This window comes from Propithecus coquereli, unplaced genomic scaffold (assembly GCF_000956105.1).
Source record: "Propithecus coquereli isolate 6110/MARCELLA unplaced genomic scaffold, Pcoq_1.0 Scaffold710, whole genome shotgun sequence".
NCBI classification, from domain to species: domain Eukaryota; kingdom Metazoa; phylum Chordata; class Mammalia; order Primates; family Indriidae; genus Propithecus; species Propithecus coquereli.
Window position 1 is genome coordinate 807,155 of NW_012153175.1, and position 71,576 is coordinate 878,730.

A 71,576-nucleotide genomic window follows, 5' to 3' on the forward strand; every position below is an offset into this window, starting at 1 on the left:
CCGGAACTCACACACCACAGTGGTTAGTGCCGCTGGCAGCCTGGACTCTACTCGATTAAATTTAATAGTGGTGATAACATTAAACCTTGCACTGCTGTCTTCCTGGGCTGTCTAGAGAGCTCTGTGCAACTCTGCATTTAAAAAACGAATCACCTAGGGCTGTCTTTTGTCCAGGGTGCTCAGGTAGCCGGTGTGACTCACTGGGCACACTGCCACAGCCGGCCTGCTCGTTAGATAATACTTTTCCCACAGCCATGCACACACCTGAGAAAGCAGCAATCAACAGGTGTACCACGTAAGTGCATACAGACGTGCGGACGGCTCGGATGGTTTGCTCGTGCTCTCACGGGAGTGTAAGGAACAGAAGTGGTCACCATGGCTGTGACGGTTGCAGAGTGCTTTCTTGGGCGAACAGTTAGCTTTGCGAATGCCTCCAGCCGCTAGAGGTCCAATGCGCTATCCCCTGCGCCACACGGCCACTTAACAGTTAGCTTTTTAAGTGTGACTTCTGTTACATATGAAGGCCAAAACTGTTCCAGTGACATCACATCTCTGGAGTTGCTGTAGAAGTAAAGGGGAAAATGAGTTAACTTACAAAGTTTTGGATTACATGCAAATTTTAAAATGTGTTTGTGTGTGCGGGTACAGTCAGCAATGGGAGGCCAAGGAGTTTCTCAATCTCAACTGATTGAGTTTTGAAAGTTTCTCTTAGCATAATATTCAGTCTCTAGGAAAAGTATCGCTATTTAATAATCATCATATGAGCAATTCTGTGTTATGTCAATTTAACATTTTAGGGGATTTTGACTTCGGTGTCCTTTACTGTATTAGTTTAGTCTCCTGTATGGTTCTTCTGTGGTTTTTTCCTTTCCCTCCCTCATTTCCTCTCTCCGTCCTTCTTTTCCTGTTTTTTCTTGTTTTCTTTTAAAAATTCTGTGTACCAATCCATATGCTAAAGAATATGCGAGGTATATGCAAATTATGACGTGAAAGTAGCAATCAGGACACTTGCCAACTTCCCGCCGACTGAGCACCTATCTCGAGGCTGACCCTGTGCGGTTCCTCTGTGGCCTCCTCTCCTGCCCTGCCACCTGCCATCCTCCCTCTCCTCGCCCCAAGGTCATCGCGATTTTGAAGTTTGTGTTCATCACTCTCTTGCTTTTTAAATTTATATAGTTTTACTGTATATCTTTATTTTTTCTGCAAGGTTTCCCTTGGCGTTGCTTGTTTTTGACCTTTATAAAGAGGATATTGCATTATGTGAATATTCTGAGACTCGCTTTCTTCCATTCAGAATCATGTTTCTGAATTTCATCTGTGCCGCATGTAGCCGTAGTGGGTTCATTTCCGTGGGTTGTGGCATTTCATGGTGTGTCTGTGCCACAGTTTGATGAGATGCTTTTTTATTCTTCTGTCGGTGGCATTTGGATGGTTCCCAGTGTTTGGCCGGGATCCGCAGCTACGATCACTCCTGTACGTGGCCGCCAGTGCACATGTGTAACAGTTTCTCCTGGGTGTGTGCTCAAGGGTAGAATTGTTGCACTGTCCACGCTCAATGCTACAAGACAATAACTGTTTTGTAAAAATGGTGAAAGCAGATTAGACCCCTATCGGTTCATCCATATCCTTACTAAAACTTGGCGTTATCATACTACTAATAGTTGCTGACCTACTGGGTGAGGCTCATCGTGATCTTCATTTGCATTTCCCTGATTACCGTGACACTGAGCGTCTTTTCATGTTGCGGTTCATGACTCCTCTTCTGCGAAATGCCTGTGCATACCCTTCTGTCGTTATCGCTGTTGGGTTGTCTTGTTCTTATTTATCTGTAGGAGTAGTTCATATATGCTGAATTCTAATCCTTTGTCAGTTATAAGCTGCCATGATCTTCTCCCAATTTGTGGCTGACCTCTTTACTTTCTTTATAGTGTCTCTTGATGGACGGGAGTTCCTAATTTTAATATTGTTGAATGTAATTGAATTTGTGATTCTTTTCCTTTATAGTTTGCACATCTTACGTCTTGTTGCAAAAGCTCTTCTTATTCCCAGTCTTAAAAATTCTGCTCTGTTTTCCTTTTTGTACACAGGTCTAAAGACCATTTGGGATTCATTTTTGTGTGTGGCATGGAGTGGAAGTCCAGGTCTTCTGTAATACGAATGATCAGTTTCTCCTGCACCATTGGTTGGGTGACTCCTCTTTTATGGCTCTGCTGGGCCCCCACTGCGGAAAGATGACAAACAAATGACAAGAGAGACCCCACAGAACAGAGGAGAAAGGAGGAGTCACTCAAGAAATGATGCTGGAGAAACTGATTATTTCAAGTAGATGTGTCTGTTCCTGGGCTCTCCTGCTCCACGGATGTTTTTATTAGGGTATAATGCCACGGTGCATTAACTACGCAGCTTCAAGCTAACTCTAAAAATTGGTGGGGAAGTTCTCACATCTTGTTTTTCTTCTTTAAGGGTGTAATTCTTTGTGGGCCTTTGCTCATCTAGACAAATTTCAGAATCAGCTTGTCAAATTCTTAGAAAAAACCCTTTTGGTATTTGGAGGTCCTTGGATCCATTGATTAATGTGGGGAGACTAACTTTTTCATGATGTGAATCTTTCTGTTCAGGAATGTGCTCTTGCACTCTGTCTCTAGGCCTTCTTTGGTGCATCTAAAATTTTAATAATTTTTTTCGTAAAGGGCTTATACACCTTTTGTAACATTTTCCCTAGGTCCTTTTTTGTTGTTGTTGTTGCGATTGCTATTATAAATAGCACGTTTTTTGTAGGATTAGATTTTTCTTTATGACTGGTATATGGAAATGCTATTGATTTTTGTGTCTTCATTTTATATTTAATTTCCTTTCTAAATTCTTTTTAAAATTTTAATATGCCCCATGTGTATTCTTTGATTTTTCTATGTAGTCAATCATGTCACCTGTGAATGAGAGTTTTGCTTCTTTCTTTCTACTCTGTAAATCATTTCTTTCTTTTACTTACCATATAGCACTAGCTAAGATCTCCGGTTCCATTTTAAGTAGATGTGGTGATAATTGATATATTTACCTTGTTACTTATTTTAAAGGGAAAGCTGCTAATTTTTCACTACTAAAAATGATAACTTGCAATAGACTTTTTAGCAGAAAGGAAATTTCTCTCTCTGGGTTGTCTGAAATTTTTTTTTCTTTTTCTTTTTTCTTCCCTTCAGTAGGTAAACACAAAACTGTCATAAACTGTCTCAGAGCTAAAGAAAACCTCAGAAATCTCTTCCCTTTCTTCTCTGCTCCTTGAAAAAATTTTAAAAGTCATTACTGGGCTTCGAATTTTATTAAGTGACTTTTCTGCATCTATTGAAATGATTATGTGATTCCGACACCCATATCTGCTAGTGTGGATCATTACTTCTATAGATTTATTAATGTTAAATCATCCTTGTGTTCCTAAGAGGAACATTACTTGGCTACTAAGCATCATCTTTTAAACACCTGTTAGACTACGCTCACTAATGTTTTGCTTAGGATTTTTGCATCTATGTTTATGAGTGAGATCTGTGTTTTTCTTTCTTATAGTATCCTTGTCTGATTTGGATTTCAGAGATATTCTGGTCTTATAGAATGGGTTAAGTGCTCTCCATTTTCTGTTCTTTGGAAGAATTTAGACAAAAATGGTCTTTTCTTTGACAATTTGGTAGATTTTGCCCATATAACCTGGTATTTGTGGGAATATTTTTTAAATGTGTGGTTTTTAATTGCTCTCATAGTTTTAAGATTTTTTAATTCTTTTTTAAAAAAAAACTCTGGTTAGGTTAATTATATGAATCCATGTTTGTTTGTATGGTGTATCTTTTCCCATCCCTAAACTTTCAGCCTTTGTCCTTATTTTAAAGTGTGTATACAGTGCATAGTTTGTTAAATATCCCATTTGATAATCTTCATCTTTTAAATGAAGATGTTTAGTCCAGTCACAGTAAAATAATTGTAGTTGAGTTTCATTCTGTCATTTTGCTGTTTTTCTTCTAATTATCCCATCTCCTTTTGTGTTCATTTCTAATTTATTCTGTTTTCTTTTGGATTAATAAAATACTTTTTTATTTTTTTCCTTTCTTAACTTCCCAGTTATACATACCTGTATTTTTTTCTTAGAGTTCAGCCTAGAGATTACAGGGTAACCCTAGATTTGTTATAGTTCACTTAAATTGCGACTTTACACTTCCTCAGCAATGAAATACTTTACAACATGTAATACTCCATTTTCCTCCCTCCCTCAGCTGTTATACTGTTGTATTTTAATTGTTTACATACTTTCAAGACAGGAGTCCTTGCTGTTGTTTTAAGCCTCGGCATCCACATGGCGTGTCCTGCACCTGCCCTCCCAGCACTCTTGTTGCCTCTCGCGACATTCCCCGCTCTGGGCTGGCTGACTCTGCTAGACGAGCTTTCTTAGGGTTCTTTTGTTTATTTATTTATTTTTTTGAGGCAGAGTCTTGCTCTCTTGCCTGGGCCAGAGTGCCACGGCATCATCATAGCTCACAGCAACCTCAAAGTCCTGGGCTCAAGCGATCCTCCTGCCTCAGCCTCCCAAGTAGCTGGGACTACAGGTGCTTGCCAACATGCCCGGCTAATTTTTCTGTAGAGACAGGTGTCTTGCTTTTGCTCAGGCTGGTCTGGAACTCCTGGCCTTCAGCGATCCTCCTGCCTCAGCCTCTCAGAGTGATAGGATTGCAGGCGTGAGCCACCACGCCCAGCCTCTTTGTTTGTTTGTTTCAGTGCTAGTTGACTGGTAGCGAATGTGCTCCACTTAACAACAAGTTTGGCCTCCATTTTTAAACACTAGCTGAGCATTTACCGACTGCTGAGTTAGCTATTATTTTACGGCAGCATGCAAATGTGGCATTCCGTTGTCTTCTGGTTTCTGAAGTTTTCCGTGGAAAACTCAGCTGCGGTCTGGTTGTGGCCCCTTTGAAGGTAATGTGGATGTTTTTACTCCGGCTGCTTTTCCGATTTTCTCTTTGGCTTGAAGCTAATTGTGTCATGCTGAGTTGTGGTTTTCTTCATTTTATTTCTGCTTTGGGTTTGCCAAACTTCTTGAGTCTCTGGGCTGACATCTGTCATCTGTTTTGGAAAATTCTTGACCCTAATCCCTTCAAATATTGTTCTGCCTCTTCCTCTCTCTCCTTTCCTCTGGGCCTTGAATTATGCGTAGGTTAGTCCTTCTAACTCTGTTCCCAGATATCTAATGTTATTCTTTTCTTTTCCTTCCTTTCTCATTCTGCACTGCAGTTGGGTGTTCTCTGCTGACCTGTCTTACAGATCACAAACTCTGTTTTCTGCTGTGTTTAGTCTGTTAATAAACTCATCCAGTGAGTTCTGAATTTCAAATTTTTTCTTTTTTAGTTTTAGAGTGTCCATTTTGTGTTTTAATAAGTATTTCAATTCTGTATTTAAATTTTCTACTTTTCCACTCCTGTTATCTTATTTTTAAATGTATCCATTCATTTAAAAATAATCCAAAATTATTTTATAGTTCTTATCCACTAACACCAGTATTGTGGACATTCATTCTTCTGCTTATATACTGTTTTTTTCCTCTTGATTATTAGTTACAATTTTTGCTCTCTTTGCATGCTTTTAAAGTTGTAATTGTGTGCTAGCCTTGTGCATAAAGGACTGTAAAGCCTCCAGATGATCATATTTTCCATTAAAGAAGAGGCTCCCTCTGTCGTTGGTTAGGTGTGTGGAGTGAGGGGCTACTGACCTCAGTTTCCTGAGGGATGGATCTGGGTTGGGGCTGGGCTGTGATTTTGGTAAAACTCAGTCCCTGGTTGGACCCTTTCTCTGAGCGTGGCTGGTCTTTTGATCGAAAGCCCGCAGGTCTCTCCAGCCTGCAAATGCTTTGGGAGATGCGAAGGTTTCCAGCTTAGCTCCTTGGCTTCCCATTGTCCTGCGCTTTCAAAACCTGGCCCACGTCTTGGTGGGAGATGTGACCGTGCAGTCCAGGCAGGACACCTCCCCCTCGCCTCCCATCCCTGACCTTCCTCTCCCCTCCTCCAACCCACCCCTTCCCTCCCCTCCACACTTGTCTCTCAGGCACCCTTAGGATCAGGGAGACTGCGCTGCCCCTTCACCCGCCCTTGCTGGGCTCGGCTCCCTGGGCTCCCGAACCCAGCGCCACAGGATGGGAGACTGGTCGCCCTTTTGGAGTGCTTCATATTCCTGGTCTTTTTGCCTCCCTGCCAGACCACGGGAAGCATCCCTGGCCTCTCTCTCCCAGGTGGCGTGGGGTGTGTGGGCTGGTCCAGCTCTCCACCTGCACCTGCAGCGGGTGGATGCTCCCGGCAAGGGCAGGGCTGGTGAGCGGCTCACCTGGGAGGGCGGTCTCCACCCCCGACTCTCAGCCATCCATCCTGGCTGCCACAGTCTGACAACCTTTAAAAGATAAGGTTTTGGAATTGTTCTGACTTTTTACAGTACAGGTAGTTAGGGGGAATGTTGGGCTGCCTCAGAAATGGAAGTCCCTACTGACCAGTTTTGGTTTCCTCTTGCTCCTTGCCCATTCTTTCTCCCATGGCTTCTTTTTACTTGCGTTTCAAAAATAGTTATTCCGTGTTGTGTACCAGCTGCTTTAAATATCCTCTGCCCCAGGGTCGAGTGTGGGCTTGTGGTTTTCACCTGTCTTATTTCTTGTAACATTCCCTCTCATGGTAAGTTGAGACCTTGTTTGTTTGGTGGCTTTTGTTCGATTATGAATTCGTATGGCTTGAGCCCGATCCTTTTGACTTCTGGGGGCTAAATCGGGGATGCTTTTCTCTGCTTCTCTCTAGGGGGTACGTGGCTTTGCTGCTGCCTGGATCCGTGGGGTGTTGTCAAGGCAGCGTCACTCAGGTCTTGGCCTTTCGAAGGGCTTTCCTCCATCAGGGGTCTCGTGTTGTCTTCCCCGTGGTGTCTGGAAGCCCGTGGCGTGTGTCTGGAGGAGCGCGGCTGTGTTCACTTCCCACGATGCCGCCCACCGTGCCGAGGGGCAGCCGCGGCCTCTGGTCCTGACGTGCTGCCTTCTCTGAGTACCCCGTTCTCCCCACGTCCCCCCTGCTTGCTAGAGAGGGCAGCTGTGAATTTTTTTTAAATTATCATTTGTTCACTCTCTGGTGTATTATAGCTCCTTAATCCAGTTTTCTCAAAAGAACTGGGTTGATAATGTTTTTATATAAAGCTACCAAAAATTAAATATAGACGAAATATTGAAGATTTAGAAAAAGTAATATCAGCATCAGTTCTTGGGTGCTTACCAGTGTACACAAATATACATCCAAATAAGGATCACATCATTAGGGTGGTTTTACTAAGGGGTCGCTGCGCGCCAGGTTCGGCGTTGGATCTGGGGAGAGTTGTCAAGGTCGTCTTCCAATCCAGAACACCGTGCTCCCTGTCTAGTGTTTGTTTTTCTGCCCTGGATCTGGGAGGCAGCCCTTTTTGAGAGGTTTGCTGCAGGGTTCTCTAGGGGACAAAGCCGCACCCAACTCTAGAGGCCTGTTGTGTCTGCACGCGGACACCACACGCATGCTCACACACACGCCCGGGAATGTCGCTGTACGTGGACGATCGTAATTTCATGCTTGGCTTTCTCACCTGACCCCATAAGTGCTCATCCACGCTAGCGAACGGTATAGCTTCGTCAGTATTATTTTTAGAGATGGCAAAGTATCCTACTAAAGGTGTAGCGTTCTTCCATTGTTAGGTGTTACATTGACGGCAATTTCATACCCAAGACTCTGTCCTAAAGAATTAGTTAAAATTTTGTGCACACACATGTTTAATATAGTGTTTTGAGAGCTAAAGCAAAGAAGACTTCTTATGTCTTAGATTGAGAAATCCTTAACTAGCCTCTCAGCTTCTGAGTTCGGGACTGTGTTGTGTCATTTTGAAGCCCCAGTAGAGTTACATTTTTCTCATGTCTTCATTCAGGAAACCTCAGTCACCCGTGATGTGGCGGGTGTTCGTGGCGGGTGCGTGCTGGGCTCCGGCTGCGCGCTGTCCAGACGGGTCCTGACCACGTGCAGCTCAGGCTCTCACGGGGCTGGGTTGAGTGACGTGCTCAGTGACCAAGCTCGTGCTGTGCGGCAGCCGGTGAGCTCTGGGTTCCTGGTTTATCAGTGACGTCAACTCCTCATTACCTCCTGGGTCTCAGTTTCCCTAATGTGTGCAGTGACAGGGCTGGGCACGCCTGTCCAGCAGAACTTCTTGCGGTGGCAGAAATGTTCACTGTCTGTGCCGCCCAGTGTGGTAGCCAGTAGTCACATGTGGCTACTGGGCACTTGAAATGTGACTCGTGTGACTTAGAAGCTCAATTTTAAATTTTTATTACATTCCAGTTAATTGATTTAAATAAAGTAGCCACATGTGGCTAATAGTTACTGTATTGGATAATGCTGGTCTAGATGGATTCAGTGTTTGTTTAATGGTATTAAGTGGTCTTTAGAGTCTGTTCTGATGCTACATCTGGTTTTCTTTGCTTGTTTGTATTTATTTCTTCATTCATTTATTTATTTTTACCTTGAGTGCTCTGAGCCTCAGGAGCGCCTTTTTGTGTTATCTCAGATCACATGCTTTTCCCTCTTGTGCTGTGTCAATAAGAGACACCACCCCCCTGGGGAAGGGAATTTGCCTGAAGAAGACACTAAAAAAATAAAATAGACTGAAGTGGAGAAGAAGGAAGATTTTGTTGGCACACACAAGCTTGTTTCGCGAAACCAGGTACGTGAACTAAAGAGGTTACCCACCTGCAGTACTCTCCTCTGTTAACTCTGCCGTTTTCCTTTAACCAGGTTTTGAATTTTTGTCCAATTTAAATTTATGATTCAGTTTTCTGTTATAAGTACTTGCTGTTTGTAAATGAGACTAATTACCATTTGAGTTCATGGTACAAATAATGTAATTTAGAGTTACAGATCTCTTGATCCTCTGGGTCTGGGCGAAATAAATGTAGTATCTAATGCTGGAATGGAGCAAGATTTTTCTGTGAATCTTAAAATATCTGCTTTGAAAAACTGGGTTAAGTTATTTTAGAAACTATAAATAGCCACTTGGTAATTAGGTGTTTGGTTTTATTTGTTGCAATGGAGTGCTTATTAAAGTTCAGCGCGCTCTTACCCGCGGATCGGGAGCTTTTACAGGCCAAGCGATAAGAGGCGTCCTCCACACCTCGTCCGCTGGTCATAACTCATCACCGGTGATGGATGGCCTGCTGAACTTTTACATTCCTGTTTGCTGGTGGGGAAGGAAAATTCTCTCTTTTGATAGGGTCTACTCCAAAATTCTGCAACCATTTTATATAATCACAGCCTTATTCTGTATCACACAGTCAAGGGGGAGGCCCGATAACACGGACGAGCCTTCCCTGTCAAATGGTTATGGAATTTGGCCTCTCGTAGGCTTATCTCTTCCCACCAGGATTCTTCTCCCTTTTTTTCTTGGCAGAGCTTCTCCACTAGTGAAAATGACATCAGAACTTGATCAGGATGTAAGTTCCTGCAGAAACAGCCCTGCGTCTGGTCCGTACACAGAGAGCGTAGTGACTTTCCCAGAGCGTTCACAGGCCGGGGGCTGGTGTCATCCCCCGTGTCCGGCGGGCTGGGGGTGGACGGCACGCAGCTGACAAGATTGATGCTGCATTAGCCGTGCCTGCGGGTCCCCCGTGGCTGGGACGGGCGTCAGCAGACCTCCTCGCACACGGCCGTCTTCAGAGAGCACGGAGCAGCGGGCGGCGGTTTTGTTTAGTATTTGCCGTTTGCAGTCTCCCTTTAAATTTATCCTCACTCTTTAAAAATAATTGGTAATTTATTTCTTAGAAATAAAACGTTACAAACTGAAAACTGTTTTATAAATGTTTCAGGAAACCCGAATGCCTGGAATTTTCATTGTCACCTAAGTCTTCCTCCAGCCCACCGCCGTCCAAAAGCCAGTTTGGTTCTGGCCTTCGTGCTCCACACTTTCTATTTGCCTTTTTCATATGATCCAGTAACAATAAGTACGTTTTAAAATTTATGAAAGTTTAATGAATGGTCAGCGAGAGGAGAGACTACTTTTATAACAAGATTAATACCTGGGCTCAAGGGACATAACATTTTAGTAAAATCAAAATTTGTATAGTTATCCTAGCAGTGCTGGCAACCTCTGGCTTCCTTATTAAAATGTCTAAATAAAATACTGGCGGCCGTCTCTGGCTTTATTTCCATCTGCTCTCTGTGGCCTGACCCGGCACCCAGTCAGGGTGGCGAGGTCCGGGCCAGGGTGTCCCTGGTTTCTGTCACAGCTCGTGCAGCTGTAGACTCTCACATGAGGCACCAAGGCCCATGGTCAGTCTGGAATCTAGACTCTAGACGTTTCTGGGAAAAAATCCAGGGAGAAATATCCCACAAGGTAGATGGTGTTGTTTTAAATAAACTCATACGTGATCTATACCTTTTCTCCTTTTAATTGCTACACTTTAAAGAGACGTCTTGGTGTATTTTTTTCTTTTTCTTTTTTTGGCTACTAGAGGCCTATTGGGGTAGAAGTCATAGAGCAGATACTCTGAATGGTTTCTGATTTTAACAGGGAGCATCAGTTCTTGATCTAATTTATAATGTGATATAAAGCTGCTGGCCAGCTGACACTAATCTTAATTTATGATCTATTTAACCTCTTTATTTCCCAGCCACCGCACGCACCGCCCCCATCCTGGACCGGCAGGGAGCGGGGCGGAGCTGCAGCGTCACAGGTCTGCATCCTGCCGGCCAGGGCGGGCTGAGGAGAGCTGACGCACAAGGGCTCCGTCGGGGCCCTGCGGGTTCTTCACGCCGTCCTTGTCCCCTTTCCCATTTCTGAACCACCAGGTCTTTAGGGTCCGATTAGACCCTGCGTGTACACAGGTGACAATGCGTTTTTTTTTTCTTTTTACTTTTTATTTTTAGATAATTTTAGACGTGCAGAAAAGTTGGCCACACAGTACAGAAAGTTTCTGTATACAGCCTCCATCTGCTTTCGCTGGGCAGTAACACCTTACATAACCGTGGCACAGTTACACAACCAGGGCGTTGACGCGGCATATTATGACAAACCCTGCCGTCTCTCCTTTGTCCCCCTGGTGCAATGGTCTCAATGTGTGTGTTCCCCCCAAATTCCGATGTTGAAGTTCTCACCCCCAAGGCGATGGTATTAGGAGGTGGGGCCGTTGGGTGGTGATGAGGTCATGGGGGCAGACCCCCCCACCCCATGTAGGGGATTAGTGCCGTGAGAAGGCAGGAAGGAGGCGCCGCCCGTGAGCCAGGAAATGGGCCCGTCAGACAGGGGCCCTGCAGGTGCCTTGATCTTGGACTGCCCGGCCTCCGGGCCTGTGAGGAAGGAATTTCCATTGTGCATAAACCACCCAGTCTAAGGTGTTTTGTTATAGCATCCAGAAGGGAGTAAGACGTCTAGTTTGTGACAGCTCCCCTTTCCCTGTCTTTGTGGCCTGGACTCTTTTGAAGAACACCCATCAGTTATTTTGTGGGGCGTCTCTCATTTGGGTTTGCCGATGTCACCTCATGATTGGATTGAAGTTATGTGTTCTTGCTAAGAAGGCAGAGAAGTGAAGTGTCCTCTCGGGGCATCCTGTCCTGGGAGCGTATGTCCCCCTGTCAGTTTCTGTGATGTTAACCTTGGGGAAGGTGGATCTCTCCTGCTTCTCAACTATAAACTTACTATTTTTCCCTTAGTAATTAGTGAATATTGAGATATTTCGAGACCATCTTGGGTCTCCTCAGGCTTCACCCACTGATTTTAGCGACCACGGGTGCATCCTGCCTGCAACAGTGGTTACTGTGTTGTTTGCCTAATGTTTTGTATTTTCTTGCTTCTCTTTTCATTTGCTGATCGGAATTCTTCTGTAAGGAAGAGCCGTCTCCTTTTTCCCATCTATTTAGTTATTCAGTGGATTATGTCAGTATGGACTCGTGGGTATTTATTGTACTTTCTGGGGTATAGTCCGGTGCTGTGGCTCCTCATTTTGTTACTCAAATAGCTCCCACTATGGCTCCTGGGAGACTCTTGAGGTGCGTTGGCTCCTACGTCTTTTGGACATGCCCGTCCTTTTCTAGCACTTTCTTATTTTCTGGCACCATGGTATAATCCAGGCTTATCTTGTATTTTCCCTGCCCCAGCCTGGGACCCAGTCACTTCTCCAAAGGAGCCTCGTTTCCTTCTGGCTGGAGGGTGGTGTTTAGAAACCGAGATCTGGGTGCAGGCTGTGCTCATCGCTGTGGCGGTGCTGCTGCTTCCAGCTGTTCTCAGTGGACAGCGCCAGGGACCACATGTACGTACCGGCCCTTGTGTGCACACACATCTGTATCTATTTTTGTATCTGTCATCTGCGTGCATATGAAGAGCCACAAGTTCATCCTGATGCCTCTAATTTGGATCCAGCACAACAGGTTGGTTTCATTGTAGCCTCTGCCCTTTCCCTCGTTGTAGCCCCTTCTCTGACAGTGAGAAACCTAGTACTTATTATCTGCAGTTTATTTACTTATGTAATGGCTTCTTTTAATCAGACTCTGATAAAACCTGTGTCATTGTATTGTGGTCACTAGATGCAGATGAGGCCTGGGAGGCGAAGCCCTGCTTGTGAAGGAGAACGAATATTTCCCGTGCTTGCTTGATGGAAAGACTTCGACGTACAGGATTCTTCTGTAAACATGATCGGGTGCACGGGGTTGACATTTGGACTGAAATAGACAGAAAATGAAATCATTTTGTTTCAAAATAGAGGGCATGTTTCCAAATAGGTGTACCAGCTAATTAGCTTACTTCTCAAATATCCAGTTGTTGCATGTTGAAAACAAATAAAAATAAAGCAATGAAGATCCTCTAATGTTATTTTATGTGAAGAGTAATAATTACCTTTTATAGCATTCTCTATTAATTTAGGGTTTTTTCTTTTTCTTTAACCCATTTTATTTTCTTTTTACTCTCATTTTTGTGGATTCATACTTTTTACCTACATGTGATTCATTATGATTCTTAATCCTCTTTGTTGTGAACAGAAATGCTGAAAATTCATTAGATGAATATGAAATGCTTTAAAAGATCTGGTCACGCTGTATCAAGGGTCACGCAGGACCCGTGCTGTGTGGCAGGGACAGTCGCACGTCGTGAGGTCTGATGTAGTCTTAGCCCCAGACGCCATCCCGTTTCTGCTGGAGTTGGGTTTCCTGGTGGCAAAGGACTCTGAAACTCAGCTGATGGAAATACAAGCTTACCGTCACTTTTCAGGAGATGACTGAAAATTGTTGGATATATGTGTGGAATGACTAGATCTTGTTTTTGGAAGTAAAAGGATATAAATAATTGAAAAATAATTTGGAGTTATTGTTCTGAAATTTCACTTACTGTGTATTAAGAGGTTAGGTGTTCCCTAATTCTTTCTTTCCTAAGCATATCTTTACTTTTGTTAGAATCTCTTTGTCACAAACCTTTGAATATGGACCAATATTTCAAATCTTAGGATTGGAAAAAGGTATAAAGATTAGATTTTTAACACTTCTCAAATAGTGTAGGGGGATACCAATGGCACATTGTTCAGAAAGTCCTCGTTGTTGCTGGTTTTGGTGGTGCCTGGTTTCCTACTGCTGGGGCATGCACCTTGGCGGGGTGGGGGTGGGGGAGTCACTTCAGTGCCCCGGGAGCCACACCTCCAGCTGGCTGTCTCCAGGCATGTTTAGCTAACGGGGCGTTTGGTGGTAGGGAGACTGGCGTGTGCTGTTTGGAATCCCTGGGCTTGATTTTAGGCTTCCGCAACTTGCTGGAAACACGATCTCAGGCAAACAGGTGCTCAGTGTTGGTTTCCTTACCTGTGATGTACAGATTATGATGCAACCTCTCTCTATGGGTTATCGTAAGGACTGATTTTATTAATGCTCTAAGTGTCACCTATATGACATACCAGGATTCAGTGTTACCTTACCCAAACAGTTCAGTATCTCTGATTAGCTTGATTTCTATTTCATTGACAGCTTTCTTCTAAATTTAAGACTAGGTAGAATTATAGAGTGCCAGAGTTGTATAGACTTTTAGAGGGAAACTAAAGCCAAGATGGTTAGCTCTCAGTGACTATGGGGCAGTCACTTCCTGGTGTCGGGGTCCACTGATGGTTCATAAAGAGGTTCTGGTAACTCTCGCATCAAAATCCTTTGCAGATAGGTGTATTCTTGCTCTCAGCTCAGCTGGTGGCAGTGGCTCAGACGGTTTTCCACCAGTGCACTTATGAACAGCAGGGACTTGTGGGTGAGGTTTGCCCATGTGCTCATGGGCTCAGTGCTGGGGCCTCTTCCCCACTCTGGGTGCTGGGCCTTGACCCCCTCAGGTCTGCCCTGACCCCATTGTGGGGAGGACACCTTCCTTTTCTCTAGGCTGGAGGTTGGACCACATCTCCTGTGATGAGGGACAGTAGCAGTCAACACTTCAAGACTGAGAAAGTCTCTTCCTTTGGGAAATTGTAGGTCTGTTTTGCTGTGGTTTGCAAATGTGTACAGGGTGGTCCACAGGGTGAATTTAATAGAGTTTTTCAGTATCATACAGATTTATGTATTTTTTTAGAGACAGTGTCTTGTTCTGTCTTCCAGGCTGGAGTACAGTGGAATGATCATAGATCACTGCAGCTTCAAATTCCTGTGCTCCAGGGATCCTCCCACCTCAGCCTCCCGAATAGCTGGGCTACAAGCGTGTGCCATCATGCCTGGCTAATATTTTTAAAAACATTTTTTGTAGCGATGAGGTCTTGCTATGTTGTCCAGGCTGGTCTTGAACTCCTGGCTTCAAGCAATCCTCCCGCTTTGGCCTCCCAAAGTGCTAGGATTACAGGCATGAGCCACTGAGCCTAGCCCAGTATCATAGAGATTTTTAATTACTTTCACGGGCTTGTTCATTTTGTTTTGTTTTTATGGTGCTTATTCCTTTTTGTCTGCCTTGTGTATTTATTAATTTATCGATAAGTTAATCAGTCCTTTACCTTCCCTTCCTTCTTTGGTTTTCATGTTTCCATTCACCATCAAGATGAGCAGTCGTGGAATCTTCTTCCACTGAAGCACCTGCGGGCAGGTGAGGCTTCGTAATGGTATGACCACCACGTTCACTGCCGCCATTCTGAGGACTCTGCATATGTTTCTTGTCCGACAGTACTTTTAGTTTGAACATAAACCTGAACTTAGCAGCGTTAGTTTTATGGCAGACGCAGGAGGCGGTGCTCACCAAGATTTTCCAGTCTCCTTTGCCAGATGTGCACGAAGACTGCGCTGTTCCGCTCACGTGGCGGTCGGCTTGCTCACTCGCTCGCTTTGGCTAATGAGTGTGAGCTGAAGTGACACATGGTGCTGCTATAGAAGCATGTACACGCCAGCTCACAGTTCTCCACGCCCTCTCCCCCGTTGGCACTTGGGCTGCTGCTCTGGAGGTTAACCCAGACCCACAGTGACGTTTGGTGGTGTTTGTTGCAGCGAGTGCCTGAGCCTTTCCTGACTAATGCAACGTGGAATGTGTCTACAGCACGGCCAAAGTCTAGGCTTCGAAGTGTGTTGATTTGACCTTGGATACCCACCTTGCACTTGAGTGCCACGTCCTTGGGCTAGTTCCTTAACCTCCCTATCTGCTTCCTTATCTATAGATAATTTGATCTATCTTAGGTTTGCCAATGTTTGTAAAGCACCGGGCCCAATGCCAGGCATATGTAGCTAATAAATTTCGTTCCTACCTAGCCAGACTTTTTGATAGCCCATTGGCGTGGAGTTACCTACATAAACATACAGAAGCCTTCTTTTTCTGGGGTGTTTGCTTTTTGACAAAAAAGGAAATAAAGGATCACATAGTTATTTTATTTGGCCTTTAAAAAATGATTTAAAACAAGATGGATAATGTATGCCTGAGGTGTGATGCAGTAGTCGTCTTCCTTAAGGAAGGCTGCAGCTGGAACACCCCCAAACCATGTGAAGATAGGGGACTCGGGGATTGGGGACCAGGCTGCCTCCCGCTAAACTGCTGTGCTCCCTGTCGCATGTGATCAACTTAGGGGAACCACATGCCAGGACTCAAGGGTTTCTCCCTTTATTCTTTTCCTTACAATCAAGTTACATTCTTTTTTTTTAAGCAATAAAGTTTAGAACAAAATGAGGAATAGAGAACAAGATGTCGAGACGCACAGACCTGAGAGAGACAGCTGGTTTTAAAAGCAGCCATACCCAACAGAACATAAAGATGCATGTAGTCTACAAATGCACTTTTTCTTTTTATGGCTCTACTCCATATTTCATTTATATTTAAAATCGAGTTGACGAATATGAATACAGATATTTAGAGTTATTGTAAAGTCATATTTGTTTATGTGCGCAGTCCCGTTTCCAGACCATATCTCATGGTTTAAAAGGGAGAGCAGTTAATGGTTTTGCCCACACTACTTGGGTTTTTTTTTTTTTTTTTTTAGACAGAGCAGCTTCTATTCTTCAGGTGTGTGGCTATTTTAGTATTATGAAGAATGATGGATGATGCAGGAAAGTTTCTTCGGAAGCACTTCTGATATTGTGCAATGCACTTGGGGGTCAGCCACACTTGACTGATGCATGATTTATCTGACGTCCCTGCCACTTCCCGAGATAAAGCTGCTGTTTTATCGAAAATGCCAGCAACTGTGATTTAGAATTTATAAACCTCCATTTTCAAATAATTGTTCTGATTACTTTCTGCTTTGGCAATAAGATGATAAAGGTAATTGCACACAAATGTGAGATAGCACCAAAATACAATAAAATTAACCTGAATTAGCTTGACTTGTCGATGAGAAGTATTTATGAAATGTAGTGTTGCAATAAGGGAGGGAGAGTGATGTTATAGCTGGAAGGTGAGTTATTGCCTTAATGTAATACTCTTTGAAATTTAAAAAAGAGACTGTTACTGTTGAGGGTGATTGTGCTTTTGAAATTAAGTTGAAGTGATTCTTATAATTGGCAACAATAATGCATTTTGAAGGTAATATCTTTTATTGTGTTATGCCTAGTTGCATTACCTTTTATTTAGCAGTTTCTGGCTTCAGCTTTTCTAATACTCAGGTAGAAGCAGACTTGGAATTCTGTTGGATCCCGGGGGCTCGAATGTTTTATTCTCTTTGTAGCAGTACCCCTTGTCTGAATGTTGCAGACTTTTTTGTTTTTTCAGATTGTTTAGATACCAAAGGCTAAATATTATAGTTAGCTAATTTTTTAAAAAAAGTTTAAGGAAAGTTTTAGAAATGTATTTTGTTTCCCTGTCTTTGTGTGTGCACTGGGGATTCCTCATTGCAGTCTCATGGTTTTTAACATAGCAGATCCAGTGGTCCTTTGCAACAGACACAGTTTATAACCTTCCTTTTACATTCCTGAAATGAAATTCATGGATAATAGCAACCTATATATACTATTAAAAAACTTAAAGTAGGAAAAGAACAGTGATTTATGATAAAATAATATGCATTCAGAACAGGAATGCTTGGGCCAGGACCATGCTAGAAGACATAATGAAGTAACCAGGTGTATGTACCTGGAACACAGCAGCTACCAATGGAGACCAAGACAGTCTTGTTTATTGGACATTCATCATCTGATCAGCACTGACATTAGTGACGTAATTTTTCCAAAACGGTGCACAACTTTTTGTAAAGTTGCAGAGAAAATAAAGTCCATCTTTCTGTTGAGTTACAGAGTAGTTGCATTCCCAGAAAACCTTGTGTGTAGTAAAATGTGCAAAATATTTTGTCTTTACACGTTAAACGGAGTTATGCTTTAGGGTCTGAATAATTTTAGACTTGAATGTGCTGCAAGACATTTGAAAGTGACACGGGATACAGGACAGCACTCTTGTTCGGGATGGTCCCACGCATCCCAGAACACCTTTTCAGTATCCCTGTCGAAAAGGACCGGAGAAGACCGTCTATAGAGAACCCAGCACCAGCCCGGGTACGATTAGATCAGGAACCACCTGAGTGCGTCCTGCGTGGGCTGCCAGCGCCCACACACACGCAGCCGTAGGAGGCCTGCGGTTCGGTTCCTGGTGTTTCCTGGGCGTCCGTTTCCAAGTGGATGGGCAGAGAAACGTCCCGAAGCGGAGAGTCCCTGAGGATTGTAATTGGTTGTACCGTAGCGCCCTCCGCCACCAGGAGGACCTGACTGTGTCTAGTCCAGGTTTGTGTGAGTGTGGTGGGTATTCTTTTCCTTTAGTTTTCTGACTTGTTTGGTAAGAAATTTTCTAGTATCGGTCATTTGTATTGCATCTAACAAAGATGGACGTTTGGAAGCTACGGCCAACTTCGCAGAGTATCGTAGACTTAAAATTGCCGCATGTGTGTTTCCTCCTGTTGATTTTTGGGAGGAGAGCGGGGATCTGCTGTTTTTCTAAAGAGAATAAAGTGTTGGGAAGGAAAATGCCCAGGAAAAATAGAACTTCTGGGAGTTTTTTCAGAAAAAATCAGTGGAATTTAGAAAATTGAAGCTAAACAAGATTTTGTGGTAGGTAAGTATCTTTTGTAACCTCTCCCACCCCACTTTTATTTTCTAGTCTTTTGGTAAACTGTGTACTGTTATAATAGCCTATTAGGCTCTTGTGGTTTAGATAAAAGTGAAAACCTAATAAAGGCTTTGTGATTAGCGTAGCATGCATCCATATGCTGAAACACAGGACTGCTAACATATAGCAAATATCCGCTTGTTTTATTACTATGTAATAAATATAAAAGTAAAAATGGAGTATTCCTTTTTCTTAACATTTTGACGTAAGGCTGAAGTTTAGGGGTTGTAAATGAGCCTGGAGCTCAGTCACGTGGTCTCGCTGTGGGCACATTCAAGTTGGTCTTTTATTTCTTTAAAAATAGTGGAGTTTTTTGTCTGCATCTGATACATCCAGCATCTCAACTCGAGTCTTTGTGGGTCTGCTACTTTTTTTTCTTGTTCTTGCTCATGGTGTCTTACTTGCATGTGCGCCTGGTTCTTTGATTATTCTGGACATTATATTTGAGAAATTATTCTTTATGTGTAAGGAATGTGAAGCATGAGGTGATCGTGCTTGTCCCTGGAGTGGTTTTGTTCACCAGCGGGTCTCTGAATCACTCGCCCAGGTGGCCGGGAGCTGGGACCGGGCGGAGTGGCCTCTGTTGGTTTTCAGTCACTAGTTTTTTGTGGTATTTGCTCACTAGGCCAGTGGTTCTCAATGACGGGTGACTTTGTACTCCATGGGAAGTCTGTCACTGGAGACATTTGGGGCTGTCACAACAGAGGGGGTGCTACTGGCATGCAGCAGGCAGAGGCCAGGGATGCCGGTAAACATCCCACAGCGTGCAGGACCGTCCCCACAGCAGAGTCGTCTGAGCCCCGTGTCGGCACTGCCACGTTGAGACCATTCGTTGTTCTCTCTGTAGAACGTGTTCAGAGCCAGCTGGCCCCTGTGCCACCCACTGTTATCTGTGCCATCCCCCCTCCTCGTTCTTACGTACTCCCAGCCCCTTCCCCGTCCCCCACGGCTAAAGAGTTTTCTACTTCTGTGGGATTTTAGGGATCCAGTGTCTCCCGTTCCCTCTGCAGCGACCTGGGGCACGTTCATCCGGTCCGCTGGCTCCACGAGGATGCGTGAGCGCCCACGTGGCCCTCTGTTCTTGGGCTCAGCCTGACGCCTGCCTCCCTGCTGTCGTGGGCATCCAAGCTCTGAGCCTCCAGGCCCCACCCAGCCCTGTCGTTTCCTGCTCTTTCAGCTTCCTCAATCTGCTCCTCAATCTACATGCTGTTTGTGTAACTACACGCTCCATGTTCTTCTTTTCTCTGTGTCTTTGCACAGTTCAATTTTTTCCACTTACCAATAAATACCTTCCACCCCCTTTAAACTCCTACCCATCTTCCAAAACCCCTCCCATGAAACTTTTCTTGGCACTTGAGTTTAGATGTCTTGTTCTTTAGGAAATCTCTGAACTCATCTCTGGGTCTTTTTTAGATTAACACAATGTAGTTAAGGGTGTGGGCCCCGCGGCCGGACTCAGTAGGGTTCAGTCTTCACTGTGCCACTTAGCGGCTGTGTGTCTGTGGCCAGGTTGCTTAAGATCCCTAAAGGCTCAGTTTCCCTGTCTCTAAAATGGGGGTTCTAGTTTGCAGGATGACAGTGGAGAACTAGGCGAGAATATGCCCGTGTGGACCCGGTGGGGCAGGGGACTGTGATGGGGACTGGCCAGTGCTGAGTCGTCTCCGTGGGCCCTCGGGGGGATGACCTTGGAGCCAGCCCTGCCAGGGGCGGCCTTTGCTGTAGTCTCTGCGTTTATCTCGCGTCCTTGGGTTGAGCTCCCTGAAGGCAGGGAGCTCAGTGCTCATTTTTGTTTCAGGTAAAGGGGGCACAGATTTGAAGCCTCCCCGCCTGGCCACGTGCAGGTGGAGGATGGTGCCTTTGGGGAGGGTCTTGTCTGAGTGGCCCAGACATTTCCCCGGGTGGCACGAGGCCTCCTGGCACAGAGCATCCCACGGCACCCCGAGGAACGATGCCCTGGCTGCAGGAGATCGGGTTTCCAGTCCCCGTCTGAAGAGGGTCCAGGTGAGTGGGGGACGTGGGTGCCCCCAGAATGAGCCCCATTAGGCAGGAAGTCTGAGTTTGGCACCGGGGGAGGAAAGTCCTGTGAGGGGCCGGGATGGGGATTTACGGCCTGCGCTGCTGCAAGCAGGCTCGCCGAGCCTCTGGTGAGTGGGCCAAAATGACAAATGGTTTCTGGGCAACTTTTTATCGTCCAGCCTCGCGCTGTATTTCTTTCGAGCGTGGCTGTGCTTGCTAGCGTCTTGATTGTATTAGTTACTGGTGAGATGGAGAAACCTTTCAGTTGCCCAAAATAAATATGGATCTGCTTTCAATACATTTTATCTGTTAAACTTCAGCAGCTGGGAGACAAGCCTAAAGCTTTTCTTTTTATTCTACCATGGGCTTTTAGGGTTTGCATCTGAGATAAAACACTTACTAAACCGCCAGCCCCTGGGTGGGTGTTTAGTCCTTTGCAGGGAGGTGATGCCTTCTGTTCTGTGAGGTTTTTGCTGTGGAGGAGGCCCCATTTCCTTCTCTCACCAAGTTTGCTTTCTCTTCTGGGTGAGGCTGCTTCAATTTTTAGGAGCTGTTGGTCAGCCCGGTGGCACTGCTCAGCCTGTCCGCCCCGGCCTGTGGGTGGACAGACCATGGGGAGGGCCACAGACGTCGCAGTGTACAAAGCCCACTTACAGAGGGTCCAACGGCCACAGCCCCTCCAGCCCACCTCCGGAGCCCCGAGCAGAGACAGCAGTCCCCAACCTGTGACGCGTAGGGAGCATCACACATGGGCCGGTTCTGGAAGGTCCAGAGGGAGGTTGTGTGTGCAGGCGTGGCGGAGGACGGAGGGAGGGAGGTGTTGTAGGGCTGGAAAACGAGAAGGGCAGTGGGTGGTCCTCACATCAGACACTGTGAGGTGAGTGGGTGCTGACCTCTGGCATAGACCAGAGTTAGCTAATTTGGAAGCGCACATTGACTAGCCAGCTCAGGCCAAATTGCTTACTTGATTGAAAACAGCAAAGGTTATATTTTCTGTCATGAAGAAGGTTCGTGGATATTGCCGATTACTTATTTGAAAGACATAATCAATAAAGTGAAATTCAGTAAAATCACATCCTTTGGCCAGTTATTTCAAGGAAGTAGCTCTGAGGGGCTTTGATTTATCAAGGCCGTTGTGTGATTTCAGTGTGAAGCCAACAGTTCTTGCCTGTCATTTGGCTTCACGAGAGTTCTGTTTGTTTTTTCCTTTTGGGTTGAAATTTTACCTTTCCTATATGAGCTGTTTATTATTGCTACTCAAAAGGGTCTGGAATATATATTGCTTTAAGCTGTGATAAAGTTTCCCTCACGATGGTTTAATTTTTATTGCGTTACACAGTGTGCGCGCTGTCGTTCACACGACACGCACGACGGCGTCCGCCCCTCGAGACCACATTCGAAATTGCATCTTCCGCGCACATCACATGCCCAGGAACTGCGCACACGTGCGATCCCCCGGTTCATTCGTGTTGGCACCTTCTCTTTTTGTTTGCCTGGCGCGTTAATATTTCCTTGCACTCGTGTGCTATTTCTGTAGAAAAGGATGCGCTTTACCAAGTAGAAAATAATTTACAGTAATGGTAGTTAATTATTTTAGTTCCAAGTTGTTTAGAATTGATAGAATTACTAACACTTCAGCTAAAATTCTACGACAGGGTGATTGAGAGGTGCTGTATTTAAGTGTGTTTTCCAGTGTAACCAGAGGTGACTTTAGACAAGGAATTCTGCTCTGCCAGACAATTTATTTCTCTAAGTATTGTCAATTTAGCTTTTTCATGGTTATATGTGATTCTGGGACACAGTATTTGCTTGGCTCATTGAAATCTATATATGTAATAGGTTTTACAGAATCTAACTTCTGCGTATTAAAAAGCTTTTCCTGTCTCCCAGCTTTTGAGGAAAGTCCCATGAATCGGAATGACGCTAAATCGCTCCAGAGCCAAGTGAAGAGGCAGCCGCAGGCGGCTTGGGTGCTCCCGCTTGGCAGCCGTGTCCCTGGGGATGGGCAAATCCTCGAGTTTTGGTTGGAAAAGGAGCCTGAGGCCCTCGCCGCCCTCTCCAGGCACAGATTGCAGTGGGGGCGTGCATGCCGTGTCCAGAGGGGACTCTGAGCAACCCAGCTTCTCCCCTCAGCGCTGTCCTCTGCCCAGCGAGCCCCCATCTCTGCCCTCCGGGAGGACCACGGGTAACTGGAGGGACATTAGCAGTTGCAAAGTGGGGGGCATCTAAGAAAAGGCAGTTTTGATAAGAAGCACCACACACAAGGTTCCTTGGAGAATTTTACTGGGTATTTCATAGAGGCTAAAATATAATATAGTTGTCCAAAATATGTGGTTTTGTAGGAAACCATATTCCTTGGGGGAAATACTGGAATTGACGTGTGAGAATGGGTGACACGGTGGAAGATGTCAAGCAAGTTCTATGTCGTCCTGCCTGTGCCCACTCTCGGGAGTGAGGAAGCACGTGTTGGCCCCACGGTGGGCCCTCCCCCGTGCCTCTTGCATCCGGACCCTCTGCTAAGCGTGGGGTGGGTGCAGAGGAAGAGGGGGTATGTCACCTCCCCAAGTCACTGCCTGGTAGCAGGAACACAGCGAGGGCTACAGCTGTCTTTTAGGAAAAGGTTTTGGTAGATGAAAAATACGACGAGAACCACATGTCTCGGGGAAAACACTGGCATTCATGGGTAACAATGGACCAAATATTGGCTCTATTACAAGTGTAGTTGGCAGATCTAAAGTTCTGTCATGTATCAGAGGCTTACCCGTCATTTCGGTTAGTTTGTAATTTTGTTGATCTGTATCAGATATATGCCAAGGAAGAATTCTAGGAGGTTTATAAGAGTGTACATATTGATAAAAATGAAAAATTCATAAGAAATAGATGATGGAGTTAGGTACAGAATAAAGGCATGAAACTAAAGCCAATATTCCAAATGTATGGCACACATGTTCTATAAAGCTGAGGTCCCCAACCCCCAGGCCACAGACTAGTACCAGTCCGTAGCCTGTTAGGAACTGGGCCACACAGCAGGAAGTGAGTGGGGGGGCCGAGTGAGCAAAGCTTCATCTGCATTTACAGCCGCTCCCCACCACTCGCATCACCGCATAAGCTCCGCCTCCTGTCAGATCAGCGGCTGCGTTAGATTCTCATAGGAGCACAAACCCTGCTGTACACTGCGCATGTGAGGGGTCTAGGTTGCGGCTCCTTATGAGAATCTGATGCCTGATGATCTGAGATGGAGCTGAGTGGTGATGCCAGCACCGGGCAGGGGCTCAAATATAGATGATCATAGCAGAGAGGTCTGACCGCACAATAAATCTAATGCGCTTGAATCGTCCCAAAACCATCCCCCGCCCCGTTCATGGAAAAATTGTCTTCTATGAAACCAGTCCCTGGTGCCAAAAAGGTTGGGGACGGCTGTTTAAAGCTCCTCAGAATAGGCCAGGAATTAAGCAGAGAGCTACTTAGTGGCCAGAGCAGTGACCACTAAGGCATCCAAATTAATTGCTTTAAGCTATCACCGAGGTTTTGGTTTGTATATTTTGTTTAACAAAACCATAATTCACCTGGATGTCAGTTTTTTAGAGTGAGATGGAAACCTTCCCAGGGATATTTTGGGGATCAGAGAGGGGCTCAGCATGTACGAAGGGCAGAGCTGTCGGTGGATTAGTGGGAGCCAGGGAGCTCCCTAGAGATGGACTAGAACTCAGCCTTACCTGTGCAGTGCTGGAGCCCCACTCAGAGTTGTGCCTGGGCTCGCAGCATCACCTGGGCTGCCGCTCCTGCTCCGTCGGAATCTGTGTATTCACAGGCCCCCAGGATTGCCTCCCTGCAGGGAATGGTGCCTCTTGGGGGTGCCTTCGTCCCCGAGGCTGTCCGTCACTCTTCATTGGGTCTGGCTGTTGTGTTCCTAAGTCAAGGGTATTAAAGCCGTCTAGCTCAGGGCTCAGTCGTGGGTATTTGGCTGGCTGGGAGTCCCAGCCTCCCGAGTAGCTGGGACTGTAGGCACGCACCACCACACCTGGCTAATTTTCTATTCTTTGTATAGACAGAGTCTTGCTTTTGCTCAGGCTGGTCTCAAACTCCTGGCCTCAAGCAATGCTTCCACCTTAGCTTCCCAAAGTGCTGGGATTACAGGCATGAGCCACTGCTCTCAGACTTCATCAGCTTATTTTTCATTTTAACACATGCTTCAGCTTTGTCCTAAGGAATTCCAGTGGAAACAAGTGCTTGATATGCTCATTTTATTTTTTATGTCACATATTAATTTAAGTCCATAATTAACAATCTAGTATCTAAATTAATCTCACCGCTAGTGGCATGTTCAACACTCTAGAGTCAAACCACCCCCTCCCTGTGACTTACCCATCATGTGGCTCTGGAAAATTCCCTCTCATGTCTTTGAGCTTCAGGTTTTTCATCATCAGAGAAATGGACTGTGCCCAATTCACAGGACCCTTATAAGGAGTAGAGGAGAAGCGTGTCCATGCATGGCACATGAGAAATGCAGTCAGCGTCAGCAAACGACTCTTACTAGTAAACTGTTATCAAGTTGAGTTGTGGCTTAGTGATGCAGTTTGATAATTTTTATAATAAGTGTTGGGGAGGATGAGGAGAAATTGGAACCCCTACGCATTGGCAGGAATGTAAAATGGTGCAGCTGCTGTGGAAAACAGTTTGGAGGTTCCTTAAAACATTAAACACAGAATTACTATTTGGTCCAGCAATTCCAACCCTAGGTGTATATCTAAGAGAATTGAACACAGGGTCTCGAGTAGATATTTGTATAGCCACGTTCATGGCAGCATTACTCACAGTAGCCAAAAGGAAGAAGCAATCCAAGTGTCCATGGGTGGATGAACGAATAAACAAAATGTGGTATGTCCATGCAGTGGGATATTATTTAGCCTTAAAAGGAAGGGAATCACTCTGGGAGGCCATGGTGGGAGGATCGCTTGAGCTCATGAGTTCAAGACCAGCCTGAGCAAGAGCAAGACCCCATCTCTGGAAAAAAAAAAAAGGAAGGGAATTCTGACACACACCACAATGCGGATGAACCTTGAAGACATTATGCTAAGTGATATAAGCCAGTCACAAAAGGACAAATACTCTTTGAGTCCACTTGTGTGAAGTCCCCAGAATAGGCAGATTCAGAGACAGAAGGTAGAAGGGTGGGCGCCAGGGGCTGGGGGAGGGGGAACCTCTTGCTAACGGTGGCAGAGCTTTTGCTGGAGATGGTGAGAAAATTTTGGATATAGAGGTGACAGCTGGACAACATTGTGAATGTATTCAATGCCACTGAATCATATACTTACAAAATAATCAACACAAATATCGTATGTATTTCGCCACAATTAAAAAAATGTATTTAGTAACTTGTAAACGAAAGGAACGTCTGGGATGTGGTCTCCAGTACCCCTGGTCGTTTGGCAGCAGCGTGGCTCCAGGTCTGTCTCAGGGCAGGTGTCTGGACCGGCGCCTCTGTGCAGAAGGGCCCTGGAAAGGCAGTGCCCAGGGCCACACAGGCATTCCTGACACTTAATCCTGGCCTTCAGTGTTCAGCGTAGGAAAACAAGGAGAACTGAAATATCTTGACTTGCTAAAGCACACTATAAAACCAGGAAGGTGACCATGCAGTGAGTTTTATGAGCACTCTTGTTGTGACCTTCATGAACACGTCTGAGAATTTTCTGCCTTCCGGACGATGCCTCCACACTCGGACTGTTGCCTCCTGCCTTCGTGCCCTCTGTACAGCCAGCGTGTGGCAAGGCCTGTGGGCAATCTCGTAGAAATGGGAAAAATGGCAGAATCTTTTCTTTAAAAAGTTTAAGAACAGATATTTAATGTTAGTTTGCTTGCTAATAAGTTAGGTTCTTAGAGTTTAAAGAAGTATTTAATTATCGAAGCTTTTGACAACCAGGATTTTTCTTCTAATTCAAGCTACCTTTGAAATTAACATCTCAGATCTATGATATTTTCATCTCTGGATGTTGTTTGAAGAATTCATTCTTCTATAATTTAGATAAAATGTACCTGCTGAATTTTGTAATAACATTCTCAAAGTTTTACGTTTTTGTTAGTGTTTGAAAATATACTATAGAGGTTTTACTCATGGTAGTGAGAATATATCAATATGAGAGAGATATAATTATATCAATCAATTATTTGAACAGAGATTGGGTAATGCTAACATATAATTTTGTAATAATCCGTATTTCCAAGGAAAAATGTTTGCATAATACTTTGTCGTTATGTCATTTGTTTTTATTGCGGTCTTTGTTTTTATTGAAACATAGATTCTGTGCATGAATGTAACTTTTATGTATATCTTCCCTGTGTATATAACAAATATCTCAAATCAAATAACTTGAGGCAAAAATGATTTTTCTATATTAAACATTAAATTTTCATTTACTAAAATTCCTCCTAGTTTAATCTGACACCTTCATTCTTTTTTGTATACGGTCAGTGTATACGGTCTGACTGTCTGTGTTCCCCCAGAATTCTGACATTGAAACCTAACCCCCAAAGTGATGGTCTTAAGAGTTGAGGCCTTTGGGAGGTGATGAGGTTAGTGCTCTTATGAAAGAGACTCCAGAGACGGGGTCCCTCCCCCCATGGAGGGCACAGCGAGAAGGCACTGTCTGAGAAAGCCGGCCCTCGCCAGGCGCCGAATCTGCTGCAGCCTTGATCTTGGACTTCCCAGCCTCCAGAACTGTGAGAAATCAATGCCACCCAGTCTATGGCATTTTGTTTTGGCAGCCCGGACAGGCTAAGGCGGTGAGCACATCCCAGCCAGAGATGGCCCATGCCCGTCTCTTGCCATCAGCGTTAGGACTGGTGGAAGCACAGCAGACCTTCGGGAGCTGTGTTGGACGTCGGGGTCCTCTGACTCCCGGCTGCACCCAGCAGACTGACAGGGCCTGAGGGAAAGCGTCTGCCTGCCCCTCTCTGCCACTCAGCTGCCTGCAGCGGCTGGGGGCAGGGAGGAGGGCACAGTTCAGCAACAGAGGGGCAAAGAAGACTCAGAGACCTGCGATGACCAGCCAGCGCCCCGTCCACCTGCAGGCGCAGCACGGCCTGCGGTCTCTTCTGAGAGGACGCGCTGCTTCCTCGCCACTCACCGAGGCCCCTCAGGAGTGGCAGCTGTGGGCCTGGCAGGCTCCGTGTGCCCTGGGAGCTCCCAGTCCAGCCGGGAGGTGGTTAGAACAGGGCATTGTGCAGTGCTGGCCATTCTATTCACGTCGTTCCTGGGTTGGAGGGTTCCTGAGAGTGCTCGTTGAAGAGCCGTCTCCTCTAGATAAAATGCGCGGCTTGCCTGGGCCGGGGGTCCTGTTGCGTTACTTCATAGCCACATATTTAAGTTGGCTCGTTGCAGGGGAAGTTGGTGCTCTAGTTAGAGCTGCTGCCCCCAGACAGAACGTGTCTCGCGTGTTTGTGAGTGAGGGCTCGGGCTGCCACTGCATGCAGACTCTGCCTCTCGTGCAGTGTGGGGGACCTTCAGATGTGGCCATCACTTACGCCAGAGTTTGAGACCTTGACATCTTGAATGGTCATGACAGTGGCATGACCTCACAGGGTAAAAGCCAGTGTGCGTGGGGGAGGGGTGTGGATCCTAAAGCAGGTGTATCTTGCAGGGGGAGCAGGGTTACCTGTGTTGGCAAGATAACCTCTGCAAGTCAGAGGTAAATTCTTCCAAATATGCATCTGAATGTCTCTGCTTACTACTAAGTACCCACAGCAAATGCAAAGAGCAAAACAGACTGTCCTTGAAGGGTTTGTTCTATTTTTTATTTTACTTTAGTTAATGCCGATGAGCATCCAGGGAACAGGATCTTCTCCAACGTAGTCTTTGAACTTTAACTCCGTGTCCTCGTATCTGCTGTTTGGGTGTGAGCAGCTTAACTCGGGGCTGGTTCCTAGCTTAATCTTCCAAGGAAGAGCTCGTGATGGTCTTTATATTAGTTCTTTAAATATTTTATTGTAAGTTCGTCTCCTCCCAGCCCCTCTTGCTATTTTTATTGCTCCATTTGAAGTTGCAGCCAATAGCCCAGGCTCCTCTGGCTTTGATGTCCGTGTGGTGGGTGAGAGCTCACCAGGACCCAGGTCCAGCTCTGCCGTTAGAGCGTGTTACGTAGAGGAGCACGTTCGTCACCGAAATGTCCAGACGGGGAATTCTTTGCAGAGGCCGTGGCTGCCTCAGTGAAATGTGCAGGGCTGAGCAGGGCAGGAGGAGTTAGCGGGTGGGGCTGTGCTGATGTCACCATGGCGGGGGGACCGGTGCAGGCGTGCCCCGCTTCTCTTACGGTGCTTCCAAAATCGGATGGGATTAGCATGTTGCTGTGTAATGCGCGAACAGGTGAGACCCTGGCTGGACCTGAGTGAGCTGCTACAGATGCAGAATCGAAATTGGGTAGCAAGTTGCCTTCCCTTCCCAGACAGGTAAAGAATTCCTCTTAAATGGAAATCCACTACTTTAAACTTTTATCAGATTAATTTTAATAAAAAGCTTGAATCAATATGAAACAGCTTGGGAAAACAGCTCCTCCTCCCTTTGCCCCCAATAACGTTTTACAAATTCAAGTCCAGTGGTTCTTGCTTCTAATGATACCGAAGAAACAATATTCTTGGTGTTTACTCATCTTTCCTTTTGGAAACTCAATCAGATTTTTACTCTTAGTCTGATGGGTCACTAGTATCATATGCACCCGTAGCAGAAATGCAAATCAGCCACCAGTGACAGTGGAGACCTTTGAAGATTTATGAAGCAACAAAATGTAAATACCAAGTATACAGAATGTTGGGGTAGAAATGTAGACAGTTCCGCCCTGAGTGGGCTGGTGTTGGACTTCAGTGAAAATAAAGTGGTGTCTATTTAGCGTCCAGCTTTCTGGATAGACGTACCTCCCACCTGAGCTTCGGAAGGTGAGAACTCTGTGCTTTGAGTTCGTGGGCAGCGACGTCTTAGGATCTCTGCAGTGATCTTATACCTGGAGCTTGGACCGGGGTGTTTCCGGCACCCCACCTCTCGTGGCTCCTGCACAGCCAGGGACAACGTTCCAAAGGGACTCTTCAAATACCTTCTGATGGCCTCAGGCTCCTCTTTGGTAGGAAAGTGTGGGCCCCCTTAGCATATTAACAATAATGGGGGATACATTATAAGGAAATGTGTGTCTGGCACCCTGGAAAGCCAGATGGCAGCCTCAGAGAGGGCCATCAGCGCATCACGAATCTTCTCAGCATCCACCTGCCGCCGCCTCGCCCCTGCTCTGTGACCTCCCCGCTTCACCCCTGCTTCTTCATGACTCTGTTGCTGAATGACCGCCGCTCACAGGAGACCCATTTGGCTGTGCCGCAACTCTCTCTACCTCAGTTTACCTTTTGGTCGCTCCGTGCCCCATCGTTCACCATGTTCACACAAGGGAGCGACGTCCAAGCCTCGCACACGGGCTGGGGTTGACCCTTCTCAGGAGGCTTCCTGCTGGTGGGGTGGCCTGTGAGGGGTGCCCAGTGCTGTCTTCCTGCCACAGAGGAGAAAACGGGCCCAGGGAGGTCCACGGGTGCTCAGGGTGGCCTGAGGCCCGGACTTGGCTTTCCCTCTCTAAGCCCTGGACTTTGTCCCGCTTCAACCCCAGGGGAAAGCACATTCCCAAATTTAACCACAGTGCCACAGCCCAGGACTAGTAATTGGATGTGTATTTTCCTTTAGGCTTCCCACAAAAGTTTTCCTCCCGTTTCCTAATAGGGCGGATTCTTTCTTCGTCACCTGCAATGAGAATGGGACCTTGTTCAGAGCATGCGTTAGCAGATGCTCTAGGACTCGGGCACACTCCCTGCCGGCCTTATGCGGAGACATTTCCCGTCTCTGAGGGCTCACAGCAGAGAGCATCCCATTGGAAAGGGTGCGTGCCGTGTCCTGCGTGAGGGCCACGTGGGATGCCACCCTCACGTGGTCACCAGTGTGTCCAGCATCAGTGTCCTGGCTCGATGTTCTGCCTGTAATGATGGAAAACAAAATTTTCTCCTCTGTGAAATTTACCACCTTGCTTTGGCAGCGTTTCACTGTGTACTTCCTCGATGGATAAAATACGTGAAATTATTTTTACAAATTTCAAAGTATCAAACACACATGGAAAAGTGCTAATTATATGTACACACACAGAGCTAATCCTTGAACACCAAGGATTTGAAGTGCGCGAGTCCACTTATATGCGGATTTTCTCCCGCCTCTGCCACCCCTGAGACAGCAAGACCAACGCCGCTGCATCCTCCTCCTCCTCAGCCTGCCCAAAGTGTGAAGAGGACGAGGATGAAGACCTTCATCACAATCCGCTTCTACTTAATGGATAGCAAATGTATTTTCTCTTCCTTGTGATTTTCTTTCTTTTCTCTAGTTTACTTTGTCATAAGAATACGGTATACAACACACACGACATAAAAAATACGTGTTAATCGGCTGGTTCTGCTATCCATAAGCCTTCTGGTTGACAGCGGGCTTTTAGCAGTTAAGTTCGTGGTGAGTCGGAAGCTATGTATGGATTTCGACTGCACGCGGGGCCAGCACCCCAACCCGGCATTGTTCGGGGTCACCTGTGTCTGTGTCTACGTCCCAGTTGGTACCGTAATCGCTTGAGTGCTTCATCGAGGATGGTCGCTCTGCGCACCTAGCTGTGTCGGCAGCGGGAGAGACTGACTGGTCCTTTTTACCCTTTCGGTGAGTGTCCAGGACACCTGGAAGCCTCATCCCCTGACAGGTCGGTTCAAGAATAAAAAACCTGGGCTATGAAGTCATTTTTCTGTAAGCCCTGGACTGCTATAAATTATGTTTTATCTGTTGTAATTAAGACTTTGAGACTCCTAAGCTGTCTTTGAGGGGAAGGACCTGTCCCTTTCTCCAGAGAAATAATTAATTGTTAGAGTATGTGGTTTTTGAAGAATTTACTGTAAGATAAAAGACTGGTATTTTATTCTTGCATTTATTAGTATTTAATCAAATGGAAAGTGCACTTTCGGCCTGGAAATCTTGGCTTCAGCTGCAGGATTAGACTGAATTATTGTTTAAAGAGTAAAAGGTATGGAATTATATGTTCAAGTTATCAAGCCACTGATAGGTTTTGAGTTTAATGTAACTAATTTAGGACATAAAATTTCCTGCCGTGTGGACTAGAGCCTTGGGTTAATCGTTGGGAAGCAGAGCGCGTTTCCTCCGCCGCGCAGCCTCATGGTGAGCGTGGGGTCTGTCCCGCCAGGAGCACCAGGCCTTTACAGAGCCCGGTGCCGTCAAGGCCCGGCGCGCTCACGGCCGCCAGAGCGTGTCTGGAGCATCAGGCCCTAACATCCGGGACACCAGGTCGTAAATCATCCCCCGCGTCTCGCCCAGCAATCCTTCCTTGCAGAAGCATCGGGAAACTTAGTCTTTATTAAGGGGAAAGAGGACTTAATTCTGTTGGCTCCCCGCGGTGCACAGGCTTAACGCTCAGCGCATGGGTGCCGGCCTCGCTTTGCATTAGTGGGCAGCGTCCCCTACACCAGGACTTAAAAAATTCCAGGAAACTTCTGTGACAGCCTCTCTGTTGAGGCTACGGTAGTGCCAAGGACAGTGTGGGGTGAGCCTCTGCCTATCATAGGGGTCATACGACTTGTTCATCAGAAGAGCAGTACTGGACCAGACAAAACTTGGGATGCTCTAATACTGATTTACACAAGCCTGTAGAATGGGCGGGACAGTGAGCATTTCTGGCTTTGTGGGCTGTCCGGTCTGGCACAAGTCCTCACCCGTGCTGCCGTGGCACAAAAGCTGCTACGGATAAGGCGTAGACGAAAGAGCAGGGCTGCCCTCCGGGAGAACTTGATTGTGGCCGCTGAAACTTGAGTGTCCTATCAGCTTCACGATTCTGAAACGTTTCCTTTGGTTCTCGTTTCTACCCTTCGAAAACGTGGGGCCTCTTCTGCGCTCATGTCCCGTGACCTGAGATCGTTGTCAAGTGCCGGCGTGCCCGGCCCGACTCTGGGCGCAGCCCTGCTGGACGTAGCGTGAGGGCCAGTTCTGACCTCGGGGTGTGGAGAGCTGTGTCTGGGCTCGCTCGGGTCCCGCACGTCATCAGTGTGACCTTCCAGCTCCAAGTGCCTTTTCTGCTCTAGTTTCCTCGTTTGGGAACTGAGGAGGCCACACCGGGTTGGGCAAAGTGCAGAGATTTCGGTCCTTTGCTCCCAAGTTGTCCACGGTGGCCTCATGCAGGCTGCATTGAGGGACGCTCTGGACTCAGTGGCCCGTGGGCTAGAGTCGCCGGCCTCACCACGTCCCTGCAATTCAGAGACCTATAGCGTGAAGATGTGTGGCTGTCCCACTTCTGTGTTAGTGGATGAAGGGACTTGGTGACCTCCCACAGGAAGCGGAAGCCGCTGCGGCGTGTGCAGCCTCACCCGCACGCGGAGCGGGAGCTGCAGCTCCAGGAGGACGAGCAGACGGCCTGCCGCGAGAGCTCCCTCCCGTCTGGGGTCCCGTTTGAAGATGGGGTCCACGGGCGCAGAGAGAAGCATGCCGGTGCGTGCTGCGCTGGGGGCCACGGGACCTGCAGCTGGGACCTTTCGGGGTTTGGAGGGAGACGGCTTGACCAGTGGCCTGGGACCCACGCTGACACAGAAGGGCCTCGTGTGCTGAGCTGAGGTGCCCGGACGGTCGTGCGTGCTGCCATGGAAGCCTGGGGAGTTCGAGTGAAAGGAAAGGAGCCATCACAGGGCTGATGGGTGCGGGTGGGTCTGAGGGGGTCGTTGGAGGGCACAGTACATACACCGTCCCAAAGGTGCTGCCTGCTCACATCTTAGCATGGAGCACGTCACTGGTTTCGTAGAACGCAGAGTCGGGGGCCAGGGCGGAGGACGTGCTGCATTTGGGCCCCAGGATTCTGGCAGCCCCCTTGCTTCAAGGGGCAGGAAGTATCTGTCGGCCTCCCCAAAAGCTAGTTTTATTCCCGTCCCTGGTGTGGGCATGTTTCCTGGGTGTTGCCGGAGATGGCTTTGAGGATTTTGGTGGACGCCTGTCGTGGAATCTGAGTCTTACAGTGTGTGCTGTGCTGTGTGAACCCGTGCACACAGGGCTTGCTATCGGACCCGGAGACGTGCCTTGTAGTGAATCCCCAGTGTTAGCTAATTATAGCATTAAGTGAGTAACACGACCCAAAAGCCGCATGCTCTTAATGTACAAATTCCATCCATGCACAGGTGGAAAATTGCATTAACTATTCATGACTATCTTCCCATGGCTTGATTGCAGACAAGCACATGACACTCTGCCACTGCAAGGCCCCTTCCTGGGCGGAGATGACGTTAATCCCGTCTTGCTGTCTGGAAGAGGCGTTTGAGGAGCGTCCATCTGACCAACTGCCGGGCCTGGCTGGCGCAGGAAGCTGCTCCGCCGCCGTGCGGAGGCTCCGAGCGGGATCTGCCGGCGTTGGCTGCTTTGCCTAATTGGAAAAGTTGATGTTTCCCTCAGATCTTCCCTCGTGTTCGAACATGTTACTTATTCTCTAAGAAGTCAGTTAAACTTTGCCCAACTTTAGAGGCTGTAAAGAATGAGGTTATTTTCTGCCATGACATATTTAAGCTGAAGCTTCCCAGGACGTCACAGTTTTAAGAACTGACATTTCATGTTGAACGCCAGCCTGCCACCTCTTTACTCCTCATGACAGACTGTCACCGTGCAGCACAGTAGTTCGTTGGCTCCTGAGGTGCCAGGAAACCTCAAGCTGTGAGGAGCGTGCTGTCGGCAGGGCGAGCTGTGCGGCCGGCGGGGGCCCTGCCAGCACCGGCGGGCGGCCCTGGGGCCAGGGCCCTGTCGGGTGAGCACCGTCCCGGCCAGGCCTGGGGGAGTTTTCTGTCCCTTCTGCAAGATGGTCCGTGTTATCACTGGCGTTAACACAGGAAGTTCTAGCAGGGGCAATTAAAAATGAGGGAAAACATAGCATTTTCCTCAGTTTTTTCCTTCACAGCAAATTAGAAATGAATCGTTCCTGGTGCAAACTGAAGTCAGTGTGCTAAAGTACGACCTGAGAGTGTCGTGTGATCTGGGTGTCTCGGGCCTGGGCGTCAGCGCGCTGAGGTTTGCGGGTGGGTCTCGAAGCCCGAGCTGCTGGGAGAGCCGGGCCCCTGGTGTGGAGGGCGCAGCTCACCGTCCACAGACGCGGGGTTCCCGCCACCTGGAATCTGTCTCCCTTTGACAAGGTTGCAGGAATATGAAGGCTCTTCCCGTCTAATTTGTTCCTGTTATCAGAGGCTGGAGAGGCATCGCTGGATCTTAAACAAAGCAGCCACCATCCTGTTGGCTTTCGGAAGGCCAGGGGGAGGGTGCGGTGGTGCGCTGAGCCGTGGCGCTGTGGCGTTTCTTACCTGGCGGGACTCCGGCTAGATTCTTGGGACCATGGCTGTCCACAGCGCGTTTGTCCAAGGCCAGGGGTCCAGGGGTGAGGGCCAGGCTCCTCCAGTGGGTCTCATCACCCTCCCGAGGCCGGGCTGGCTTCCTGCATCACTGGACACCATTAGGTGTCTTGTAGCGGGAACGTGTCTTGACGGCCAGGTGTCCATCGTGAGCTGCGCTGAGGACGAGGTGTGAAGGAGACGGTGCCCTGGCACCTCCTGTGCCCGCAGATCCTGGGAGTGCAGAGAAGGCGGAGTGGCCAGCGACCTCCTACAACCAACAGAGTTCCAGAGCTCTGGGGCCCGAGCCGGGCTCTGCCACCTGTCCTCTCCAGGCCTTCCCCACCCCCACGTCTCTGAGGAGTGGACACCTTCCGGCACGCCCAGGTCCTACCGCCTTGCGGGCCTGTGGCTCTCAGAGCCCGGACGGCAGGTTGGGGCGCGTCCCGCGATGTGCTTTGTTGTTCCTGGGCGCGAGCTGCTCCTGACCTCGTGCGCCGGGCAGGCCGCGGCTCTGCTGCTGTTTAAGGCTCCTGACTGGCTGCTGCCTGTTCTTGCTGGGCAGAGAGCCCCCTGGTTTTGATTGGGGCATCGTGGCAGCAGAGCGCTTTCTGCCAAATCCGGGATTCTTTGCTTCGTTTCCAAATTCTGCTTTAAACATCTCTGGGTGCCTCGTTTTGCCCTCTGCGTCGTAAGTTTCTTATTGAAAGTCAGAGTTCATTCATATTTGTAACCTGGTTTCCTCCGACGTGTGGGTCGGGTAGTTTGGCTGGCAGAGTAGCATGTTTTTTGTTAATGATTGTTTCTGCTGCACTAGGTTCTCAAACTTCCTACTCCAGGGAATTGCCAAAAAATGAGCCGAGCAAAGACAGAGCCTGAGAACAGCGCTTCTCCCATCTTTCTTTGTAAGTAACTCTGAGTGGGGAGAAGTGACTCACAGCTCCCGGGAGTGAGGTTTGAGGCTGCTCCCAGCAAATCTCCTGTTTTACCTTAAAGAATTTGTGATTTTCCCTTTTATCTGCATTTTGATATAAAAATGTTGTCCTCCACATGATCGATTAGCTGAAGGTGCGCAGCGTTTAGCCTGTGCTGTGTCTCCTCCGGCCCACGCCGGGTCCCCGGAGAGTGCACACTTGGGCTTGCGGCCCTCTGACACTGCGACAGCCGTTTCATGGAAAATCTTCGTGTAGATTTGCCTCTGGTCTGCAGTGGCGCGCTAAGTAGGAAAGCCTTTTGTGAAACCTTTTACAGAAACAGGTAATAGTTACTAATAAGCTTCCAAAAAGACTTTTATAGGCCCTTCTTCCTAGTGTCCTGGTATCATGGATCAGTTTTCAGTTAGATTCAGAGATTGTTTAGCTAAACTGTTGGAATGAATATGTGAGTGGTAGTTGTCATCTGGAAACATTTTTCAAAAGTGCTTGAAGCTCCAGGGGATTTTTTGAGCAATTTGTTAAAACCCTACACATATAAGTTTTCTGCAGTTTTCTCTATGTGTGATCTATCTCTTTTTTACACACACACACACACACACACACACACACACACAGATACACACACACAGCAGTTGTTTCAACTGCTTGCTAACTAATTCCTGCTCGATTGTACAGATTCTAAACTGTGCTCGAGCTTCGGAACAGAAAAGCATTTATCTCCCTGCATTACTCATATTTAGTTCGGTATATGCACCAACATGAAAAGTTTGGAAAGGAAAAACAGGTGTTATTTTAAATGCGATTTTCAAATGTAGACAGTGCCAGTTTATATCTAGAAATGGGCGCATTAAAGGCCCGTGAACAGGTTTCCTGCGATGTCCTGCTGCATCTCGGCTGCGATGCGCAGACACCTGCACGTCCATTTTATAAGGTGCTGCACGATGCGTTATTTAGATGACCACGCCGAGCTCTTTAACAAGACACACGTGCCTGGGGTGCTTCTGGAACCTTGCTGCAAAGGCCCCTTCTCCTCTGTCCCCGGCTCCCAGGGCTGTTGTCATTAGAGCGTCCTTTACAACCAAAGCACCATCGATCAGAAAGGTGCTCTGCCGTGCGGGCCGTCCCCAGTGATAGTGGCATAATAAAAACAGGCAACGCCTCCTGTTCTAGGATCCCGTATCCTGGAAGTCGGGGTGTGGGCCCAGACACGAGGAGGACGCAGTGTTCATGGAATGTGCCTTCAGTGGGAAGCGGTCTTTTCGTTTGAAAGCCTCGTTCCGTGATTCTGATGCGGAATTTCTCCCTTGGTATGTGCACGTAGCCGGGTTCACAGAGGTTTGGGAGAATCGTTTCCCTTTTGCTCGGTGGCTTGTATGCCAGGGCCACGGCAGGAGGCTTTGCGCTGGTCTTTGCGGGGGTCTGCGACAACCACCTCTGGGTCCATTCTCAGTTTGACCCACCAGGGAGCAGTGCCCGTTTTGTCCGGCGAAACCATTCCAGTCTGGTTGGCCCCTTTTCGGTTGCTGCCGCGTAACGACCTGGGCCACGCCGTGACCGTCTTTTGTTGGCTGTGACCTGGCAGTTCCGCTGGGGAGACCCAGGCGTAGCGGGCGCTGCGGGCGGGGTCTCACCGCTCGACGTTTACACTCGGCGGACCACTGCCTTCTCCCCGCTCCTGGGGCCAGGTTTATTATTAGATGATATGTATAAAGTATTTTCTCTTTTCTAGGGTTTTGACATGTGTTTTTTTTTTTTTAATTAAAATACTCCCCGTGCCTGATCTTGAGGTGCGCTGAGCCTGCATGAGTCCTGACGACAAAAGGCGTGTCCCTGATGCTTTTGTCCTATTCCCTGTTTTCAAAACTAGTTTCCATTTCATAATGGATTCCGGGGGGTCCCAAGGCCATCAGATGCCGCGCGATGCCGCCCTCAGGCTCCCGCGTCCCAGGCAGAAACACGCGCAAAGCCCACGCAGCCGGGGACCCTGGGGACTGTGTTTGTAAACTGCCTATAAGGAGGCAGGCAATGTCTCCCTTTAGCCTGTTTCTGAGCATTTTCATTGCACAGGATGCTGACAGTGGAAATGGCTAAAAGTGAAAGGTACAGAGCTGCAAAGATGGTTCTGGAAGGACGGTTTTTAGACATGTGCAGCAGGCCTGGAAAACTTCCAGTAAAGGGAAAAGAAGACAGTTTCTGTCTCTGGGTCTCTTCCTTTTAATACAGTGGGAACTGGCCTCTGGCGCCAACTGCTCAATTCAGAACATTGTAATTTAAACGCCATTCATGTTAAAAGGGAGATGAAACGAATTTCACTTCATTTTTTCAGAGGTCTCCAAATAACCATGAAAATCAATTTTTTTCTGCCACCAATTAATGTCAGCCACTCTTGTGGCTTTAGGTGGATGCCGTGGCAATGATGCCGGCAGCGGCCCGCCAGGCTCCGCGGCGCTGCCAGGCCGGAGCCCAGACTTCACGCTGCGGGAGGGGCGGGACGGGGGAAGCCGAGGGGGCCGGAGCTTGAATCCCTTAAGTGCCTTAAGTGCGGCTGCCGTGTAATCCGTGCACGCCGGTTAGGCAGACAGGACGGAGTCCAGCTAGATGCCCGCGTGCGTGTTGTGTGATACCTAACACTGGGCGCTCCTTTGACGTGCGGCTTCAGAGCGTGTGCACGTGCCCCGTTGCTGTTGTTGGTGAATATTCCAAGAATGGGGCTGTTGGAGCCTCCTGACGACCCTCTGGTCTAATTCCGAAAGTCCTAGACATCTGGGTTTTGCACCTTGGGCGGATTTGAAACCGGTGTGTTTGGGTCGAGGGGGCCGCCGTTCGCTCTTCCTTTCCTTTGACTGGGCTCCACACAGCCTCCCCGCTCCGGCTGAGCTCCCGCAGGTCCCGGGAGGCCGCTTCCAGGTGGAAAGGCCCAAGGATGCCTATTTCTAGGACAGCCCCTATTTTACGCAGCTGTAAACCTTGTGCTTAGGAGTAATTGGTGGTGGGGTTTTTTGTTTTCCCGGCTTGGAAAGCTGCACGGCACACTTTTAGCTGGAGCACATTCTGTGTTCGGCCCGAGAGAACTCGTGCGCACATCTTAGCTCTTCTCGTGGTCGTGGTTGCAGCCTGCCAGTCACCTCTCCCTTCCCCTGCCCTGGTGTGCTTGGGGTCACCATTCTCCCTTGCGTCTCCTACTCGCATCCCCACACTTGGTCCTCACTGTTCCAGGGGCAGCAGCGGCAGCCTCGTCTCAGACACGGATCCGCCCCGCTTGGACTGGGCTGCCCACTCAGGTCCTCAGACGCTCAGGGCTCCTCCCAGCAGCAGGGCTTTTGCCCATGCAGACCTGCCCACCACCATCCCTCCTCTCCCTCCTGTCTTGCTACATCCTCTGGGCAGCCCTCCTGGACTCCTCAGGCCATCTGCTGCAGGCTCTCATTAATCCTGGAGTCCTTCTGAATTCTTACCTCATTTATAATTCTGTGATTCTTATACTTAGACCATTTATTCAACAAGTCTTTACTGAGAGCCTATGAAGTGCCAGGCTCTATTCTAAGTGCCATGAATACAGCAGTGGATCAATTAGGATACTCTGGATTGAGGAAAATAGGACAAACTGGGCTTGCTTTTTCTCACCAAATAGGAGTGTAGCAGTGGACAGCTGCAGGTGTCCTGGTCAGTCACAGTGCTGGGGCCAGGGACTCTCAATGCTTTCATCTTTTTCCTCATGTTCACTAGATGGTTGCCACACCTCCAGCCATCACATCCGCCATGTCAAGAAAGGAAGGGTAGTGGATAGTGCCATCTGACTTTTTAAAAAAATTTTTATAAACATAAGAATTCTCAGCAGACCTCTACTTACTCATTGGCTAGAATTGTCACCTATTTGCTGCCTGAATTGGAGCTTACATTATAGTGAAGGCCACACATAGCAAATAAAATATATCGAATGTAATTTCATGTCACATAAGTGCTATAAAGGAAAATAAAACAGAGAAAGGGTGACGATTTTAGGCTTCTCTGAGAAGGTGGCATTTGAGTGGGGTTGTGAGTTAAGCGATAGGGGCTGCCATGGCAGATGTGAGGGAGAAATGATTCCGGGAGCGTGAGCAACAGTGCCAAGGTCTCGAGTCCAGAGTCAGGCTGTTGTTTGAGGAGCAACAAAAGTGGAGTGAGTTGGGTCCAGGTAAGACATGCAGCCCTAGAGTTTGGGGGCTGCTTAGGCCACATCCATAGAGAGTTTTTTCTCAACATGAAGGAAATGGAGGGGTCTGATTTGCTTGTGTGACTCTTCATTTTACACAAACCTTTTCTGTAACTCAAAAACTGGCATGCCTCCATTTGTGTTTTACTCAGAAAAGTATGAATGGTCGTTTGTTTCCTATCTAGGAGGTGATGAGATCATGGTCAACGAAGAACGTCTGCTGCCGTCATTCGAACTTGGGGCAACAATGTGACACATTGGGCTTTAATACAGTATTTTTCTCCCTATAAAATCAACTCATGCTTATCGTAGAAAACTTAGAAAATGCAGATAAATAAATATTTTAAATCGTTCTACCCTATTATAGTGATTTTTAAAAAATAAACTTTGGTTTTGGAATAACGTTAGATAACGGAAAAGGCGCAAGCACAGTACAGCGCGAGTTACTTTTTGTGAGTAATTTTTCTCCCCCCAGGAGACTGTGTTTGTCTCGGTCCAGTTTCTAGCACCTCGGCCCAGTGGCCGGTGCGTAAGGGATGCTCTGTCCTTGTTCCACGTTTGGTTACCGTCTGTCTATGGACCATTATTTCCTCTCCCTCCACTCCCCTGCTGGTGGGGCTCATTGTCGTCCCTCAGTGGGTCATTCCCACGCTCTCTGCAGCGACTCCCGGCCTCGGGTCTGGTCCATGCTTTGCACAGCTGCAAACCGAGTGGGTTTCTCCTGTGTCGGAAACTCCGGCTTCTCGGTGAAAAGGCCAGTCTGCAAGCAGCTGAGCCTCCCCCTGTCCCCCCCCCGAGAGCACGCCAGGCCCCGCCGCCTGCACTGCGGCTCCCGTGCCGGGCCCTCTCCCCTCAGCCGGCATTTCCACGAGCAGCTTCTCACCTGGCCAGGTCCTGGCTCTGATTCTCTGCATAGATGTCATTTTCTCCAGAAATTCTTAGCTGCTCACGTGGTCCCCAAAAGCATGGCTCTGACCCCCTCTCCCCGCCTGTGGTTTCTGTAACCGCGCCCTACCCACCCAGCGGTGGCCCAGGTTTGGAGTCACCTGCTCCGAAGCAGTGAGGACCTGCTGCCCTGGACTGGGGCCTGAGCCAGGGCTACGTCTGCAGAGGCCACCGCGAGCCTCTGTCTTCAGCACTTCGTCCCCTTCTTAGCATACTTCTTGGGGTCTGTGGACCTGGCCATCACCATCGAACTGCCTTCTCTTGGTGGTTATTGGGAACTGGTGACGATCCTGGCAGGATTCCATCACCGCAGCCTGATGATGGGTGATTCCTGGTGTCTTTCTCTGCGTGTGTGGTGTCGCCACGCAGGGTGTCAGGAGAGGGTCTCTTGTCCTCGCACAGCTCTCTGTGGCCCCGTCCAGGCCAGCACAGCTGCCAGCCCAGACGTGTATGGCATTGTGGCCACCCGGGCTGAGATGGTCTCGTTCCCCGGTGCCTGCCCACGCTGTTGAAGCCCCGCTTTTCTGGCCACCTGATTTCTGGCCTCTGTGGGTCCCTCTTGGTGTCTGTGACGGCCCCCGTCTAGTCTCTCTGCCTGCCCACTAGCACCGAGGGGCCTGTGCCACACCTGCCGGCTCAGCTCTGGGCTTCTCGTCAGCGGACGCACCTGCTTCGCCGAGTGGCACTGTCCATGACACGTTAGGACTTAGTATTAAACTGATCTTTACTTTTGCCCATGGAAAGACTCTGCGCCAAATGCTCTGGTTGTCTATAAGAACAAAAAGTTGTGTGCGGGTCTCTGTGGCATCTCCCATCCCCTTTCTGGCAGGGTTGATAGGACATCATGCTAAAACCGCTGCTCTTCTCTGGCCGGCACAGCAGCAGCGGTGGGTTATGGCGCATTATCTGACGAGCAACGTCGGCTAATGGGCTTAAAAACCCAGAGGCTCCCCTTAAGGACAGCGCAGCCGGCCGCGTCCAGAAAGCGCTGGGCCACCCACACGGGCCCAGTCTGAGGGGAGGGGGCTCCAGCACATCGGCATGTTCAGGTAGAGAGAGGCGGGTGTCATTGATCCTATTTAAACCGCAGGCAGCTCTAAGGAATTAGCTCTTCACAGGTACCTCGACGACCAGCTGACTGGATCTGCATGGAAAGCGGTAATCGTCGCTCCGGCAGAAGTCAGACTCTGAACTCTCCAGCTATTGCAGCTGTACGCCGAGCCCCTTTGCGTGGTTCATGGTGGGATTTGGATGGAGCCTCCCTGGTAGCCCCTGCACCCACCTTTGTGACTAATTCCGTGTGCTGTGGCTTCCGTGGCTCTTGCTGGTCAGGGGAGCTGGCTCTGAATGGGGGAGGGCGAGCCCGCACTTGGACGAGAGGCCCGTGCCGTGGTGCTCCTCAGCGGGACAGCACCGCAGGGCTCAGAGCTCCAGGGTCCCTGTGGCCCCCCTCAGACGTGGAGGAGCCGAGGTCCTTGGGAATTTGCTGGGCGGAGGTGCTCTTTGGTGCAGAGAGGGTCACTCCAGGTCAGGGCATTTGTTTGACCACACCAGGTTGGGCTCAAAGCCCTTCTCCGCTGTATTCTCCACGGATGGCCTCCCAAGTTCAGTCTCTTGTGGTCAGAGCCAGCCACTGGGACTCAGCTTGATGACCTTGGCAGCCCTTCTCCACGAGCAGCTGGCAGGGCTGGGCTGCCTAGTGGCGCTCCAGGGTCCTGTTCCTTCCTCCTGTGTAGGGACATCCCTCCTTCCACTCCTGGCCCCTTCTCAGAACACTGGATGTGTACCCTGGCTGATACTTGGATTGGGCGTGAGCTCGAGGTGCGGCCCACACAGGACGGAGCGCCAGCTGTCAGCCCACCACGGTGCAGAGTGCACCAGGCCCCGGCCGTGGCTGTCTCCAGTGAGACCCTCAGAACGGCGCTGCACGGCAGGTGGGGTCAGTAGTCTTGGGAAGGGGAGTGGACACCTGATGTCTGGCCAATTCCCGAGTTGGGGTGCTCCCTCGTCTGAACGTCTGCAGTGGGGCTGGGCTGGGTCTCCCGCGAGGCTGATGCGGGTGAACCCTTCCTCTGCCGGGGCCGGCTCTGCACTGCTATTAATACCTGGGCGCAGGCACCCACTGGCTGGGCCCCAGTGCGGGCTCTGGCCCCCTGCCTGGGACCTGGATCGGGAGCAGGTCACACAGAGGCAGGTGGCAGAGGATTGATGGTAGCTGTGACTGCCACATCCTGTTCCCAGGGGCAACGGTGGCAACAGTGCCAGCTGCCACATCTCCTGTCCCTGGCTGTCCCACAGGTGTTTCCTGAGGCTCAATTTCAGCTGGGGTTGGATTGTGGCCAGTCTTGTGGGCCTGCTTCTCCAGCCTTCCCAGAACCTCTGTGAGTTACAGAGTAGCCTTCCAGTAAACTGCCTGTGTGCTCCAACTAGCGGGGTTGGTTCTGATGCTTGCTGTTAAGAGCCGCCTGTGCTGGTGCACCGGCCTGTCACGTTCCCGACCTGAGTCCTGAGCCCCGGCCCCCTGACTCCGGCTCTGCTGGACACACAGACTCAGCCCCACCCGAGCTGGGTTGTAGCATAGAGAACATGGTTCTGTGAACTGTATTTGGGAGAGTGACACGAACAAAAGCTGGCTTCCTACTGCAAGGCTGCCTGCAGCTTCTCGTACACTGCTATGCGGGCCGAGTTTCCGGCTTTCTCACTTTCCCCCAAGCCCCGTTCTCTGAGCAGTATGTTCTGTGAACACTCTGGGAACTGCTGTCGTGGACACCTGGCCTGGACGGTGGGCACAATGATGACTCAGTCAACAAATGTTTTATAAGCTCCTGTGCGGGTGACGCCTGCTGCCTGCAGAGGGACAGCGACTCACATGACAGCCTCCTGCGTCTGCGAGCAGCTGAGGATGATGGGAAATATTTGCAGGTGTCAGGGGTAGGCGGGGCCGCCGACTGTGGCACAGAGGGGTGGTGGGAGACGGGGAAGCTTTTGAAGAGTGGCAGGATTTTGATGCTTGGATAAGATTTTGGGGAGAAGGGCAGGGTACTCCAGGGGACGAGATCAAAGGCAAAGGGCATTTGGTTAAGATGTCGATGGTGGTGGGAGATCAGCGGCCCCAGATCTGCTGCGGTCGCCCAGGGTCCCAAGTCTGTCCCATACAGCCCCTGCGCTCTCGCGCTGGCCTTGCCGTGTGATGCTGTCTATCCTACAGATAAAACCAGTGTGGCACAGAGTTCAGGTGACCAGTGGGTGGGGGGCCCAGTGTCCACTCCCTGTCTTATCTGGTCCCTGCCCCGCCTGCTGAAGCGGAGGGCAGGTGGCTCCTTCCGCAGGGCCCTCTCGGCCCTCTCAGGAAGCTCGGTTTTTAGCCGCAGGCCCCGGGGAGCCCTGGCAGGTGGGGGTTGAGGAGGACGCGTGGGCACAGGGGCTCTCTGGCAGAGGCTGGGTTTCCCAGCAAATCCCAGTTCCATTCCCTGGGGCGCTGGACGGAATCCGTGTCAAATCCCTGTCAATCTGCGCAGAAAAGGGGCTCTGGTGCGGGCCGGCTCAGCAGTCTGAGCGCTCAAGATTGCATCCGGGCGGTGAAGCCTCTGCAAAGCACCTGCGCGATTTGGGGGCCGTTGCCTGACCCCTTTGAGGAACACGGACGCGCCTCTCTCTCCTGGCTGTTGGAAAGAGAGGCAGAGAACGAACGCGCGGCATTAGAAGCACGTGGAATGCACAAAGAAAAGATTAGCTGGGGTGGTGGAACTGGGTTTCACAGGACAGGAGACGCCAGGCAGGGAAGGGACGTTCAGTGGGGCGCAGAGACACCTGAGGAGCACCCAGGATTCGGGGCCGCGGCCGAGCAGGGGGAGCTTGCAGGGGCCGGCAGGCCAGAATCAGCATTCCCGGCGTGGAGGGCCGCGCTGCCTCGGTCACAGCGGTCAGCCCTGGCGCTGGGGCGCGGCAGCGGCAAGAGACTCACCAATGAGTGCGGCTGTGTTCCAATGAGACCTTATTTGCAGAAACAGGTGGTGAGCCAGCCTTGGCCCGCGGGCTCCGGTTCGCTGCCCCTGCACGAGCCCCTTGATGCGGTGAGCCTGTGAAGTCCGGGCCACGGGAGCTGGGAGCGCCGCTGGTTGGCTGGTGGGGAGAGCCCAGGTGCAGCGGATCCTGGAAAGGCCTTGCCCACGTCGGGGAGACTCCACGAGGGCCTCCAGGTGAGGCTGCGGTGGTGGGAGCAGAGCGTGGGCGTAAGGGCTGGAAATAAGGAGGCCCCGTGCCTAGGAAGCCAGCGTGCGAGCGGCCAGGCGTGGAGGATTCCTAGGCGCAGGCGTGGTTTGAACACGGCTGGAGGGGCTGGTGCTGCTGCTCTGCGGATGCTACGTGTAGGGGAGCGTTTCTGCGGGTGACAGTTTTGGACGCGTTCATTTGAGGTGCCTTTAGGACAAAGAAGTGGGGCGGTGGGGACAGCCCGGATTCTGAGTCTCGGATGGGGGGGCTCTAGGTGTTCGCGTTTATCGGCTGGGCGGGGGAGGGGAGGCTCTAGGTGTTTGCGTTTATCCTTGGCGTTGTGCTCAGACGCGGAAGGTTGGGAAGCCTCTGCACCAGGGTGACCAGCAGGGCGGTGGATCCTCCGTCCTCTCTCAGAACTGCAGGAGGAGATCCAGAGCTCAGGCTGGTCCAGGTAGTCACCTCCCATCACCATCCCGTTTCCTCCCCCCGGAGGAGGGTGACTTCCATAAAATACCAATTTGTCTAAACCTTATTACTGGCTTCTCACTGCTCTTAAAATACACATATTCTTTCCAGCCCTTGCTCTGCTGACCAAAATTAGTATCTAGCAACGTTGTTAGATCTTGTCCATTTGTACGTTTCTTTGAGCACAAATTAACTGCGCTTTCCACAGCATGCGTGTTTCCTTCCCACCTTGCACATCCTCTCCCTCTGCCCTGTGTAGGTGCTGAGTTGAGTCTCGCTGCATTTCTGTGTCATAGGTGCTTTATTTGTAGGCATACTTTATCCAAAATGAACGGTTTATCTTCTGTTTTCATTGTCTGGCAACTGTTTCGATATTAAAGCCAGGTCACCTTAGTTTAGGTATCGTTTAAAAGGAGCTCTACCAGCTCAGCTTCCTCCAGCTGTGCGTCGGTTAAGATGGATTAGAACGATGAGGGTGTAGTAATTTAAGGGAATAGGAGGGTGTAGTGTTGGTTGGTTGCTCTGGGTAATTGTGGTAATTTTCTGTCTTCAAAGTAACTATATTGTAAAAATGACACATCATGTAATTTCCAAGCACAAGGAAAAAGCTTTGTAATAATCTACTTTGTCTTAATTGATGCTTCTCTTGTGCTTTATATGTGACCAAACTCTCCCACCTACACTTTTATTTAATTTAAACACTGCTTCTGCCCAGGTACTCGGCAGAATGGACAAGACCTGCGAAATGAAATACAGAATGTTGGACAGCCCTCTGGGGAAACTCGAGATATCTGGCTGTGAGCAAGGTCTGCACAGGATACGGCTTCCCGGCGAGAAGACGCCCGGAGCTGGGTAAGTGCGAGCCTGTAGCCAGGCCCACGTGTGGCGTGTCCTGAAGCAGCACACGTGAGCGCCATAACTGTTTTGCATTGATCACGGGGTAACGGGTAGCCTTACATCACGGCCACGAGCATCACCTGTCTCTCAGAACAGTCTGCTGCGATTGTTCTTGCGTTTTCAGCCTCTGCACGTGTCGCCCATGAATCTTCCACCTCTGATTAGCCAGAGGGACGTAACCTTTCCTTCGTAGCTCTGAGACGTCTGATTAGCGTGTGCGTTTACAGAGGAGCTGGTTGCTTAGGGGCGTCGAACGTTCGGCGTCTTCAACATGTGTCTCTGGAAATTTGGAGACGGGGAGGTGGGGGCGCTAATCTTCCCGTTTTTGTAATCGAGACCAGCCTTCCCTGTTCATCAGGGTTGTCCGGGGGAGTAGTTTCCTGCCGGGACTGCAGGGTGTTCTGGAATTGCTTAATCAGGAGCTCCACGTGCCTTCCTAGAGACCTGTCACACTGCTGGTTCCTGCGCCACCCGCCAGGTGGAAGGGCACAGAAAGTCCCTTCTTAGCATGACGTTAGGGTACTGTCATTGCTGAGAGGATGTGTGTTTCTGTCTTTCTGTGATTAATCTCCACTGTTTCTCTAATTGTAAAAACACGGAAAATTTACGGCACTCCCTAATGTTCTGTTTTGAAATGTAACAATTTCCTCCATTGATCGTGAGTAGTTGTATTAAAATTGTAGTTCTCTTTATTTCTGACAGAAGGGAAAACCACCGACTCCTGTGCTCAGTGTGTGTCTTAACTGGCTAATAAACACAATGCCAAGAACATTAGATAAAGAAAATACATAAGAAACATAAAAATTGATTTCAATGGACCCCTGTCAGAGACAGCCATAATGAGCACAAGTGCAGTAATAAATATCGGTGTTCGCCTCCACCGTCAAGATTTTTCCTGTAGAGCTGCGTGTTACAATCAATATCGTCTTTTTTAAGACCAAGAATAAGCAAACCTTTTGAACTATGCGAGTACACTCTTCTCAATTTCTATGAGAACCATCTGGCCGTAGTGTACAGAAAATCACAGGCACCAAATAATTTGTAGGGGAAAATGTCATTTTGTCTTTTAGCATGTTCAGTTGCACAATAAATCATAGGAATTACGTGTCGCTTTTTTTTTTTCTTCTGGAAAAAAGAGTAAAGGCACTCCTTAAAGTGAATTTCGGGAGGAAAAAGTTAAACACACAAGCGTTATAAGATGTGTTTAGTTAAAGGCCCACTGTGGTTATGTGAATCGAATGAAGGTGAAGAGCCTTAACTTTGAGTTTCTACTTGATGAGCTTTGAGTTAGGATCAGGTTTGGCTGTGAATGCAGAGCCTTCCAGTAACGGCCCAGGTGAGGTGCGGCCGCTGCCTTGTGAGGACGCACCTGTAGACAGTGGAGGTGGATCTGGTGGCTTGAAGGTCCTCAGGAACTTGGGTTCCCCTGAGCTTTCCTCTCGGGGTCCCCAGACTGTGGTCCTTGCCTGGGTCTTCAGGCCAGCTGCTGGGCCCGAGCTGCAGGTGAGGACAGAGAAGGGGCACGCCACCGCCCCTTCCAGAGTAGACGCGGATATTTCCTCTTTTCTCTGTCTGGGGAGCTGCCGTGTGGCCACGCTTAGCTGCAGGGATGGTGAGTTGTCACGTGCTGGCTACAGGCAGGGACTCTGAGAGGAAGAAAGGAGCAGGAAGTGGATTTTGGGGGGCATCCAGCAGAGAGAGAGAGAGAGAGAGAGTGTGTGTGTGTGTGTGGTTAATGTTGGGGGAATCATTTAAAACTTGGAGAATAATATAAAAACTATGTGAACCCTCAGTTAAGTTTTCAACATATTTTTAAAAGTAAAAAATTACATAATGAAACTCAGCTTTTAAGCATACAATTCAGTGAGTTTTGACAAAAGTGTACAACCATGTAACTGCCACCCAGACTGAGATACAGAGCTCTCCAGAAGGTTCCCTCATGCCCCCTTTACGTCATCTCTGTGGATGCTTTCTCAAGTCTCTTCGTGGACGTGTTTTCCTTTCTCCTGAATAAATCCCTAGATGTAGAATTGCTAACTGGGATGGCTGATGTTTGTTTATAAGAAACCGCTAAAACTTCTCCCCAGATTGTGTCATTTTGTTTTCATCAGCAACGTTTGAGAGTCTCAGTGCTCCACCCTCTTGCCAGTGCTCGGCGCTGTCAGTTTTAACGACTTTAGCCATTCTGGTGGGTGAGACGTGTTGTCTGGTTGTGGTTTTAATTTGCACTTTCCTGATGACTTACGATGAACAGCCTGTTGACCATTATTGCGTTTTTTGGGGGAGGTGTCTGCTTCAGTCTTTTGACCATTTAGATGGAGGGTTTTCTTCTTTTGGTTATTGGTTTGTGGTTCTGGATACAAGTCCTTTGTCGGACGTGTACCATAATTGTCTTCTCACTGGTGGAGTTTGCATTTTTGTTTTCCTAATAGTGTCTTTTAATGAGTAGGAGTTTTTAATTTTGAGGAAGTCTAGTTTGTCTTGTTTTCCCTCTGTTTAGCAATTTTTTGTGTCCTTTCTAAGAAATACTTGCCTACTGTCCTTTCACAAATATTTTCCTATAATTTCTTTTAATAACTTTATAGTGTTCTTTGTTTAAATACATGATTCATTTTGTATTCATTTTGTATTACCTTTTTGTAAGGTAGAATTTTTCCATACAGTTTTTGCTTGTCTTGGCATTTGTTGATTTTTAAAAAAATTCCTTTCTTCGAATCACCTTTGTGCCTTTGTCAAAATCAATCGACCAGGTGTGTGTGCATCTGTCCTGGATGTGTTTGTTCCACCGATCTTTGTCCTGTGCCAGCCCTGCACTGGCTCGGTTATGTAGCTTTTTGATAAGTCTTAAAACCAGGTAATACGAGCCCATGAGTCCTCCAACTTTATTTTTTTTAACTATCAATGTAGCTTCTAGATCTCTTAATTCTGCATATTACTTTTAGAATTAAGATGTTATTTTTGCAACAGTTCTTCTTGGGATTTTGATTGGGAGGTCATCAAATCTACATATCAATTCCGGGAGGGTTGAATCTTCATTTCGAATTTCAGTTCATGTCTGATTTATCTCAGCATTTGTTTGGGTTCTTTCACTTTCTTCGGTGTTTGGTAGTTTCCAGCATAAATACCTTGCATATCTTTGGCAAAGTTAATTTCTAAGTCCTTTGTTCTTGATGGTATTCTAAATCAGTTTAAACCTTTCTTTAACTTTTAAATGATTGCTGCTGGTATATAACAACTCACTGTTGTATGTTGATCTTATATTCTGTGATCTTGGCTAAATTCATGTGTGTGTTCCAGGGGTGGTTTTGTGATTCCTTAGAATTTTCTGTATAAAAATTCATGATGTCTATAAATACAATACGCTGCTTCCTTCCTGACCTACATGCTTTTCTTTCTTTCATTGCATTGTCTAGAGCCCTCCACTACTACATTCAGTAAATACGGTGGCAGTCTACATCCTGCACTTGTTCCTAGTAACAAAGAAGCTTCCGGTATTTCACCAGTAAGGGCAACGCTGCTTGTGTTAGGTTTTGTAGGTTTCTTTCTCAGACCAAGAAAGATTCCTCAGTAAGTTGGATTTTGACATATGGTTTTTCTCCATGTGTTGACATAGTCATCTGATTTTTCTCCTTTATTCTTTAAACATGGTAGAATGAATACATTTTTTGAATTTTAAACCAATCTTAAAATGCTGGGCCATGTCACTTAATTTGTGATATATATATTTACATGTTGCTGGTTTACGTTGACTATTTTGTTTAGAATTTGTATCTTAAGTTCATGAGGGATGTTGGTCTATAATTTTCTTTTTTGTTGGTAATACCTTTGTCAGGCTTTGGAATTAGGATTATTCTGACAACATGGAATCGGTTTGGAAGTGCTCCCTCTTCTATTTTCCGAAAGAGGAATGTGGGATTGGTATTTTCCCTTAAACTGCTGGATAAACTCACCGTTGATGCCAGCTGGGCCCGTGTCTGGTGCAGAAAGCCTTTGAGTAGAATTCCCATTTCAGTGGACTCAGATGCTGCCCTCGCCCACTGCAAGGGACACCCCCCAGCTTTTTTGCAGGTAGACCCCTTTGACCCCAAGGCTCCTGGCCCCAGCTGCTGATTGACAGTGGCCAAAGGGACTTTGGGCAGAACATCGTCTGGGCTCCAGGCCCTGCTCTCACCCACCCCTTGAGTGCTTGACCATCCTAGGATGATCTTACTTCCCCCGAAGCCGAGTCACTTCCTCGGTAGATAAATTGCAGGTGGACCTCGACGCTTCCTTCGTGAAGTTCCGTTTGCTCTTCTGGCCAAAGTGTGATTCCTGTGCCCCCTTGTGTGTGGCTGGAGCCCCCAGTAGAACATTCGGTAAATACCGTGGAGTGGACATCGTGCTCTTGTTCCCCTAAGGTAACCCCTGATTGCGTTTCATATAGGTCACGTTACCCCTTTATCTTTCCTTCCCTGAAAATATTTGAGTAAAAAACATCAGTTTGGAAAGGGGTATAATAGTCTTAATTTTGTAACTTTCTGCCAGTACAAGTCTCCATTAACTATTGTCATAGCCAAGAGAGCTGGGCTTTCGTGAGCGCCCACCCGCTTTCCCCTAGTCATCGTCACGGGGCCACGGAGCTTTGGCCCATCAGTATTCCTGGCAATGTCGAACTCTAATGAGAGCAGCCGTGGTATGGGTATGTATTTTTCTACTGTTATTTTGGGGCTTGTTTAGTTTTCCATAATGTTGACTTCGGTGTTTGATTACTTGAAAAAATGTACCATGTGACCCTGGGTCAGTCACGCTTACAAACACAGTAGCTACGGGACTTTCGGATCTCGGGTGCTAGAGGGAGCTGCATGGGGTTCATCTTTCACTTGTCAAGGGTTTACCACCTCTTCTCTTATTTTTTCATGTAAGTCTCTTTAGAAAAATAAGAAATGCAATACTGGAAAAGCTTACATAGTCCAACTGAACTAAACCACTGTGACACTTTTTGTGTTTTGAAAAACTTAATGACTGCGTGCAGGCTGTCTTCTACTTTGTAGGGTGATCTTGGTGTCCTCATGGTAGGGATTCATCTGAAGATCTCCCTTTTGACATGTGGCCCCAGCCAGCTCTGGTGTTGAGGCTGGGTGCGAACGTGCAGGTTGGGCCTTACTCTCCCACCAGGACTTCAGTGGCTGGCTGGACAGGGCCTCCTGTCACTAGTCAGGCTGGCCTGGCCGTAGGCCCTCTGGGACGGGACTTATGTGATGACGTTGGATGTGCTGTCAGCTTTCACCCTCAAATGTGCCCCATTGAAAGGTGGGTCCCCCTTTGAGCCTTCCTGAACAGTAGCCAGGTGTATGGACTCACGGGGGCACTTCAGCTTCAACACAGAGTCCACGGTGGTTTCTGTGTGCATTTGCTGCTTTCCTGTTAATCTTTAAACATCTTAAGTGACGGAGCTGACCATCAGGAGTCCACAAGGGCCTCCCAGGCTGTGGGTTGTTCACACTGTGCCAGCTTGTCCCCCATGGGTTCCCCACCAGCGGCGACAGTGACACCCCTGTGCAGGGCAGCCTGACCACTGCCAGTCGCTGGTTCCTCAAGCTCCTAGCACCACGAGAACCTTCCTGGGAGGTTCACAAATTTGTTCTTTTTGACAGATCAGGAGATCTTACTCGCAGCACTTACATTATTATAATTGATCTTTGCAGGAGGAGAAGCAGTTCTTGAGGACCAATGCTTAGAAGCACCCCCAGGAAAACGGCGCCCAAACACGCTCTGTAGCACTTGGCCCTGCCATGAGTTTTGCTCTCATTGCTTTTCCTCGGTGCCTTGAAATAATGATTTGTGTTGTGTGTGCTTACAAAATGTAATTATTTTCCTTTACAGAGTGTTCCTTAAGGAGGTCTCTTGAGTCAAATAAGCACGTTTCCGTGAGGAAAACTTGCCGAGCTCTCCCTGACTTTATAGAAATCGTCTGCTTTCTAAAACGAGTGTCCGGACGTCCCGGCGAGCTGGGACGCCGGTTCTCGCCCCACGTGGCTCCGGGTTCCGGGTCGGGGGACCTGCCGGCGTTGCAGGGTCTCCCCGCCTACTCCTGACCCAGAGGGCGAGTTGGCGGTGGCAGGGGCGACTCTGGTGCCTTGCGGCATCATGACACACATCGTGCATCTGCTTCCCTCTGCACGTTTACGCTCGGTGTCCTTCCGAAGTGAGAGAATGGCTTGATCATTCAGGTTGACCACTAGAAAAAGACAGGATGATCCCTCGGGTCCTGTTCCTGTGACGAGAGGGTCCGATGGGGGCTCACCACTGTCCCCCTGAAAGCACAGCGCTGCCCATGGGGCCTGCGCAGTCGCTGGTGCCACCCACGAAGGTGGCAGCTCTTGGGCATCAGTGAAAGGGAGGTGACGCAATATGCCTTTCGGTAAACTCAGAACGTGAAAACCCTGGCGTTGTGTGATCGGAGGCAGAGGCCCTCCCAGCGGGGCCTCCTGAACCGTGAGCGCCGTGGGCTCGCCTGCGCCTCTGCAGCTGTGCTGATGGAGGGGCGCGTCGGGGCCACTTCCCCGGGCATTGACCCCCACACGGGATAGAGCCGTGTGACCACAAAGAAGTGAGGCGCGCGTCTTATTGTGAAGCTGTCGTGTGGTTTCTGATGTAGGAAACAAAAACCAAATGCTGTGCCCTAACTCTTGTCGTCCTGACTGCCGTTCCCGCCCCCCAGTGCTCAGCCGGGTTGGGGTGGAGGGGAAGCAGGCAGCTGGTGTCCCTGAGATGCAGAGTCCTCACGTTCTGGACCCATCTAAGGAAAAAGCAACGTAAAAGTTTCCTTTCTGTCAATTTTATTACCGTGTCGCAGAGAGGCAGAAATGGCAAACGTTCGTGCCTGTGTCCCCGAGTCGGGAACAAGCTGGTTCACATCATTTTGAGTCAGCCAGGATCCACTTGGAAGGAAGAAAGGAATGGTTGAGTGACAGCTGCAAACATGTGGGTTCAGAATGTGAACCAAACTGTCAGAGCAGACGATTTTTTTGTCCTTTGGAAGTTTCCAACATTTGGAGTGTAAAAGCCCTTTAGAGTAACAGGTGAATTGGTTGCTAATTTCAAGCAGAGAAAGGTGGATTTTTGCCTCTGTGGCATGTTAAAACAAAAATCCTTAAATCCCCCACTCTTAACAATAAGTTCACTTTTGGACGTCACCTCTGTTCATTCCTGTCTGTGAAAGAATGGCAGCTCTCCCAGGGACCCTGTTCTCTGCTCCTTGACGTATCCGCAGAACGCCTTTCTCAGCTTCGTGAGCTGGAAGCGTAGAGTTGGCACAGCCCAGCCTCAATTAAGGACGACACTGTGACATGTAGTCCTCTGGGGGGACAGTCCCTGAAGTGCCAGCCACTGTGTGGGCTCATCACAGGTCGCCACAGCCAGAGTAAGGGTCTGCTCAGTGTTGGGGAGTCCGTCCCTGACCAGATCCCTGGTCTGTCCAGGTCCTCAGGTGGCGACTTTCATCCCCCAGCAGGAGCAAGTGCGGGGACTTGGGTGTGTACCGTGGGCAGAATCCCATCCAGGGTTTGTGACGTTGCAGTGGCCATTTGTGGTGGAGCAGCGGGGACAATAGTGCCCTTTCTCAATGGCCCTGGTGGCCCTGCGGAGCTGGTCCCAGGTAGGCCACACCTCCTGCTGGTCAGGTCCCTTGTGCAGGGTCTAGCCCCGCCGCAGGCCCCCGCCCTGGCCTTTGCCTGCCTCCCCAGGGTCCTCGCCTCATTCCAGTTTTCTGTAACTAGCTGTGGTCTTGAAAAGCCGGTCAACAGGCTTGTTCAGATCGTATGGGAAATGAGGTTAAATGAACCTCCATGAGGAAAAGTGTGAGATTTATGACAATATCGCAACATCTTGGAGGCCGTTTTCATTTTCTTGTGGAGTCTCTGTTCCCAGGAGAAAGGGGGTTAGCCAGGAGACAAGTGGATATCAGGGCAGTGGGGACTCGGAAGTACGAGCACCGGTGGGACAGCACCTGTCCACCTGTCACCACCCTTGGGCCCTCCGTGAAGGTGTTGGTTCCCAGGTCCTCTCGGCAATAGGAGAGGTGTTGGGTGGGTGGCGCGTGGCAGGCCCCAGGGAAGAAGTGGGCATTCCCTCTGGTTACTTGAATTTGGCGTTAGAGACCGCAGCTGGCCTTTGTTCCGTGGTGGGATTCTTTCTGATTCTCATCTGAACAGTGTCGGGCAGCCTCTGAGACAGACGGCCCTGACCCGGCTTTGGTCACTGTGGGCTCAGGTCGCTGTTGTGCTGATGTACTGAAAGTAGAATGTCTCCACGTAACGTACAACTTGGAATCTTGGGCTTAAAACTTTGTGGGAATGAAAAGGTTGCAGGGCCTTATCCTCATGCTGTATTTACATGCCTTCTGTGTGTAGTCACTGTAGGTTTGCAGCATGCCCACGTGCTGGTACTTAAAGCATGCTAGATGGTGACGTGCCCATCTCATAGGGAAGAAGCTGCGGCTGAGCAGGGCAAGCGCCAGCCGTCACCCAGATCGGGGTCCTCGTACACCGTCCCCTGGACCGCAGTGCCTCCTGCCATCTCCCTCTCCCCGTGCGAAAACAACGTCGTGGTGTCCAAGACCCTCAGCATATACTTGTCATGTTTGCCGTTGGAATTTGATTTCCAGAATGCTTCTTTATTGTTTATATGTCTTTAATACTTTATGTAAACTGTCTACAACTAGTGAACGACTTGCAGTTTTTGTTTTGAAAACGTTAATGTCATTTAAGCTCTAAACTCTGAAAATATACTTGGTTTGTTAAACTTATTTCCTTTAAAATTGTATCAGTAATTAGATTAGCTCCTTGATATTAATGTACAGGATGGCTCTTGCATGCTGATCGGTTCAGAATTTAAATTGAGTTAAAGGTTAAATGAGTTTAATTTTTGAATTGAACTGAAGCATTGTCTTGTGGCAGATTCACCCAGAATTTTTATTTCTAGTTGCTCTACGAAGTGACAGAAGTGGTTGTTTTTGTGATAAAAACATTGGTGAATAAATTTAGGATTCAGTTGGGATTCCCTTGTTTATTCCCCCTCTGTAAACACGGGAGGGCCCTGTGGCGTGTGGGCCTGCGTGGCAAGCCCAGTGCTGGGCGCAGCACGGACGGGTGTGCGGCCCAGGCCCAGGGCTGGGGTGGGGGGAGGCGAAGGACAACACCTGGAGAAAAGGATGTGGAGAAGCAGTGTAGCCAGTGGGTCGGCCAAGGAGAGATGCCAAGGAAGCTTGACAAGAAACGAAGAAAACAGCATGGAATCCAGGAGGTCCGAGGAGGGGAGACCTGGGTGTCGTGCTCGGGTTGCTTTGGGACACCCCTCCCTGGGTGCCGGAGTCTGTGTGTGAGACATAAGAATTCCTCGGCGCCTGGTCTCCAAGCCCCACGTGCTGGACCTAATTACTTTGTGCAGCTTTGACTTTCGGCTGCCAGCTCGGTGGTGTTTGCTCGGCATACGTCTGAGGTGGAAATGGTTCCATCCAAGACAAAACGCATCAAACCTGACGTGGATGTGAGCCACGGGGTGTCCCAGCGGGGACACAGAACCAGAATGGAGTCGCATCCACCCCAAACGTCCCGTGTCCTGGATGAGTTCTTGCAGCTTTGTGTCGGAGCTGGGGTACTCGGGAGGGAGCGGGTGCCTTCCCCAGAAGTATGGTCTGTTTGAGAATCCTTAGTTTTCTTCTGTTAGAGAGACTTCTTCGGTTTCCCTCTAGACTGGGCCATGCTCTCCACATAGAACTGGAGTCATATTAATCGTATTAATAGTCACATTTGAGAGAAGAGTTTGGCTTTCTCTGCAGAGTCCTGTGTCTTGGTTTCACGGTGTCCGTGTTGCCCACCCCTTCCCTTGCCAGGTTGTCTCTGGTTCAGTAAGTGCCTCTGAGACCCCCAGTCCGTCTGTCCATAGACATCACCACGAGGCTCCCTGCACCCCACCTGATCTACACATGCGACACGCAAGAGCACGTAGTATTTTTGTTTTTTTAAATAAAAGAACTTACATACTACACTCTCTGTACACCTGCAGTTTCCCAGAGTGGTTCTGTAGAAGAACATTGGTCCTTCTGGGCCTGCAGTTACTTTAATTTTTAGCATCCATTGGCAGAATGCAAACTCGTATTGTGTGTTGAGGGGACTATCGTTTTCCTGCTGTGATTGTTCCTGATGGAATCCACGTTATTGCTTTTAAAGCTGCTTTTCCTGCACCGCCTTCTAGAAAGTTGTCCTCGCCTTTGCTGGCCAGGGCAGGGGAAGCATTTGGAGAATGCTCTTTTTGCAGCTCCCTGCGTGAGACGCTGGGGGAGTGTTCGTGGCTTCGGCCTGAGCACAGTTTAAACCTTGGGCTGGCGCAGCAGCTTTCTACTCCCGCCATAGACGTCTTCGAAACAGCCTGCGTGGTTGGGGGGACTGGGAAATGACCAGGCTAGAACACAGCTTTGGGAGGCAACATCTGTTCTGGTCCCCAAGAGGCTGGTGTGTTGTCCAGCAGGAGGTCAGCTCAGGGTCTCTGGGCATGGGGTCTTCGTGCGCAGGGTACGCACGTTCCAGCCACAGAATCTGCTGCCAGCGTCTGGGCGAGCTGGAAGTGGAATGTACACAATTCTGGAAGGATGCAGTTATGTGGAGAAACATGTTTTTAAGACTTATTACCCTAGGAAAATATAAGACTTGGGGTATGCTGGTTCTTTGCTTTGTTCATCTCTCAAATAGTCCTCATGTATTTTATGTATGTGTAGGTGTTTCTATATACATAAAAGAACATTCCAGAAATTTCTGTCCCTAATGTTCCTTCCCCTACAAATACATCTAAAACTAGGGACAAATTGTTTATCATTCTTCTGAATTACTGCAGCTACCCCAAAAGTAACCTCTCCCAAATAGTGGTCTTTTTCTTTCTAAAAATCTTCTGGAAAAATACCAAGCTTTCTGATCGTTATTTCACCCAGTTCGATGGCTCTGTTAGGAAGAGTTATTGTATAACCTGACACTGCTTTTATTAAAAAGAACCGGGCCACTTCCTTCAAAGTTTTCAATGTGTTTAAATCTTCTCTAGGTAAACAAAACTTTTATTGAAAATAATATTTTGAGGCTGTGACACCCTTCTCGCGGGAAGTGGTGCTGAAAGCCCTCTCGTCTAATGGTGCCGCGGGTAGCCTGGGTTTCTGCCCCGTCCGTGGGGCGTGCGGGGCGCTGGGAGCAGGGGGGCTGGCGTCAGTCCATGGCCGGCTCCCCAGAGGAGGGTTCCGTGTGAACGCAAGTGCGAGGACGAGGACGGTCGAGGCGAAGAGACCGGAAGACGCAGCCGGGGTGGAAGCGGAGAGCCCTGGTGGTGCCAGCGAGTTCTCCAGGTCCCGACAGCACCCGTGGGAGTGGCTGGACGCAGGAGCGCTGAGAAGGGTTTGGGGTGTGACCTCGGGCTGTGGATGTCACCCCGTTACAGCATTTTCTGTCGTTGATGTCTTAAACCATAGCTGGTTGATTTCTTTGTTAGAATTCATCTGCTAAGTTTGGCAGATCTGTCGAAGTGAAGGAAATACGGTGTTACCACGGCAGCGTGTTGACATCATCCGACGACGTCTCCTGACTCCTCACTGCCAGGACGGCCGTCTCCGGTCAGGGTTACTGTTCACACGAGGCCAGGGTTCTCCCTCAGACTCCCTCATCCATTTCATTAATTTCTTCTTCAGTCCTACAGCCTTTCTCCCCTGACTTTGTCGGGCCGTCTCCTGGAATCCCTTATTATAAGGGATAATCAATCACGTGATATCCTCTCATTTTCTGCATATGAGTTTTCAGGAGCTCTCCAGGTTTTTCCTGCCTGACGAGCCACACACCGTAGACATAAGTTGCCTTCTGGGGAAGAAATTGACAAACAACGTCGTGGTTGCATTTTTAGCCTTCCTGTCTGAAGGCCAGAAGCATGTTGGGGATTTATGAAGTTCTTGAATTTAAAATATAAGCAATAAAGTTTTCTTAAGGTGGGTCCCCACCTACATCTGTTATTACAAACTCTTAAAGTTACTTTAGCATATGACATGTTAATAGGAGTTTTCTTCCTTTCCTTTTTTTTGACAAATTGTGTCTAAGGAAATTAAGGAAGTTTGCTCTCATGAAACGTCATCTGTGTTTGCAAACTTGAGCAGTTTTGCTGGTTAGGCAGTCTCGAGATGATAAAATTTTTTGTCGAAGTATGACTTCGGCGGTGCATTTAAAAGAATCACGGCCGCTATGAGAAGCCCAGAGGAGAGGTCCATTTTGAAGGGCATCTGCTGTGCTCAGCCCATGGTGTTAGAAGGGACTGTTTGAATTGACAAAACTAAAATTTGTGTGACATTTTTTCTTTTTTAAATCCACTTTGTATACTTGGTATGGAGGAGCAGAGGTGTAAATTAGAAGTTGTCATTTAGTCCAGAGCATAAGTAGGGCCAGGCCTGCTGTTTATTGTGGTAGACGGTTTCCCACCCAGGACGGTAGAATCGGAGTCATAGCTAGGGAAGGGGAAGAAATTACTCTATGTGCCTGCGTAATCGATATTGACCCAACTACATCCTTTTTTGTGTGTTAAGTCATACGCTAATAAATTCACCATCCTCCCCAGGTTGACATGTACAGCTCGGTGGCTCTCGTGTGTTCTCACTGCTGTGCAGCCGTCACCTCCATCCGCCTCCAGAAGCTTTCTCCTCCTCCAGACCTGAACCTTGTGCCCAGTGAGCACCACCTCCCCACTCCTGCCTCCTCAGGCCCCGGGCACCCACCATTCTGCTGTCTGTCTCTGTGCCGACACACCTCTTGCTGGCTTCCTCCAAGCCGAGAGGAGGAGTGTCCAGAGACCCCAGCCCTACTCCTTGCTGGGAACACAGGGCTGCGGCAGCTGCAGAGCAGCAGGGCCAGGCTTTGCTGGGGGAAGGAGCTTTGGAGAGTGTCAGGTCTCACACCAGCGTGGGAGGTATCCCTAGTGAGGATAGGACCCCAGTGCAGGCGAACCGCACTGTGAGTAGAGACGCTCTCTGAGGAAGGGCACTGGTTTAATCTAACATTTAAAGCGCACTGCATTATGTCGTCACCATCTCTTTCATGGTGCGGTTGGACTTTGCCGGAGAACGTGGAGGAAGGAAGGAGAGAGACGGGTGAGGAGAAAGCCCGAGGAGAGGCTGCCCAGGCCAGGGCCCTCGGGAAGAGGACCCCCGCACCTGCCGCTGCCCCTCTGGGAGCCCCCACCCCTTGTTTGACCACTCTTGGCTGGTCTGGGTTGCTCTATTGTTGGCTGGTTTTTGCATGGTTTGAAGGATCATTATTGCCCCCTGATTTTTTTCATCTCCATAGATTTCTCTGAGGTGTTTTTACCTGTATTGATGTTTTGCTCTTTCCTTGCTCTGTGTTCACTGGCTAGACCACCTCTGGGTGTGGTGATCAAAACCAAAATATCAAACAAGCACCAAAAGGTCTCTAGCGGACACAGTGACATGCTCTGGAGAACTGCAGGGGTTGAGGCCTGGTGTGCCCTCCCCACAGTGGCCCGGGACAGGACAGGGTGGGTCCGGATAGGGGCGGGCTCCCAGCTTCGGGCAGCTCTGGCTTTGTTGAGGGTAGGTAGGGGCCAGGCTCTGACCCTGAGGATAATTGTCAAAAGCTTGGTGGTCACAAGACCAGGAGAAGAACTGAAGGACAACTTTTGTCCCATGGTTACGTGTCAACAAATGGCTCATTGTTTCATTGGGTTGGTGCAAAAGCAGCTACGCTTTTAGCACTGTTGAAATTTGCCATTTGATGTTGGAATACATTCTTCAATGTGGTTATGTTGTACATCATTTTAATGAACATTCGTTGCTTTGTTTTTTTGCTAATGACTTATTACTTGCTATTTATATTTAGACTATGGATATGATAGACAAAAAGCAAATTTGAGCGATTTTCTTATTGGAGTTCAAAATGGGTCGTAAAGCAGCAGAGACAATTCGCAACATCAACAATGCATTTGGCCCAGGAACTGCCAACGAATGTACGGCGCAGTGGTGGTTCAGGAAGTTTTGCAACGGAGACGAGAGCCTTGCAGATGAGGAGCACAGTGGCAGCCATGGGAAGTTGACAGCGACCCGTTGAGAGCACTCATGGAAGCTGATCCTCTTACAACCACACGAGGAGTTGCCCAAGAACTCGGGTCGACCATTCTATGGTTGTTCGGCATTTGAAGCAAATTGGAAAGGTGAAAAAGCTTGGTAAGTGGGTGCCTCATGAGCTGACCAAAAATCAAAAAAACCGTCGTTTTGAAGTATTGTACACAACAATGAACCATTTCTCAATCGGATTGTGACATGCGACAAAAAGTGGATTTTATCTGACAACTGGCACAACAACCAGCTTGGTGACTGTACCGAGAAGAAGCTACAAAGCACTTCCCAAAGCCAAACTTGTGCCAAAAAAAGGTCATGGTCACTGTTTGGTCTGCTGCCGGTCTGATCCACTCCAGCTTTCTGAATCCCAGTGAAACCATCACAGCTGAGAAGTCTGCTCAGTGAATCGGTGAGATGCACCGAAGACTGCAAGGCCTGCAGCCGCCATTGGTCACCAGAAAGGGCCCAGTTCTTCTCCATGACAACGCCCGACTGCACGTCACACAACCAACGCTTCAGAAGTTGAACGAATTGGGCTACGGAGCTTTGCCTCATCCGCCACATTCACCTGACCTCTCGCCAACAACTACCACTCCTTCAAGGTTCTCCACAACTTTTGCAGGGAACACACTTCCACAACCAGCAGGATGAAGAAGATGCTTTCCAAGAGTTCGCTAAATCCTGAAGCACGTATTTTTATGCTATAGGAATAAACATTTATTTCTCATTGGCAAAAATGTGTTGATTATAATGGTTCCTATTTCGATTAATAAAGATGTGTTTGAGCTCAGTTAGAATGATTTAAAATTCAAGGTCTGAAACTGCAGTTACTTTTGCACCAACCTGGTAACTAAGGAAACCAACCGGTTGAGGGAGAGAAAGACGGCGTCTGGCAGCAGGGCCCCAGGGGAGAGGCTGGCGTGCGGGGCAGGCCACGGCGCCCGTTCCCCTGGGGTGAGAGCCTGTGACCGTGTGGACCAAGGGGAGGCTTGCCGTGGCTGGGTGCTGCTGTGGTTACCATGACACATGCTCGGACGGGCCGTGGCTCTCGGTACAGACCTGCTTTCCCAGGCCTGGGCAGGCTGAGAGCTCCCAAGCCATGGTGACCGGGGTGCGTCATCCCAGGTGGTGGTGATGGAGGTGAGCGGATCCCGGTTTCTCTAGGGGAGGAAGGCAGAAAGGAGGCCTGTGGGGTATTTCCACCAGGCGAGGGGAGGCTCCCACGTCAGAGACAGGCAGGGTTGCCAGGAGGAGGCAGAACGTGGGTTTGTGGCTTTGAAAGCCTGCTAATAGTTACGTATTGATTTCCAGTAAACTTTGTTTGAGGCTTTACCTAAATTAAGTGACATTTATGTGATTTAACATTGGGTACTATGCCAGGCAGTTTGTCTGTGTCCCGGGGTCGGTTAATCGGGCTGGTTTCCACAGAGAACGGTGGGTGGGCAGCGCTGCACTGGCCATGTGACAGTGGCCTCGCCGGAGCCCTGGGACTCCGGGCCCCCAGTGCAGGGAGAGGCCAGTGAGGGGCCTGGGCCACCCACAGTCCCCCTCTGCTGACATCCACGGAGGACGGGGCAGAGATGCCAATGTCAGGCGTGGAAGTAAAAACCTCAGTGCTTCCCTGAAGGCTGTTCTTTTTGTTTTCCACACGTATGTAACCTTTTAATGTTTTCCTAGCTTTTTCACTAATGTATGTAAAAATATTAAAAGCCCTTGTATATTACATGAAAAACTATGTCAGCCGCCCTGCTTTTTCTATTTATTAAAACTTTTCAAGCAGTAAAAACATTTTACTTGTTAATGAGGGAAAGTGGGAAATTAATGACACAGAGCTCGGATCCACTGCGCTGTCGTCTCCTAACCACGCACCGGCAGCCTCCCCGCCGCACGGAGTTTAATTTCTGCGTTAGGGTTCAGTAAGCAAATGCAAATAGATTTAATGATTTGCATCAGTAGATCATTTCTCAGTTTAATATCCTCTATTTTGGGTCAAGGACTCTTTCTTTGGGAGACCGGTACAATTTCTAGAGCCACAACTATTAATATTAGTAATATTACATTATGTTGAAGTGAAGTGAGATAAATGTATCATTTTCACAAAGTCAGGTTTCCATGTTACTTTTGTTCATTGGGGTGAAAGGAAAGTCTGGCTGCTGAAAGTAGATTAATAGAAGCAGGCGGCCATCCTGGCGGGCAGGTGCCTTCAGCAAGGTGACACTGTTCTGGCCAGTGCTCTGGTCCCCAGCGCCTTCCGAGCAGTGGTCCCGTCTCTTCCCCCCAGGTGTGAAAACCTGGGACTCATGGGGCACATGGTTTGTTTTTATTGAATAAGTTCAGCAAAGGAATGCATTAAAATTGGGACTCCAGCAAACACTAACAGAGCTGTTCTGTGTCTGGTCTGTGGTAGCCTGGTGAGGGGATAGTGATCCTGTCCTCAAGGAACTTAGTTAGGGAACACAGAAATGTTGGCGAAAACTCACGAAGGAGGCACAGTGAGAGAACAGAAGTATACCAAGGGCACAGAAGAATGATGGAGCGGCTGTGGCATCAGCACTGGGGGTCGGGGGGTCACAGGGAGGAGGCGGTGGATCTCATTTTTTGCCTGCTCCAGAGCCTGCCGCCCTGCTCCTCCCTGCCGCCTCCTGGAAAGACTGAATGCAGGTGTCGGCTTGCCCGCCCCACCACCGAGGGCTGTCGAGAAGTGCAGGCCTGTTGGTTTGCTCCTGGGGAGAGACCTTTCCTCCCTAATCAAAGGAGCAGTATGAGGAAGACTCCCTTCACTCCCCAATCTCTGAACATGGTTGTGTTAAAGATGTGATTCCGGGAGCTGAGGCAGCCATGTTGTGACCATGAGGGGAAGGCGCAGGGGCTGAGAGGCAGCTTGCTGTGGTGAGGAGGATGGGAAGAGCCAGTCCCTGGTGGCCCCGCCACTGGCCTACCCTCCTCTGAACACCTGTTCTGTGGCCTGACAGCTGCCTCATGTACACTGCAGCCATGAGCAACCTGCAGCTGACGCGCTGGTGATGCTGTCATCTGTGGAATTTATGCATTTTCTAGCAAATACAGAAAAATACAGGAAATAAAAATCACTCATGATTCTGTTACCGAGGTATAACTTAACTGTTTAGTGTAATTCCTTCTAGCTCTTTCATCAGTGTTTAAAATCAGTTTTGAATTCTACTTTTTAACTTGAGTGTTTTTCTTAAGTTTTTTTAAAGCATGGTTTAAGTCTGTGTTTGATTCTTTTTAAAGGCATCTCCTGTATGGTTGTGCCATAATTGTATTCCGACTATTTGTCCTGGTGATCCTTTATGTTGATTAGCAGTTGTTAGGCTGCAGTAACTGTGCTCGAAGGACACTTTTGTGGACCTATGTGTTTCCTTAACCAGCTTTTTGGCCTTTCTCCCTCTACCTCTGTCTTGGTGACACCCTTTCTCTTCTGCAGAGCCGTTTCTGAAGTCAAATATTACTCTGTAAATGCTGCCTCATTCTGAGACGGGACAGCATCAGCTCTGTGATTCCCTAGCTCCTCAGTTCTTGTCCTTTGACCCCTGAACTCTAAACGCCAGATACACTGACCTGCAGTTTCTAGTATTAATGCTGAGTGGTCTGTATGTCAGAGGTGGTGTCGCGTGCCACGTAGGAGCAATGTCTCTGGAGCTGAGCTGCTGGGTTTTGAGCCCTAGCTCCCCTACTTTACAACTGTAATTGGGCAAATCACTTTACTGCTCTATGCCTCAGTTTCCCCGGGTGTCAAGTAGGGATTATAATAGCACCTACCACGTAGGCTCGTTGAAGGATTAAATGAGCTGATCCATGGGAAACTCTCAGAACAATGCCCGCCCTTAGCAAACGCTCAATCAATGTGACCTGCTGTGGAGGAAGATGGCCGCAGGGCACTGTTCCTGCTCCTGTTTCCTCAGACAGCCCCAGGTGCTCACACCAGCTACCTCCTCCACCTGATGCGCATTCAGAGCCATCCCCTTCGAGGCTGTCTTCAGGGCACCCCCAGTGTTCCCAGGCTCGCTTCAGGACCCCTTGTCTGAGCCCCTCCAGCACTTGGTGGCTGCCGCACCCTAGCGCTGGTCTCTTCCATCTTGTCCTGGGCAGAGGCTACATCCGTCTGCGTCCCGCTGCAGTCCTTAGCGCACCCCGCGGTGCCCAGCCCCGGGACATCTGAGAAGTCTCTCTAAAGATCCAGCGAACGAGAGTTGGGGTTGGAATATAGATGCTCTTCATAGAGAAAGGCGGGTTACAGAGGGTGGCAGGGAAGAGCAGCATTAATTCAGGGGTTTATTTTAGCCAACGCCGCTGGAGTCCAGCCTTGGGATCCTCCCAGGCCAGCGAGCGCCGTGGCACAGACCCGGAGCCCTATTTCAGCGGGGCACCCTCTGGTGAGCCGTCGAGGGGCTGTTCTGCTCAACCCGCCTCTTCAGAAACCACATTTAACTGTTAAAATGTTGCTTCCAAGTAGCTTTGTGTTCTCTTCAATATACACGGCATCTTAAGTTTTCTTTGACTCTGTTGCCTTGGATGGCATCAAAGGATGATGTCACTCTCTGTGGTCCTCTGCATCATCTTGTCAACTGAGTCCAAAGTTTTTAGCGTCAGTTGATCTCCATGTAAGCACTCATTGTCAGCTGCCCTGTATCCCAGAGTTCGTGTGTTGACGTCCTAACTGTCACTACCTCAGAATGTGACTGTATGTTGGAAATGGGGTCCGCTAGAGAGGTGATTAGGTTAACATGGCGCCGTTAGGATGGACCCTAATCCAGTGTGACTGGAGTCCTTGGGAGATCAGGACACACACACACACACATGAGGGACGGCCACGTGAAGACACAGGGAGAGGATGCCATAGCCTGGCCGACACCTTGCTTTTGGATTTCCAGCCTGCAGAATCGTGGCGCCCTGGCAAAGGAACGCAGCGCGCACGGGTGGCTCTGTGTGGTGCGGCTGAGCTTCATGCGCTCGTTGCTGTGGAAATGCCGCTGAGGAAGACAGTCGTCCCCAGACAGCCGTGTCCCTGAGTATTCCCATTATTGGCAAAGTCTGGATGTGTGAGGTGGGGCTTCAGAACACAAGGAGTTAGGGGAAAATGATTAAAATGGTGTTTCATATATAAACAAGAGAAAGCAAAGTTTGACTAGGCATCTGCTTTTTAAAACTAAATGCAGCAGTAACTGAAAAGCTGGCTCTGGAAGATGCAGACCAGAAAAACCAGCAGCCGCCAGAGTGTCTCTGCAAGAAAGAAAGTTTATATGAAAGTGAAAAAACAGGCAGACAAACACAGAGCAGACGAGGGTCGGAAGGAAGGTGCCTGAAACTACAGGACAGTCCACGGGAAGACGTGGCAGAGCAGAACTGGAAGGAGAACGTCATGGGCAGGGTCTGAACCCCGAGAGGCATGGAGACCAGCGGCAAGGGGAGGTGGAGCGGTTAAATTTCCCCTCCGTTGCATCTCGGACTGCTGGCGGGCTCCTGTGCGACTGGAGAGACCTGCCGGTACCAGCCCAGAGACGGCCGCTGCCAGTGAGCAGTGGCCTCTTCTGGACGGGGCACTGGGCTCCCAGCTCCCTCGGGAGCCTCCCAGCCGGCAGACCCGAGCCGATCGGCGCTCTGCGTATTGCTTCATTCTCCCCTACCCTGCCTGCGGCTGCCGAGACAAACAATTTAGCCACCACCCGGAGGCATCTGCAGGGATTGGGACATTTCCTTTTGGAGTCCTACAGTGAACTTGAGGGGTACGTGGACTGTGAGCTCCCTACCCACCGGCCCTCCCAGGTGCTGCTAGCCTGGTGACTCCAGCAGAGCCGGGCATATCCCAAGGCAGAGACATGGACCCAGCTTGGGCACCCTGTGGGTGACTTGAGACCAGCGCTCTTCTCCCTGAAAGGGTCAGGGATTGATCTCCAGGGCCTGGGGGCAGGCCTGCAGACCAGACCCCGTACAACCAGGTCTCGATCACATTGCTCCGGGGCACAGAAGGCATATTTGTGAACGAGCCTACTGAGGTGTGTGTGCATTCAGGGGCAGATCGGTGTGCTCAAGGGGCAACCCTCCTCCCACGGGAAGGCCGCGTGCCCAGCCCTGGCTTCGATCCTGGTCAGGGAACCTCCTGGTTCCCATCACAGCCAGGAGAGATCCACGGGCCTGAGGTCCTGCCTGCCAGCAGAGGCCCGGGAGAAACCCGGGAATAGGGGAGGGTGGAAAGGAGCGAGGTCTGCTCCAGACTGCAGGTCTCAGACAGCCCCACCCCCATATGCAGACTTTTGGGCTGAGTGGGGCCATTTCAGCCCCTCCCTGGCAGCTTTGCCCAGAAGCAGAGAACAGACCTTTGACCCCTGCTGACAGCATTTGTGGAGCTTAAGGGCAGGCTTACCCAACCCAGCCCACCCAGCCTCACTCCCCCACCTGCCCCCGCTGAGGTGGAGAATAAGGACACACCTGGAAGTCCCAGGGCTCTACCCAACATCTGAGGCACTAGAGTGCCTCTCCAGAGGAACAAGAGCTGATTATAGGACTCAAAAACAGCACTGCAGCTCGCTCCTCCCAGCAAGTGCCACCTACTGACAGGGAGGTCACTCTGCACACTCTTACTGCGTCTACTGACTCATCATACGGGGTGTGGTCGAATCTCACCCACAAACACCACCTACTGGCTCAGATACTAAACAGGGTGTGTCATTATCCAAACAAAAATCTAAAGGTAAGAAGCAGCAGCTCCTCCAGATGGGAAGGAACCAGTGAAAGAACTCTGGAAGTATGAAGAATCAAATGGAAAGCACACCCCAAAGGGGAACACCAGCTCTCTAGCAGTGGACATCAACCAAATTCAGAACACTAAAATGACAGAAGAATTTCCAACATGGATTGTAAGGAAACTCAATGATATGCAAGAGAAAATGGATTACCAACACGAAGAAAATCCAGGACTTGAAAGAAAAATTCACTAAAGAAACAAATATTAAAAATCAAACAGAACTTCTGGAAATGAAGAATTTATTCAAGGAATTACAAAACACAGTGGAAAGCCTCAAGAATAGGGTAGATCAAACAGAAGAAAGAATCTCGGGGATTGACGGTAACACCTTTCAATTAAATAAGTCAGGTGCAGAGATAGAGCAGAGAAATAAGAGAAAAGAGCAAAACCTACAAGAAATGTGGGATTATGTGAAGAGGCCCAATATGAGAACGATAGGCATCCCTGAGGGTGAAGAAGAAAATACACAAGGGGTGGATAAATTGAGAATATTATGGAGGAGAATGTCCCTGGCCTTGATAGTAAATCTAGATATCCAGGTACAAGAAGCCCGAAGGACTCCTGGGAGATTCATCACAAACAGGAAGACACCATGACACACAGTCATCAGACTGCCAAAATAACCACCAAAGAGGCCCTCCTATGAACCGTAAGATGAAAGAAGCAGGTAACCTACAAAGGAAAACCCATCAGAGTAACAGCAGACTTCTCAACTGAGACCTGACAAACAAGAAGAAACTGGGGCCCCATTCTCACTCTTCTCAAACAGAATAATGTCCAGCCTAGAATCTTGTACCCTGCAAAACTAAGTTTCTTATATGAAGAAGAAATAAAGACCTTCTCAGATAAGCAAAGACTGAGGGAATTCATCAAGCCCAGACCTGCCCTCCAGGAAATACTCAAAACAGTGTTACACATGGATGAGCACAGTAAACACTCACCAATGTAAAACCACCCAAAAGCTAAAGGTCAAAGGCCAGATACCACGATGGCTTAAGAGAGAAAACAAAGCAACAAAGTTCAACTCAATAAGATGAACAGAAATCTGCCCCACTTATCAATTCTCTCAATAAATGTGAATGGCTTGAACTGCCCACTAAACATACATGGGCTGGCCGAATGGATAAATAGACACAAGCCAAGTATCTGCTGTGTTTAGGAAACACATCTAACCCACAAGAATGCATTCAGACTCAAGGTGAAGGGATGGACAATATTTCAAGCAAGTGGAAGCCAAAAGAAAGCTGACATGGCAGTTCTGATTTCAGATAATAACTTAGTCTTCAAATCAACAAAAGTAATGAAAGACAGAGAAGGTCACTATATAATGGTGAAGGGTACAATTCAACAAGAAGACATAACAATTCTAAACATGCACCTAATTCAGGTGCACCCAGATTCATAAAGCAAATCCCACTTGATCTAAACAAAATGATAAACAGCAACACCGGGGACTCCAACACCCCTCTGACAGAACAGGACAGAGCTATTTCCAAACAGAAAATAACCAAAGAAACAATGGACTTAACCAGAATTCTAGAACAAATGGGCCTAACTGACATTTATAGAACATTCTACCCCAAATCCACTGAACATAATATACATTTTTCTCATCAGCTCATGGTACATTCTCTAAGATTGACCATATCCTAGGCCACAAAGCATGTCTCAACAAATTTAAAAAAATATACCATGCATCTTGGATCTCCTCGTCTGCTTCTATTGGGAGCTTGGGGTCACTATCTACTGGGGTCAAAGTTTCATGGTGTCTTTAGGATCTGTAACATAGTAGTGTTTATGTTGCATGTGTTTCTTCCAACATAGAAGTAAATTGTAATTTGCCTCTGACACTGTCCTATAACCTTGAACCACATATGTATGCACTAATTAATTTAGAAAATATTAGTTAATTGTCTTAAATTATTTATGCAAAAGTCTTTGGATTTTTATGTCAACATTTGTAAAGTGTGTTATAATTGGGGAAGTTGGTTGTATATTTTTAGATAGATAGAAACCCGTTATAACTTTTTCCCATTACAATAATGGGATATAAGCCTCTGTAAACTGAAGATTCCCTCTGTAACATGTTTTCAGGTATAAATTATTAGATTTGGAGAGTGAGGTTGCTGGGGTTTTTTCTCATCATGTTAGAAGAACTGAACTACATGTATTTGAAAAGAGCACATATTCCAACGTATTAGCCTATGAATGTTAAATTGTGTCGGGCGGTGGATTGGTGTGGTTGTCTTTGTTCTGTGTAGAATAAAGAATCTGCCTGATCTTCCCTTCCCGCATTCTTGCAAGTATTCCTGACCTCCTCTCTGTAGTTTGCCTCCATCCCATGACACTGTTTTTGCACACGTCCCTGAGGCTGCGGCTTGGGCTTCCCATGTGTGCCCGGGTCAGGCGTGGATGCAGTAGGGATATTTTCAGGACTCGGGCTTCAGAGTCTTTTTAAAATTGAAAGCTTATCCGTTGTTGATAAATGGCCAAATATAAATGTATAACACCTTGGTTAATAGGCTGTGATGAAATTGAAGGGGGTCTTTTCTAGGAAATCCTCATTGAAATATTGCTCATTTTGAGTAAACTTAATAGTACGATGAACCAGGAGCTTAGTGGAAACGTTACAGAGTGCACATGGGAAGATTTGTGCGTGCTTTTCCTTCCTGAATTTGTTATCTTTACGGAGGTGAAGAATGTCAATATCATATGGCCTTTCTCCAGGGTTTTCGTGTCCGTTGCAAGTTACGTGAGCGCGGCCCTCGGCCTGCTTGGCGCGGTCACCTCCGTGGTGTCGTGGGCCCGGCTGCCCGGTGGAGAAGGGCCTTCTTCACCCGAGTTAGCTAATTTCCCGTTTTTCCTTCTCCAAAAGGAAGTGGTAGCGTTCTCTTTCCCAGACTCTTTCTGGAGATGGGAAATGGTGTCACAGCTCTGTTTGGTCGTCGTGACTTCCACGTGACCGTGGTGTGCGTGGGTTCCGTTGCGGCTGCCCTGCCCTGGCGGAGCAGAGGCACTTGCAGGTGCTCCTGCTGCACGCCGGTTTCACGGGCTTAGTCTCATTCCTTTGTGAAAATGTAGCTGACTTGGAGTCTTTCAGAAAGCGTGTCAGATCATGTTTGCCATTTCTCTTTTTCTTTCAACTTTCCTGTTTTCCGTCGTGGTTTCGGATACCCGTACGTGGACTCACATCCCGCAGGCTGGTCGTGCCCGCTCTGTGCTGAAGGTGGCGTGTGCTCGCGTTTCATTCCGGTAACGGTGGTGCAGCAGCCATCAGAGCTGGCATTTAGGATTCAGATAAGCGGCGCTTGGTCTTCTGACATGCTTTTACAGCAGTGAGGCAATACCCCGGCTCTCTTAGCACACTCGCAGCTACCAGGGTGCTGCTACCTTGGAAGGTGGCATCTTTGTTTGCCTTTGGGTATTATCTTGCTTGTTTACCTAAACCTTTAACCCTCCTCAGGTGAACGACTTCACTGATATCAAGGGGGATTAAAATAATGTGATGTATTGAGTCAACTCAGGCCACGAATTTACCTGTATACTGTATTTCCAGTATTTATTCAGAATGACTTTTCTCAGATATTTAATAAGAATGAATAATTGAATGTGCCGTAGCCTTCTGACTTTGCCCTGCAATCCCCTAAGACCTTTGAAGCTGAAACTAGTTTGGACCCTTGAGGGGTTTATAGAAATTAGGTATGTCTGAGTATGGAAATGGATGGCATGGCGGAAAAAAATTGAGTCCTTAAGTAATTTGCTATTCCCAGTGATAATTAGAAGAAACCCCTGTTCTAGCTCCACTTTCCCAATCATTTTTTACTATTTTAGGGGTGATTTTTTGAGGTATTAGTGGCTGATCTTTTTTTTTTTTTTTTCCTTACTGTGTGATCCTACGGTAGGGCAAGTGGTCCTGGCGTATTGTGTTGCCTTGATGGGTTATTAGGTTGTCACTTCTAAGAGATGAATGTGGGCTGCAGAGTATGTTGTACTGTATATCATCTTAGCCATCAGGAGTGTTCCAGAAAA